Consider the following 53,455-nt stretch of genomic DNA (forward strand, 5'->3'; position numbering starts at 1 on the left):
CACAGACACATGACAATAGAGTACATAATACACTACAGGTGAGGTTAAACCATAAAGTACCTAGATTTCATCATTTGCTTCAACATAAGAAAAATCTTCCAGGCGTACAGACTTCCAGAAGGTAGTCCGTGCAAATTTCTGTGACAACATACAGCTTAAATACATTGAAGTAAACTGTCATCTTGTTGACTCTTTATGGATAGAATAAATGGTTTTCTGAAAATATGGATAGAAGGCAACAAAAGTATTTTTAAACCAATGATTTACTGTGACACAGTCTCTTCAAAATGTAAAAAACAAAATGTTCATATCTATCTTGAAACAATGGGTTTTCAAGTTAGCCTCACTGATTTACTCCCATGTTCAATTTTAAGCTACTGCTGTGGTGACATCATAAACTAAAGTTGATGAAAATCTCTCTCATTTCGAACTGATGGCAGAATAAAAAGGTAAACAATTGACAAGCTGTACCAACCTGGTATTCAATGCAGTCAAAGTAAGTAAACAGCAACACAAGGAATATCATACAATTTTTACCCTTTGAGTGCTATATTTTTTCCCCACCAAAATTTCAGTGCAAAATTTTACCAATTTTTATGAACTTTCCTGTAATTTTTATGATAATTTTGGACCAAATGAACACAACATTTCATTGATCACAATTTTTTATCAAAATTTTGGCAAAAATCTGAAAAAATTGACTGAGGCGCTCAAAAGGTTAAAGCAAAAATCAAGAAGGCTGTCATTTTCACTTTAACACTTGTACTGGTATACTAGTAGTATTTCATTGCCAATACAGGAAGAACTTTTCAACTGTAAAGCAGGGCCTATCAAGGAACCCCCCTCAAAGTCTGTGGACCAGTAAAAATGGACAGATAAAATGACAGTAACTAAACAAGAACCCGAGAAATCTGCCAAGTAAATGTATATGCAATGTATATGCGATGTATCTATATGACAATAATTTACAAAGTCTTTGCTGTAATTGCAGTCCAAGCGAATCTGACAAAAGTAAAAAAAGCAAATATAAAATGTGTAGGAGAAATGAGTTATTTTCGTGTGGACCAGTGGATTTTACCTTGGGACCAGTGGATTTTACCTTGGATTTTACCTTGGGACCAGTGGATTTTACCTTGGGACCAGTGAAAAAATACAGGTCACTGATCCTGGGAAAAGTGGGTAAAATGGAAATTTTCAGGCCCTGTAAAGTTGAATTTCATATCAATTAACAGCAAATATTAATCATTCAAAAATCATAGGTCAAAAGGTGTATTACACATTTATTGTAGAGTATAAACAAAATACATTAAGGCAAGACTATGAGTGAAATGCTGGTACACATAACACTGTCAAAGTTGTAAAATAAAGATAAATATTAGGTTTGGCAAGCGGGCAGTGACTACTCATAATACAAGAAAGTGATGGCAAGAACAGTGTCTACTTGTTTGGTTTGAAATAACTCTGATAAAATACACAGTGATGGACACTTGTTGATTTGAAATAATTGCTGGCATAATTGACAAACACAAAAAAGGAAACTTGTTAGCAGTGCTTTTCAAATCTTCCATCACCATCATGATTGTCCTAGTACTTAAAATTTGTGATAAAAAACTGTTATGAGATACATTCATTCCCTGTCTATTGACATATTTTGAAATTATACAAGTGATAAAAAACATGAATACTAAGGGATGGTCAAGTTTCTGAGAAGATGACAACAGGCTATAAGTAATTATAAACTAAACAATGCAATATTACAGTTTTTGCTGTTGCAAATATTCTCTATCACAGAAAGGTCATGTTGTATGAAATGGTGCATCTAATTCTGAACTAAATACTCCAACATGCCGGAATGACATTGTCACTGCTGTTGACTTTTTGTCCGCAAATATTTTATTAAGTAAATATTGTTCGAATGAATATTTGATTGATTCAATATTGAAATTTGATATATCTGTAATTTCATGAAAATCTTGTACAGAAATCACCAGTCAAAAATTATTTACATACTTTATTGCACATTAACATTCAGGAAGTGTGTGTAGTACTTGGCAAAAATTATTGAAAACTCTCATTACTGACACTTTTTATCCATGGTTGGCAAACAGACTGATGTGAAGTCCATCTTTTAATTTCAGATACTGGTGCCCTTCAGTCTAGGAATAGGACTCTCCTTTCCAGCTGTGACGGCAATCCAACATCTCATCAATTCAGTCCTGGAAAAATGAACATGAAGTATTGTATTGTTATCTGCAAAGTCAGAGATCATTATCCCTAGAATTTGATGAAATTCACAAGAACTAGCCAAATATTTTGGTCTGATGCAGCTGTGGAGACTCAAAGCATACTTCAAGACATTCCAATTCATCCTTGCATCAAGTGTGTTTGTTTGATTCTGTTACTAGGCGATGCACATAAAGATAAGTTTTCAAGACTAGACATTTGAACAGTTTGTACCTGTATCAATTGAGGCCCAGAAATTTGAGCAATGCAAACAGAATTGTGTTGTAGTGACAACAAGTCATCGTTGATGACACAGCCCCACTTGTTAATGGGTATTTTGATTACAGGTCCTCAGAGAGGATAGAGTCCTCTTCATTAGGTCTGTGATAAAAAATACTTTGAATGAATTCGCTTGATACATGTCTGAGTTATGGTTCAGGACATGAAAAAAATCGTAACAAAATGGTCGCACAGTGGCCATATTGGATCGCATCACAAAACAAATTGATGTGCATAGCTATGACATTGGTCGATGTCCTTGTACCAACTTTGAATAAAATTGGTCGAAACATGCGGATATGCCTGAGAAATGGCTCTGTACATGAAAAAATCGTAATAAAATGGCCGCCTGGCGGCCATATTGGATCGTATCACAAAACAGATTGACGTGCATATGTATGACATAGGTCAATGTCCTTGTACCAACTTTGAATAAAATCAGTTGAGATATGCCTGAGTTATGGCTCTGTACATGAAAAAATCGTAATAAAATGGCCGCACAACGGCCATTTGGATTGTATCACAAAACAAATTGCCGTGCACAGCTATGACATTTGTCAATAAGCTTGTACCAACTTTGAATAAAATCGGTTGAAACGTGCCTGAGTAATGGCTCTGTACATGAAAAAATCTTAATAAAATGGCCGCCTGGCGGCCATATTGGATCGTATCACAAAACAAATTGACGTGCATATCTATGACATTGGTCAATGTCCTTGTGCCAACTCTAAATAAAATCGGTCGAAACATGCCTGAGTAATGGCTCTGTACATGAAAAAATCGTAATAAAATGGCCGCCTGGCGGCCATATTGGATCGTATCACAAAACAAATTGATGTGCATATCTATGACATTGGTCAATGTCCTTGTACCAACTCTGAATAAAATCGGTTGAAACATGCCTGAGTTATGGCTCTGTACATGAAAAAATCGTAATAAAATGGCCGCCTGGCGGCCATATTGGATCGTATCACAAAACAAATTGACGTGCATATCTATGACATTGGTCAATGTCCTTGTACCAACTCTGAATAAAATCGGTTGAAACATGCCTGAGTTATGGCTCTGTACATGAAAAAATCGTAATAAAATGGCCGCCTGGCGGCCATATTGGATCGTATCACAAAACAAATTGACGTGCATATCTATGACATTGGTCAATGTCCTTGTACCAACTTTGAATAAAATCGGTTGGAACATGCCTGAGTTATGGCTCTGTACATGACAAAATCGTAATAAAATGGCCGCCTGGCGGCCATATTGGATCGTATCACAAAACAAATTGACGTGCATCTGTATGACATATGAAGTAATCCTTGTACCAAGTTTGAATGAAATCGCTCCAGGCATCTCAGAGATATCTGCGTGAACGGACGGACGGACGCACGCACGCACGCACGCACGCACGCACGGACACACGCACGCACGCACGGACATGACCAAACCTATAAGTCCCCCCGGACGGTGTCCGTGGGGACTAATTAACCATACAGTTTCACTGCCACTTATATGAGAGGATGATTCTATGTCACGTACTACTTGATATGTGGAGACTGGTTTCTGTCATTTTTACACCGTGTATATACCATACAGAAGACTATCCTCTGAGGATCCATATACAAAGTCACCAAAAATTTAAGCACATTGAATTTCATTTTAAGCAATATTCAAGGTCTTTTTGAGTTTCAAACACCATTTTCCAGAGATCATTTTTATAATATATAACCATGTACCATTTCACCAATATCATGTTTGATTATCTTGTCTTTGGAAACTTGAAGGCATGTTATCAATTTTCAAGGACTTTCCAGGAGAATTTGAATTTGAAGTCTTTTCAAGAGCATATAGACTAGCTGTGCATTCAGATTTGCTGTTGACAACTTAGTACATGGAAGCGACAACATGGCTACTTCAATCATTCCAACTTGCCGCTGAACTCAAAGAGATTACCATTTTGGAGTATTACCAGTTCCATACACTGTGCCTTCAGTCTGTGTTTGGTTTGGTATTAGCGGAGACCCATAAAAGACTGAATTTTTAAGTCAATGATGAGATTGATCACACTCCAAATGATTTAAGTTGTTCAGCTCTACAAGCAGACATATCAACTACCTAGAGATATATCATAATTCACACTGATTTGTGCCTTCAGATTTCTGCATAAAACAAATTCGTTGTATCTGTTTGACTCCCTATATACCCGTACAGAAGCACCTAAACTGTGAATTCTAAAACATGCTTCTTTGTAGAGTCAGTTCTCATTTCCAGTTTTGAATAATGACGACTAAGTGAGGATATAGCAATTTTTATCATTCTTAAATTTTGGACAGCCAACCACACAGAATTGCTAACAAGGAAATAGGGCAACTGGTCACATTTGGTACTGCAAAACAACAAGTACTGAATTTTACTTTGGACATTACAAACAAACAAATTTACATCTACACTGGACGATGCATGACCTCATCAGTTAGTCATAACTTGCCCAACAAAAACATGGCCTTTATAATGCATGCAGAGATTGATATTTTCAAGGTTATGTAGTTGCAATGTTGATGTTATTCATTCAATGTCTTTTGCATTTTCACTACATATCAAAAACCAATGTATTTTCTGTTTCCAAGTTGCATTAAAATTAATGTGAAATTTCAAACGCACTTTCAGAATTTTTTTGTATTGAAAACACAAAAGCACCGCCCTAAAGATTACATTATGAAAATTCCAGCATTTTTTGAACCAACCTTACTGAAGTGAATCTCAGTACTAAGTTTCAAAGCGGTTTCAGAGATGAATGTTTTTTGACTAAAAACACAAAAAATTACCCCAAAAGTGCAAATATGGAAATTTAACGACAATTTGAACAACATGATTTAAGTCACCCCAATCAACATGCATACCAAATTTCAAACCACTCAAACAGGCACTTTCAGGGAAGACTTTCTGACCAAAATTGCCCCAAAAATATAAATATACAAATCCACTATGATTTAAACAAACCTGACTGGGGTCACCCCTAGCAACGTACATACCAAATTTCAAAGCATTCTGATGTGCAATATCTGAGAAAATATTTTGTTTTACAACAAAATACATAAATTGCCCAGAAAATATAAATATGCAAAATTTGTCACAATTTGAAGATATCTAATGACTTGATTTCTCCCTTGCAACTTGCTTACCAAATATCAGAGCAATGGGATAGTCTCATGGCACATTGTCACAAAAATGAATCAACTACCAGTATAAGGACGGACAATACCATACCCGGTACATGTACCGATATCTGTCACTGATTTTCTATGTACACCCTTTTCTCAGGGTTTCTCTCATTAAGCCTCCTCTACCATTCCCATACATGGTTTCCTATCCAGCTAGGGAGCTTTAGTCTCATGACTTTGTACATTCATCTAGGAAACCCTCTCACTTTTCAACACCAGCATAAAATCAATTACTTCCTTGTGTTGTTATATTTGCTGAGATTTCCAACGTTAGATTTTTCATTTTTTAGTATACTTCCATATCTTGTTTATATTTTTGTCTTATCTCCCTGTATTTGTGGTTCCTTTAGTCTCTGTTGCCCAGACTATTCTGTAGGGCTTTCATTCGGCCACTGCAACCCAACAGTGCAACACAGAGCAACTGATCTATGATGTTATTGTTGTGTTTTGAGACAAAGTCACAGAAAATATAACTTCAACATGTGCAAGGTGATGTAGAAGTTGCTTTGAAGACCCAAGTTAGTAATAAGTGTGAACTATGACTTTAATACCCTGGATCAGTTGTATCGTACTTGGTCATACACTGACCCAAGGCATAAAAGTCATTGTTCACAGTCCTGGGGAGGAACTTGAAAGTCAGTTATACATAACATTGAAGCTACATATTGCCTTGACTTTGTCAAAAACATAATTACATCATAGATCAGTTGCTCCCTGGATGTATTACTCTTGTTTGTGATGTAACCTTCTTGTTCAGAGATTTTTGAATGGGATTTCCTTGACTCCACAAAGGTGTCAGGTTGTGAGCCCCGCCGAGCAGTCTGGGTATCCAAGACTACAGTTCCTGTGACACTTTGATTACATGTCACTCTATTCTTTTTACTGGCTTCTTTGTATGATCAATGTTAAGACTGTCCTTTTTCATTTTCACAGTTTACCATTTTTATGTCATTCATTTTGAAATTAGTTTTTACCCTCATGAAGCAAATCTATGAGTTGCAAAAATGATGGTACAATAAAGATTATTGCAGGAATTGATTTTGGATCTAAACCTTAAGTTGACTAAAACTCATTTTTGAGGACTTCTGAAGATGTAGTTTGTGTCTGAACATCTTGAAATTGAACTTTGTGAACAGATATGCAAAGTTTTCTGTCACATCTTACATACAATTTGTTTATTGTGTACTTTGAATAGTGGCCATTACAACAATTTCTCTGAACATGAATGCAAATAATGTCACCAGAATCAATCATGCTCAGAGGAGCAGAGAGAAAACAAAAAAATTGTCATCTCATCAACCTTCTAAAAAACTCCCCTTCTTCCAAAGAGTGTGGCCTTCAGATCATGATATTGACTTTGCCATCTCAAAGACCACTGCCTCTGTTTCATGATTACATGGTACTGTATTTTTACACAACATGAAGGTAACTTCAGATACAAGATACAGAAACAAGTTTGTGATATCCAACCAATGAGGAATAATAAATGAAGAAATGCTATTCATCTTCATCTAAATACTGCAAATTAGATAAAGCATGGCAGTATTATGGAGATCCAAGCCGGCAAAATTTTGCAATCTTACCTCTCACAGGTTTTCCAGACATCTCTATCATAAGAGAAACAGTCAACATCACTTGATAAGGCTGAAGCAGAGCAGGACAGCCAAAGTCTTCAAAGGAAATTCTCCACCAACAAGGAATCTAGAATACTGAGCAAAGGGAAAAAAATCTTCATATAACATTGTAAAAAACAATACAAATAAATCTGCAGTTCAAATCTGTTGTTAAATGAAAGAAGATTTAAATTCGATGTCTTCCATGCATAAAACAACAAGTTCATTGCCATTACATGTATATATGTTAGAAATGATTCTAGCCAGTGTATACGGATGTGAACTTTGGTGATTTTTCAGACACTGCAATAGGCCTTGTAGACTGTACTGGACTCAGCTCTGTGCACACATCCAATGGGGTACAACAATTTTGCTTAGGGTGACTAGAGGAGTTGCTATAAATCCATATATTGTATTTGAGCATAAGCTCTACAGAGTATTATATGAAATATAGGATTAGTATTATGAAAGTACATGAAAATTACAAAAAAATCAACTACCGGTAGTTGAAATGAACAGTTCTGTATTCATGAACTAAATTAAAATCACTTTGCTACACTTGTACACAGTTGCATAAAATTCTCAGGGAAGACCACATGACTCAAAAGTTATGTACGTTTCATTTGGTTTGAACACTTACAACAAACCGTAAACTGCCTTCAAGCATTGCCAGACAGCCGATATATTTCCATGTACACCATGCACATGCCACATCATCATTTAGAAAAGGTAAGCGTGTCTGTTAACATGCAACTTAGCATGAAAATTTTGCTGTTTCAAATAGGAAACTTTGAACACTTGATAAAAACCTGCTTACCTAAGACTAGCCACAAATTTTCCAGGGTACATATATGTATAACAAATTTCTACATGCTTTGCAGAAACTTTTTCTGTGACCATGTAGTCCAAGGAATAGAAAACGTGTACAGTACCTGACATTTGCCATGAAAGTTGTCAAGAAACTGAACTGCTTGAATCAGATCTGAACTATAGAGGGAGAATACTCATTTGAATTTTCCATCCAACACCTGTGCACAAACTGTCCACCTCAAGGTACAGTTGAAACATATGCACCTGCCCTGCTGTGAGCTGTGAAAAATTACCAATCAGGTTGGAAATTTATAAAGGTTTGCATTCAGTCTGGTGTTGTGTCACTGTAGCAACGTTTCCAGGTCAATACTGCATTTAGCTGGCAATGCCAGGAAATGCTAGCATTACTGATTTCATTACCATTCCACAAAATTGATCAGATAAGGATTATCCCCAGGGACCTTCATAACAAAACAATCAGACAGGTGGTTGTATTTCTGCTCTCTCACTAAGCTTTCAACAAGAGGGCAAGTTTTAACCAAGGCAAATAATTCATGAATCACACGCCAATTTTTCTGAAAGCTTTTCTCTAAAATGAAGGACATCAACCTCTCTTGATGGTAAAAATATCACTGAGTTCCAAGATTGCTTGTAAGCATACTAAAGAATGTACCTATACATGTAACTATGTGCTACCTTGAAGTTGATTCATTGTAACAATATTGTAAAATTCAATAATTAAATGTTTCAGATACAAAACACTTTTCAAGAGTACAGAAACTCACTCAGCTTTAGGGTGTAACTATCTGATATTATGATCTATGTAACACCATCTGTTCAACTACCTCCCAATCATAGATGTACATATCTTTTTGCTAACAACTAATTTCAACTAAGTTTGCTTCCATGTTAATGCAACAAATAAAAAATAGCGTCAATGACACTGTAGCTCCCATCCTGGACTATTTAGTGTTTGTTCTCTGGTCAGATATTTGAACATGTGTGAAAGGGATAAGTGCATGAAGTGAAAATACTTAAATGAAATGTACTGGAGACAGTAAAATATATTTAATGTAATTATTCAGAATACAAAATGGAAAAAATACAGAATTAGATATATCGAATACTGTGATACAACCATTAACTCAACAAGTCATTTACAATGACATAGTCCCCACTTGTAATAGGAGTATTAGTCTTGATGGGGCAGAAAATGTGGTCATTAAGAAGTATCACTGGAGTGTATATGTTGAGATCTATGGGCACATAGGTCTATGTCGTTGTTCCCAATTTGAAACACATGAGGCATGTCTAAGTTATGGTTCTAAATCGGGAAAAAAGATCAGACCTCTAGCAGTATTGGCCAGCCAAGAAATACATATGCGCATTATAAATGAGGTACAAGATGTGACATCTTAAGGTCTAATATCCTATCAAAATTGCAGGGTATAGAACTTGTGGTTACTGAAATATGCATATATATGTATAATCAAGGTCAAAGGTCATCGAGGTCACATGACATTTTGAAAAAAAAAATTTATTGCTAATTAATCCCTATATGCCAAAAAATCAGATCTCTAGCTCTATTCTCTTGCCCAGAATTAGATGTGTACATAATTAATGAGGTAAAGCGTGTGTTGTCATAAGGTCTCCCATCCTACTAGATACAAAGGACATAGCACTTGTGGTTACTTATTTATTGACATAAACATATATTTTAGGTAAAAGGTCATCGAAATCACATGACATTTGGTCAAAAAATTTCTCTCCTATAGTTATCCCTATATACCAAAAATCAGACATCCAGCTCTATTGGCTCGCTCAGAATGAGATATGCACATAATTATTGAGGTACAGTATGTGGCGTCATAAGGTGTCCAATCATACCAAACATGAAGGGTGTAGCACTTGTGGTTACCGAGTTATGGAAAAATATGTATATTTGAGGTCAAAGGTCACCGAGGTCACGTGACATTTTGTCAAAAAAATTGTTTTGTTAAGTTATCCCTATATACCAAAAATCAGACCTCTAGCTCTATTGGCTCGCTCAAAATTAGATATGTGCATAATTAATGAGGTACAATATGTGGCGTCATAAGCTGTCCTACCATACCATACATGAAGGGAGTAGCACTTGTGGTTACTGAGTTATGGACAAATATGTATATTTGAGGTCAAAGGTCACCGAGGTCACGTGACATTTTGTCAAAAAATTTGTATTGCTAAGTTATCCTATATACCAAAAATCAGACCTCTAGCTCTATTGGCTCGCTCAAAATTAGATATGCACATAAGTAATGAGGTACAATATGTGGCGTCATAAGGTGTCCCATCATACCATACATGAAGGCTGTAGCACTTGTGGTTACTGAGTTATGGACAAATATGTACATTTGAGGTCAAACGTCACCGAGGTCACGTGACATTTTGTCAAAAAATTGTTTTGCTAAGTTATCCCTATATACCAAAAATCAGACCTCTAGCTCTATTGGCTCGCTCAAAATTAGATATGTGCATAATTAATGAGGTACAATATGTGGCGTCATAAGCTGTCCTATCATACCATACATGAAGGGTGTAGCACTTGTGGTTACTGAGTTATGGACAAATATGTATATTTGAGGTCAAACGTCACCGAGGTCACGTGACATTTTGTCAAAAAAATTGTTTTGCTAAGTTATCCCTATATACCAAAAATCAGACCTCTAGCTCTATTGGCTCGCTCAAAATTAGATATGCGCATAATTAATGAGGTACAATTTGTGGCGCGTCATAAGCTGTCCCATCATACCATACATGAAGGGTGTAGCACTTGTGGTTACTGAGTTATGGACAAATATGTATATTTGAGGTCAAAGGTCACCGAGGTCACATGACATTTTGTCAAAAAAATTGTTTTGCTAAGTTATCCCTATATACCAAAAATCAGACCTCTAGCTCTATTGGCTCGCTCAAAATTAGATATGTGCATAATTAATGAGGTACAATTTGTGGCGTCATAAGCTGTCCCATCATACCATATATGAAGGGTGGTAGCACTTGTGGTTACTGAGTTATGGACAAATATGTATATTTGAGATCAAAGGTCATCAAGGTCACATGACATTTTGTCAAATATCCGAGATATCTGCGTGAACGGATGGACTCACGGATGGACGAACAGACGGACATGACCCAATCTATAAGCTCACTGGACTTCATCCGTGGGGACTAAAAATTGTGTCACTGCATCCTTTTTGCAATATGAATACGATGAGAAACTAAATTTTTATTTTGTGGCCTTATACATGGGAGTCTATGGAGATCTGCCTTATACATGGGAGTCTATGGACGTGTAAACTAAAAATATGCAAATTTACCCGATCCCACGATTTGCCCAAATTTGGGAAAGGTCACTCCTATGCACTTCCATACCAAGTTTCAAATCAATCGGACTTGTGGTTTCAGAGCAGGAGATTTTTGACCAAAATGGGAGAAAATTACAAAAAAATTCATGAAAAATAGCAAGTCCAAGATACTGACCCAAGATGCGCACAATCATTTCATGTCAGCCCAAAGTACTTACATGCTAATTTTTCATGTAATCTGCTCAGTGGTTATTGAGTTTTTTCAATTTTGACTGTTTTTACATTTTTTCACTTAATTTGCATATTTTTGGCAATGACAACTTCATTTGAACAAAACCTCATCTACAGCCCATCATCCATGTACACACCAAATATCAAGATGAAATGTACAGCGGTTTTGGAGTTTTTGATGTTGACGGACAGACATACAGACATACAGACATACAGACGTACAGACATACAGACATACAGACATACAGACATTTTCCTAGCCTATAAGTAGGGAGTACAGTGAAAAATAGGACTATATGATATCAATATTTCAAAATTAGAAAGACATTAAACTATTCAAAAGAAACAAAACAAAAAAAAAATTATCGAAATCGGTCAAGCCGTTCTCCAGATAGCATCATTTAAAAAGTCCGAAATTTACTCATTTTTGGTCAAAATCCTGCAAAAATTGTGAAAATTGACATTTTTCCACAGTTTGGGACAGTAATTTCTGAAAACTAAACATACCTGCTCAATTATTTCAAATATTATGAAAGAACTTTGTGTAGTCATACCAAAATAAAAGGAGTTATGAGAAAATGTGAAATTATATTTTCATAGCTGGCTCCCAAATATGCAAAATATTTTGTCTGACTTAGAAATTTTGGGCGTGGCACCGTGGTAAAATATGAAATTTCGCAAAGTTTAACAAGTCCTCATTTCACTACATTTTCTTTCATTTTCATGAAAATTTCAGAAAATATTAACATTTGTCCATAGAATGAAAAAGTATGACATTTTCAGTGATTTAGTAAAAATATAATTTTTTGCACAAGATCAAAAATCATAAAAACTTCATTTTTTCAAAATCCAATATGGCCGCCGGAGGCGGCCATATTGGATTTTCAAGAGGTTTTAACATGTATGTATTTTCAATTGTTACGTTAGTTTAATTACTCTGTTATCTCCAGCGTCGTTAAATTTAAGTCTTTAAGTACAAGGAAACAATTTCAGGCAATTTGCAGTGATAATTAAGTATTTAAGTTATTATTTATTATTAGAAATTAACTTTCATGAGATTGGAAACTGTAGGCTATCTTTGCCTTTTCCTGGCGGTCTTTGACTACTTTTGAAAGGTGACAGCAGCATAAGAAGAACAGCAAACACTCAGAGTGGGTAGAGATGTCATCCATCTCTGCATCAGTTCTGTCTAATCAGATATCATATTGTCACCTTATTGTTCTGTAACATTATATGCATTCTAAGCACAACAATCACACAAGCTAGCTATCCACCAGTTCAAGAAATATGTATCATAGTTGTCTCATAAATGACATTTTTTTTATTTCCAATCAACGATGAACGTTTAGACAAAATATCTCTGTCTGAAACAGTTATACAAATAATCTATATCTTCTACATTCACAACTTTCCATGCTCTTAACAATGAATCTTTTGGAATGATTGTTATTTTTTTCAAAATAAATTTAACATCAACACATTCTCTATCCTGGCGTAAAGGCCACTGAAACGTGTTATTTCGTCTTTGGAGAAATTTTACATCAACAGCATTATGCTCATTATCAACTCCAAGAATTTCACCAGCAAACCACTGTTCCTCGTATGCCACAGCAACATACATACCAAGTTTAACATGACATTCCCCAAAACATAAATTATCATCCTTCCTTCCCCTCTTTCTTCTCTGTACATTCTGACTGGTAGCTTTTCTTTTCCTTAGATTTTCATTTATTTCTTTGACATTTTGCGGCATTTCTCCATTTTGTGCCCTTACTATTAATTTAAGATTATCAGTTAGCTGTTGAACAGACAGCTTTACTTTGTTCTTTGCCATTTTGTCAAGTTTTTGTGTGGTAAATTTGACTGCAGGAAAATGGTTCTGTATTTAATTTGATCTTTGATTGCACACATTTTTTGAGGTTGAGACAAATATTGCAATTTACTGTCAATCTCGCTTTCTGTTTCCCACACACCCCATTTAGTTTTAATCCTGTGTTCAAGTTGTTCTTTTCTGTGCAACTTTCTTTGTGATTGTTCATGTTTTTTTGTCATTCTTTCCCTCTGTAATTCAGTCTTTCTGTTTAAGTGTCTGACTATGAACATGTTCTCTCCGTTTTCTTTCAGGTGCAGATTCCGTGCAATTTTCATGTACTTTTGTTTAATATCTTTACCAAGTTTATTTAGATAGGATGAAGTATTATTTCGACTGTAACAGATACAACCTGCTTTTGATAATCTGCTTTTTTGAGGTGCCTTATTAATCTGTCTAACCAAATCAGAAAAATCTGTTTCAGATCTCATGTTTGTCAAAGGTGCATTAGCCACCTCTTGTTGTACATTTACAGTTGGTTGGATTTCAGAACCACCTGGCAGTTGATTACCCAGCTGTCTCTCAACAACAGGCAACATAGATTTACACATACACTGTAGTGCAGCTTGTGTCAGTGCATCAAATTCAGGGGACAACTTTCAAAGAGTTTCACATAAATTTCATCTTTTGTTACAGTACTACCTGATATGTATGTTCTTTGATTCAACAATGGTGTGGCATCCAAGGCATTATCAGCAAGACAAGTTTTAAGTTCCAGCCAATGACATTCATGTCATAGTAATTGATGTTGCTTTCAAGTAAACGCATCACTGGACCAGTAATGAGTTAGAAATTATACCAAGGGCCCTGCATTCAGCAGTAATAACTGGTTCATCAATGACTGCTTGAACACGACTGATTAACTTGTTTGTAGAGTCACACCTCCCTGAGTGAAGAAAATCCGATATGTGGTTTTTATGATAATATACTGCACCCCCCTGATAAAATGCTACATTAAATCTATGATGTTCAAATTTGATCAAATGATTCCTTTCATTTACAACATCTTCTAGGTATGGCCAAAAGTCTGTATAAACTGCAGATTTCTGACAGCCTTGCTCAGTGAAACCCTTGCCTGCCTGATACAAAAGATCAAAACAGTATGATTGATTGAGTTATAATGACCTTCAGTTGAAATGTTGATGTTATTTTTTTTCTCATTTTCAAATTCTTTGCAAGACAAGCTTACTGCACTTGCCATATTAACTAAAACATGCATACCACACAACAAATGGTTAACTGATGTCATTTTTTGTTTTTCACTTTCATCAAAACTATCCCAGTTTGATTCAATAACAGGCAATAGAGTTTCCCTGACTTCCTCAAGTTTAGATTTATACTTTTTGTTTACAATGTGTCTGTCACTCATAAGATTTTTGCTCTTCAGTAACAGCTGTGCATAGATTTTTTGTTTTTCTTCATTATCTTGTGTTATGGACTCACTAAGTTCACGAAAAGTTTCAAGAGTGGCTGTCAGATAATCATCTGCACTACCCCTGAGAAGTTCTTGAAACCCCAATGATAAAGATGACTTGTCTGGCAATGACACCTGCATACCCGCATAATCAACAAACTTTTTGCGTGTTCCATCACTATGTAAAGTGTTAGGTTTGTCATGTTCTAAAATAGTAGTTGCTGCCTGTGCCTGTGCCAGAACAAGTGCTTCAACCTGGAGCATTGAAGTCAATGACTTGCTTGGCAATCTCTCTACATCAATGTTTAGCATATTCTTAAGAACAGACTTGACTATATGGGTACAATTTTCAATGGAATACACCTGTCTAACGCTGTCTGTATATTTGCCATCCTGAAAAGTGACAAGGTTGTTATCATTCAATAGATCAGATATTGTTTCTTCTAACTCTAAGTTTTCATTTTCCAACTGGTGTATGATATGTTTGTTTGTTGTATCTGATTTAGTACTACTGTCTCTATATTCACATGCTTTCCTCTTCCAATAACTCTTACTTTTTTGTAGATTTACTTTCTCATGTACAATCCTGTCTAATTCACACTTAAGTTTTTGTCTCTCTGTGTTCAAATCATCCACTTGTTTGACATAGTTTTCAATTGTATCTGTCTGTTCCTGAATTTTCCTGTGCATGGCATCAATTTTCTTATCTCTTCTCTTAATTTTCTTATTCACATTTCTGGGTGTAAGAGTTGACAGTTTTATTTTAAGTGTATTTATTTCATCTTGTTTCTGTCTGTATTCTCTGTGTAAGTTCTCCATTCTCTTAATCCTGTCTAACATTTCAAACTTCTCTTCAGACAGTTCGTCCATGGCTCGTGTCAAATCACTAATTTCTGCATATTCATTGGTTAGATTTGATGTTAACACGGCAAGAACCTGATTATGCATCCTAACACTCTCTGTCATTTCATCTCTATACTCTGCTGCTGTTTCTACATCCACTGACTTATCCACTGTCTTAGGCAACTTATACTTCTGTTCTCTGAATGTTTCCAACTCTCCTCTACGCTTACATACTTGAAGTTTATAAAACTTATCATAAAGCCTATTCCACTGACTTGCCAGAATCTCTGCACAAGGTACACTATCAGGGTTCATCAGTGATTTTATCCAAGTTACAGCAAATTGCCATGGCAGCTGGTTTCTTAGTAAGAAAGAGCGCAGTTCTAGAACATGTTGAATTTCAAGACAGATAGGATTTTCACCACAATCTGGAAACTGACAAGTCATCAAAACTTCTTCGGTTATCTGATGAGAACTGAACACTTTTGAGAGTTCTTTTTGGTTTTTCCTTTAACTATCTCACTCATGAATTCCTCTTCTCTACCTTCCTGTCTAGCTCTTGTCATCTGTCTCCTAACTTTCTTAGTAAAATTACTTATTCTCTCTGGCAACTCAATATCTTGATCAAACAAGTCATCGTGATGACACAGTCCCCACTTGTTAATGGGTATTTTGATTACAGGTCCTCAGAGAGGATAGAGTCCTCTTCATTAGGTCTGTGATAAAAATACTTTTGAATGAATTCGCTTGATACATGTCTGAGTTATGGTTCAGGACATGAAAAAATCGTAACAAATGGTCGCACAGTGGCCATATTGGATCACATCACAAAACAAATTGATGTGCATAGCTATGACATAGGTCAATGTCCTTGTACCAACTTTGAATAAAATCGGTAGAGATATGCCTGAGTTATGGCTCTGTACATGAAAAAATCGTAATAAAATGGCCGCCTGGCGGCCATATTGGATCGTATCACAAACAGATTGACGTGCATATGTATGACATAGCTCGATGTCCTTGTACCAACTTTGAATAAAATCGGTTGAGATATGCCTGAGTTATTGCTCTGTATATGAAAAAATCGTAAAAAATGGCCGCACAGCGGCCATTTTGGATCGTATCACAAAACAAATTGCCGTGCACAGCTATGACATTTGTCAATAAGCTTGTACCAACTTTGAATAAAATCGGTTGAAAGATGCCTGAGTAATGGCTCTTTACATAAAAAAAATCGTAATAAAATGGCCGCCTGGCGGCCATATTGGATCGTATCACAAAACAAATTGACATGCATATCTATGACATTGATCAATGTCCTTGAACCAACTCTGAATAAAATCGGTTGAAACATGCCTGAGTAATGGCTCTGTATATGAAAAAATAGCGTCAATGACACTGTAGCTCCCATCCTGGACTATTTAGTGTTTGTTCTCTGGTCAGATATTTGAACATGTGTGAGAGGGATAAAGTGCATGAAGTGAAAATACTTAAATGAAATGTACTGGAGACAGTGAAATATGTTTAATGTAATTATTCAGAATAAAAATGGAAAAAATACAGAATTAGATATATCGAATACTGTGATACAACCATTAACTCAACAAGTCATTTACAATGACATAGTCCCCACTTGTAATAGGAGTATTAGTCTTGATGGGCAGGAAAATGTGGTCATTAAGAAGTATCACTGGAGTGTATATGTTGAGATCTATGGGCACATAGGTCTATGTTGTTGTTCCCAATTTGAAACACATGAGGCATGTCTAAGTTATGGTTCTAAATCGGGAAAAAGATCAGACCTCTAGCAGTATTGGCCAGCCAAGAAATACATATGCGCATTATAAATGAGGTACAAGATGTGACATCTTAAGGTCTAATATCCTATCAAAATTGCAGGGTATAGAACTTGTGGTTACTGAAATATTAGATTAGATATGTGCATAATTAATGAGGTACAATATGTGGCGTCATAAGCTGTCCTACCATACCATACATGAAGGGAGTAGCACTTGTGGTTACTGAGTTATGGACAAATATGTATATTTGAGGTCAAAGGTCACCGAGGTCACGTGACATTTTGTCAAAAAATTGTATTGCTAAGTTATCCCTATATACCAAAAATCAGACCTCTAGCTCTATTGGCTCGCTCAAATTAGATATGCACATAAGTAATGAGGTACAATATGTGGCGTCATAAGGTGTCCCATCATACCATACATGAAGGCTGTAGCACTTGTGGTTACTGAGTTATGGACAAATGTATATTTGAGGTCAAAGGTCATCGAGGTCACATGACATTTTGAAAAAAAAATTATATTGCTAATTAATCCCTATATGCCAAAAAATCAGATCTCTAGCTCTATTCGCTTGCCCAGAATTAGATGTGTACATAATTAATGAGGTAAAGCGTGTGTTGTCATAAGGTCTCCCATCCTACTAAATACAAAGGACATAGCACTTGTGGTTACTTATTTATTGACATAAACATATATTTTAGGTAAAAGGTCATCGAGGTCACATGACATTTGGTCAAAAATTTCTCTCCTATAGTTATCCCTATATACCAAAAATCAGACATCCAGCTCTATTGGCTCGCTCAGAATGAGATATGCACATAATTATTGAGGTACAGTATGTGGCGTCATAAGGTGTCCAATCATACCAAACATGAAGGTGTAGCACTTGTGGTTACCGAGTTATGGAAAATATTGTATATTTGAGGTCAAAGGTCACCGAGGTCATGTGACATTTTGTCAAAAAAATTGTTTTGCTAAGTTATCCCTATATACCAAAAATCAGACCTCCAGCTCTATTGGCTCGCTCAAAATTAGATATGTGCATAATTAATGAGGTACAATATGTGGCGTCATAAGGTGTCCCATCATACCATACATGAAGGCTGTAGCACTTGTGGTTAGTGAGTTATGGACAAATATGTATATTTGAGGTCAAAGGTCACCGAGGTCACGTGACATTTTGTCAAAAAAATTGTATTGCTAAGTTATCCCTATATACCAAAAATCAGACCTCTAGCTCTATTGGCTCGCTCAAAATTAGATATGCACATAATTAATGAGGTACAATATGTGGCGTCATAAGGTGTCCCATCATACCATACATGAAGGCTGTAGCACTTGTGGTTACTGAGTTATGGACAAATATGTATATTCGAGGTCAAAGGTCACCAAGGTCACATGACATTTTGTCAAAAAAATTGTATTGCTAAGTTATCCCTATATACCAAAAATCAGACCTCTAGCTCTATTGGAGCGCTCAAAATTAGATATGCACATAATTAATGAGGTACAATATGTGGCGTCATAAGGTGTCCCATCATACCATACATGAAGGCTGTAGCACTTGTGGTTACTGAGTTATGGACAAATATGTATATTTGAGGTCAAAGGTCACCGAGGTCACGTGACATTTTGTCAAAAAATTTGTATTGCTAAGTTATCCCTATATACCAAAAATCAGACCTCTAGCTCTATTGGCTCGCTCAAAATTAGATATGCGCATAATTAATGAGGTACAATATGTGGCGTCATAAGGTGTCCCATCATACCATACATGAAGGCTGTAGCACTTGTGGTTACTGAGTTATGGACAAATATGTATATTCGAGGTCAAAGGTCACCGAGGTCACGTGACATTTTGTCAAAAAAATTGTTTTGCTAAGTTATCCCTATATACCAAAAATCAGACCTCCAGCTCTATTGGCTCGCTCAAAATTAGATATGTGCATAATTAATGAGGTACAATATGTGGCGTCATAAGCTGTCCCATCATACCATATATGAAGGGTGGTAGCACTTGTGGTTACTGAGTTATGGACAAATATGTATATTTGAGATCAAAGGTCATCAAGGTCACATGACATTTGTCAAAATATCCGAGATATCTGCGTGAACGGATGGACTCACGGATGGACGAACAGACGGACATGACCCAATCTATAAGCTCACTGGACTTCATCCGTGGGGACTAAAAATTGTGTCACTGCATCCTTTTTGCAATATGAATACGATGAGAAACTAAATTTTTATTTTTCGTGGCCTTATACATGGGAGTCTATGGAGATCTGCCTTATACATGGGAGTCTATGGCCGTGTAAACTAAAAATATGCAAATTTCACCACGATTTGCCCAAATTTGGGAAAGGTCACTCCTATGCACTTCCATACCAAGTTTCAAATCAATCGGACTTGTGGTTTCAGAGCAGGAGATTTTTTGACCAAAAATGGGAGAAAATTACAAAAAAATTCATGAAAAATAGCAAGTCCAAGATACTGACCCAAGATGTGCACAATCATTTCATGTCAGCCCAAAGTACTTACATGCTAATTTTTCATGTAATCTGCTCAGTGGTTATTGAGTTTTTTCAATTTTGACTGTTTTTACATTTTTTCACTTAATTTGCATATTTTTGGCAATGACAACTTCATTTGAACAAAATCTCATCTACAGCCCATCATCCATGTACACACCAAATATCAAGATGAAATGTACAGCGGTTTTGGAGTTTTTGATGTTGACGGACAGACATACAGACATACAGACATACAGACACACAGACATACAGACATACAGACATACAGACATACATACATACAGACATTTCCCTAGCCTATAAGAATAGCTTCCATTGCCATATATACATATGGCTATGGGAGCTAAAAATCCTAATAAAATGGCCGCCTGGCGGCCATATTGGATCGTATCACAAAACAAATTGACATGCATATCTATGACATTGGTCAATGTCCTTGAACCAACTTTGAATAAAATCGGTTGGAACATGCCTGAGTTATGGCTCTGTACATGAAAAAATCGTAATAAAATGGCCGCCTGGCGGCCATATTGGATCGTATCACAAAACAAATTGACGTGCATCTGTATGACATATGAAGTAATCCTTGTACCAAGTTTGAATGAAATCGCTCCTGGCATCTCAGAGATATCTGCGTGAACGGACGGACGCACGGACGGACGCACGCACGCACGCACGGACATGACCAAACCTATAAGTCCCCCCGGACGGTGTCCGTTGGGACTAATAAACGAATTAGGCTTGGTAAAGTCTCCTGCACATTATTTCCTGACTCTTGAAGACAACTATGCAACTGCATGTAAAGTTCATTTGTTAAGGAATTTCATGGGCAGATACATCAAGTAAACTCTTCTTCCCAGTCAGAAGGTCTGGGATGTTATTGACTATTTTTAATGCTACCTCCATGATGATTTCTGTTTAAGTAAAAAGCAAATGATACTTCCATTAATTTTCTTTCATTGTTACAAATAATAATTTGATAAAATAAAACACAAATCATTGTGAATTATATAGGATTAAAAACTGTTATTTTATCTGCATATTATTTGTATAACTCCTAGTTTGGCTTGTATTTTATTGTAAATCTAAAAGTTAGTTTCCAACAGTCACTATTAAATCAGTTGGAAGACAACACCAAAAAGAAAGAAAGAAACAAATACGTACTGATCACCATAGACAGTTTTTAGTCCATTGTTTTTATTTCAAATTATGAATGGGAAATAACTTCCAGAAACTTCTGAACATTTATTTTAATTAAAAACTTGTAAAAACTGCATATTATTTGTATAACTCCTAGTTTGGCTTGCATTTTATTTGTAAATCTAAAAGTTAGTTTCCAACAGTCACTATTAAATCAGTTTGAAGACAACAGCAAAAAAGAAAGAAAGAAAAAAAATACTAACTGAACACCCTTTGTTTTTATTTCAAACTATGAACTGGAAATAACTTCCGGAAACTTGATTAAACAGAAATAAAAAGCATGCAGCACAAATCATTGATTGATCCACCTGATCCGACCTCTCAATACAACCAAACCATTTGACTTCAGGACAATTTTAGACTTTCGATGTAAAAAAAATCATAGGCAAGATAAACGCAGAGGAAGTTTCAAACAGCAAAATATATCGCGAAAATGCGGAAGTAGTTTGATACTCGGTCCGTTTGAACGGCTGTGAGATCACTCAGTCGCCGGAGTTCCACAGCGTGAACTCGGCTAAAAACTTGTAAATTTGTTTAAATTTTGCCAAAATTTTAGTGTTTTCAAACATAACTGTTGTCAAGAAAAGATATTTTTGCCAGAAAATCGGAATTTAGTTGTTTGTCAAACGGTAAAAGAAGCCTACACGCATACGGTAAATGAGGTCGCAATACTGCAAATGTAAACAAACCGGCCGTGTCCGGCACACCGAGCGACTTTCCTTTTCCAAACTGCCGAAAAAAACGTACTAAAATCACAGATATGCATAGATTGGAAGTATAGAGAATATATTTCAGTATTCCGACACATTTTACGTAAAATCAAACAAACTTCGGGTCGGAAAACGGCGACTAACGTGACTCGCCAGACTCGAGCCGCGGTGACCGATCTGCAAGTTGGCGCGCCGAGGCGCCATTTCACCAAACGACGTTGAATGCTACGGACAGATTTTTGGTCGTAAATGCCAGGATGGATCTCGTGGATAAAAACACAATAAACATGCTTAAATACTAATAAAAACACCATTTTCACTGAAAATCACAGATAGAAAAGCATACCTACAGCGTTTGCACTGAAAAATGCCGGAGGAAGATTTCAAGCTGAATTTTTACATTGACCTCCTCTGACGACCCCTATCTATCGCACATGATCTTAAAGCTCTTTTAATTGGCTTTCATTTGAGACTATTTTGAAACGTCTATGCCTATTGGATCCATCCTGGCTTTTTAGTTTTTTAGAGCTACCCCCGCCGAGATTACTGTGCCATGCATTTCCCGCACACGCACAGATATGGTCCGATGCATTTTTTCCGGGGGGAGAAACGGCGCAGCACAAGACACCACTATGAAATAACCGCCTAGAGTGAAAAAAATACTGCCTATCGCGCGATATTTTACATCATTTTATTTAAAAAGTTGAAAAAATTAAAATGTGACGAATTTTAGAATTCTATCAGATCGTACAGTGGAGGCCATTTCGTATGGCGGCCATATTGGATTCTGAACTCCCTACTATAAGAATAGCTTCCATTGCCATATATACATAATGGCTATGGGAGCTAAAAACAGGTCAAATGGCATCATTACAAACAGAGAGTATTATTGATACCGGTACATCTCTAAAACACACTGACTGCCCCATACACAATCCAGTTACCACTCACAGTAAGGTGCCTGCCAAATTACTTACAGTTAATCCTCCCATCACAATTACAGCACTTTCCATTCCCTGACTTTAAACACTTGCATTGACGTATCATTGCATTCACATCAATGCTACTCTACACAACTGACCATATCACTTCCAATACATCAAAGTCCTCATATGCTGCTTATCAAAATGACCATGTAATCCTAATACACAATATTTGCATATTCTGCTCATTTAACAAGTGAATTTGCATTACATTTCACATCAGAAACACAATTTACAGTATCATTAACATTTTCTTAAAACAACATACTATCAAACACATGCTTTCCAGCTGGGTGGCGTGCAGCGTTTAATTCACTACATAAAATCATGCCCAGTCATAACAGATGACTTCAATTGATCCATAGCCGTCAAACTTTGAGGAAAGAAAGCTACAACACCTACTTTTGACCTAGATGGCAATGTCTTAGCTGAAGGATTAGATGTCAATTGACATCTGGCAATGACAATATCACACCCCCATTAAGGTATAACGCGCCTCGGGGAGAGATATTCGGACTCTCAAACTTTTTCAATTCTTTTCTGATCTAGCACTTGTGGGGGTTCGTTTTAAAGCTCTTGGTGTAAGAAAACTTTTTACCGGCTTAGATTTTCGAAAATCGAAAATTTATTTTTTCTCCATAGAGTTAACACAGGGATGGCGGCCATTTTGAATATCAAATATCGGTAAATCTTGGGTAATTTGTTTCTCTAGTACCAAAATTTGCACGGTGACCCCCGATTTTTATTCTTGATTTTGAAAGAGAATGGTATTCTTTGAGGAATGTTTGAGCAAAAGTTTAAGTCTTTCACTTTCGAGGTGCATACTACCTTAACTTCACATTAAAATCAACTATCCATGCAAGTACAGTAATATCTCTTGCTGTCACAAAAACTGTTCAACTGTTGTTGTCAAATTCTCAAACACTCTTGATGAGTCATTGACAGTGACATAGTCCCCACTTGTAATTTGGAGTTTGTCTGTGGAACTATTGAATTGAGATCAGTATTGAAAAACGAAATTACAGTGTTTAAAGACCTGTCTGTGACTGATGCCAATCTTGGAGTATATTTTAAGCAAGTTATAGACATTTGTATGAATGGCATAGGATTATGTCTTTTTACTATGTGGGACAGAATTACAACATGTAGGTATGTACTGGCTCTTGAAATGTCAAAATTCAACTAATCTGCAAGAAACTGGTCCAGACATGTCTGAGTAATGACTTTGGCATGAACAAATCAGAACGTAAGATAAGAACCAAGAATATCCTCATTTTCATCATAGAGGACTTACTATAATTAGCTGTTGTTATAACTACTGTATGATCAACGTGTACAGCAAGTTTCATCAGATTTAGTGCAGCTATTCAGGAAATAGATTGGTAATTGCAAACATTTTTTCCCTGTCTGGAGATCCAGAACTGGTCCAAACCATGGTGTTGAAAACGCAAAGGAAATCTAGCCTGAAACCCTATTACAAAAGTCATTTAAATATGTTAAATAGTAATTAATTGTCACATTAACCATTGCATGCATCTAATTATACTTTTCCTCAATGATCCCTGAGCAGTGCGAGAAGCATCAGTCAAACTGATATTTTTACCACTGCAGTGCATCTCCTGCCTTCACTAAGCCAGGCAAAGTCACTTTCACAACTTAAAGCAATGTGATTTTTTTGAAAACACTGACAGAAGTTGTCCTTGCAGGTTTTATCAAATGTCATGCTCTTTGAATCATGTAATAGGTGGCATTGCATTTGCATATTTAATGTGTCCATCACCTTGCATTGAATTACATTATATTGAATATAGGCTTTATTTATTTCCTTTCATCTGCATACCCTTTGTCTACAATTCTTGATAGCACATTGACAGAACTACTCTGAAATATACCTGCCACATATATGTACTAATGCTACATCTCTATTATTACTCTTGTACAAATACAGATCATACGATCCACATACTTCAAGATCAAATTCCAATGAACAGATGCTGACAATCATGCACAAAAATGACAAGTAAGTCGCAAGTCCAAAGATAGCACAGCAGGCCAATATAAAATGGATCCACAAAACTACAAGCTGCCTTTAACCATCCACACTACTTGAAAACACATGCTGCACATGGATGGATGTGGAAGGACATACTGACAGCATACTCTGTTCTGAATATTCAAATAAACACTATTCATCGTTCATGTCTGCACTTTCAATGTTACCACTGCCACATTTAAACCAAATCAGAACAATCAATGCAATCTCTGCCAATTTTTTACACCAATTCTGAAATGACCATTTTACAAACACATCTCACTGACAACCACCAACATGAATTTTACAAGTGGATCATTGTTATCAAGGATGACTAATTGTTACTGTTATGTGTTTGTGTTGATCAAATAAGCAGAATGCTCCATACAACGGGGACAGGGATTTAGACTTTCCATTATTCACAATACTTTGCTGGCCTGATGTGGGCGTACACCAACATTAAAGCCCCACTAGCAGTATCCACACTAAAACAACTCTGTGGGAATGTACTTATTGAGGGGTGTTTATACAAGAATAATAAACTGCCCACTGAGACTACATGTGCAATCTTGAATAAGATAAATAATAAACATGTGCCCAAACTTAAATTGGTGCCCCATGCAAATAAAGCAAAAATACTGTATGTCATGCATATACCATAGGCATCGGAATCTTCACAGAAACAACAGAGTAGTCAAATAAAATGCATAGTGCTGAATGTTTTCCACTGGGACATCATATGCTTTTTCTTTGTAATATTACTAGTTTTTAAAAATGATGGGAAATCAAAATAACGTTTAAAATTTAAATTTACTTATCAACAAATTTCAAGACTTACAGAGCTTGTGGAACTTTAAAGGCTGCAAAGCAAGTTGAGCTTTAATACACTGAACATAATATAGGACATGTAATTGTACTATCAAGTTAACACAGGATACATTGGCCATTTGGAATTTCAAATGCATGTGTGGAAGAACTTTGCTTCCCTAATTCTTAGATGCAAGATTTTCATTTTTGAGTACAAAATTGAAAGGTTTAAAGTTTCTTTTGTCAAACTGCTAGCCAAAGCTGAAAACTTTCTGTCTAAAGGCGGGTTACGGGTTACCTTCAGTGACAACGAAACTGCATCTGCCAAATATGGGTCCGTCAATTAAATCAATGACTGAATGAATTTCAACAAACAATATTGTATGGGCTCTCTGAGACCACAATACATTTGAGTAGACAGTAAACTGCAATTACCTATTAACATTTTGACAAATTTGAGACAACTAATCAAGTATTTTGCCATTCAAGAGATTTAAGTCCAAATAACTTCATTAAATCACCATATAAAATATACACTATGAAATTGACATGTTGCTAAAAGCATAGTATTGATTAAAACTGACAAAATTTACACTTTGAGAGAACAGCGCCCTCATTTGTCTCAGTTTAACTGTCACTCTACTTACTATGCTTGAAGACTTCAACCATAAGGGATCTATCTGACTCTAGCAAGTCTTGTTGCTAACATTGATGTTTACACAGACATACAAATGAATACCATTACATGAGTTATTTAGATACACGTTGTTCAAACTATACCACATCTTCATCAATAAAATTTTGTGGTTGATTTGTTGCACAATTTTTTCTACCACACTGAAAGAAATCAAATTGTCAAAAACCTATTGGGACAGACAAAATACCATCTGAATTGATCTTCACAACTTAAATTTGAAACAAATTCACATTAACTAAAAATTCACATTACTAAAAGATTCCATGTGGTCTGTGGGATACTCAGTGACCCTATTGGAAATATGAGGTTACTAAACTATTTACTTTCTGCACTGCATATCTGTAAATGAGACTACAGATTTCATTTGTTAGCCAAATAGTTGGTTTGAAGAAAAGCAAACACATGGTTTATTGAGATACATGTAACAGTACACTCTAACATCCACCATGCAAATTGGTGTTTATGATCATCAAGAAATCTGAATTTTCACCTGAGCTGTCATTCAGAAATAAAATTCAGTGATGTGTTCTTTGAGAACTTATTGAGCAACTTATGGCGCTGACTGTAGGCAGACAACAATATATAAGTTTACCTTACAATGGAAAAATGAAATAAAATCAAATCTGTGTATGGCGGTCACTCAAGGGTTCGAGAAAAAGAGACCAGGGGGTTGCCTCTCTATATACGGTAGGTTGGGTGTGGCATTACTTTGAGTGTAAGTGGTGTGCTGAGCAGTGAATTTAGGAAAACATAACAGCAATAACAAATTCCATAACATAAATCTGTTGAAAATCATAATACATCCATTTAGTTTTCTAAAAGATTGTAATGAAGATCTAAAATTGGTCAAAATAGACTCCTTTCTTTGCTCTTCAGTCTAAGCATTTTTTGATAGAGGTCATTTAAAGTCATATATACTGATCATTATACACAGGTTTTGGTCAAATTGGAGCAATTACATAAGGCCAATGACCATAGAAGGGAGATGGCTGTTCTGTAGAGGGCTTTTAACACATAAAATGTCATGGGACTGCTGCAAAGTGACCACTATAGAGAGCTGACTGCTCTGTAAGGGTAACAACTAAGACAGGTTTGACTGTAACAGCGGATTTCACTGGTTCATGAAATCATTATTCTAATACACTGAAGCCATAATACTTCTCTAACATTTGCAATCTGACATCTTTGTGACAATGATAAAGTAGTTCACATGGGCATAATGATTTGTCACTTTGCTTGAACTGAGAATGATGAAAGTAACTTGTTGCTATGGTTACATTCCAAGTAAACTCACAATTGTCCTGGAGATCATCTCTCCATGTTTCTTCTTGGATTTCCTGTCTTGATCACATCTTCTCCACAGACTCATCCTGTGAGAACATTTACAACAACCATTTATTTTGTACACTGTATCCTGGAGAATTCTGCATTCCACATAACTAAAACTCACTTTCCATTTGTGAAGGAGTCTATCAACATTGTCAGATACAATTTTAATGTTTTGACACCAAGGCAGTACCACCTTGAGCACAAACTCTTTTTGTAATTTATCTTATCCTGCCAAGCCTGTCATATCCTCATCTATCAAATTGTACCTACTTGGCATAATACAGTGGTTTGCTTTGAAGCATTGGCATATTGCGAAAATAGACATATTGTCTAAATTGAGGAGTCAATAAAACTCATACATGCAGTATCTCTTTTTCTTGGCCTTCAAATGATCGTGTCCTTGTCAAAAATGCAGTAACCTGATAGTGACATATGAACTTGGCAAGAGAAGGATTAAAGTCTCAATAGCTGCAAATTTTATAATTATTTTCATGATTTTACCCTTACCGAAAATTATTTCTACTGCAAATTTGCCGTAAGTTTGCTGCAAATATGCAGCAAGCATATAGCTTGCAGGAAGGAGTTGCAGAAGTTTGCAGGTAGATGTGACCCTCCTGCAAACCCTTAAGTCAGTTTGCAGCAAATTTGCGGTAAACGACTAAGTTGCTGCAAATTTGCGGCAAACCAGATTATTGCTGCAAATATGCAGCAACACATGATTGACATATTTCCCACTATTTCATTACCAGGGAGTACACACTACACACTGAGTACTGTTGCACTTCGTTACCAGTCATGAGTAAGCAACATAAAATTGATCTTTCATTTATATTTTATGTTCATTTATTTCATAACAGACAATCCACTTTTTAAATTATAATAACTGGTAATGCTAGATAATGAACAGCTTCAGTTATGCTGGTGAAAGCATTGCATGGATATAGAGTGCATCTATAGTATATACTGTAGTGACATGATGTAATAAAAGTGCCCTTTGACAATCTGGTTGGGTAAATTATGGTTGGATCGAAAACTGAATTTTAGGGAAACAAATTTTTAAAACAGGGACTTGTCTGTCTTGCAAGTTACACCCTGTATTTTCTGCGAATGATACCAAAATGCAAACTGTTTGGAACGAAATGTGCGTTGATGATGGTCTGTAAGGACACGTCGTAGACTTTTGTTACTGCAAATCTGTACAGTAATGTTTCCGCTACTACCTCCAAGCAGAGTAGTGGCTGTGCTCCAAGCTATTCATCCCATCAATATAGTACACATATATAGTCATATACGGTACGTACGTACAATGCACTGCAGCTAAGTTACAGTCTGTCCCATCGATGCCGCTGACAAAATCTCGCCTTCTGATAACATGGGTCGAGGTAAAAGGCTTTTGTCCATGTTTTCAGCGTTAGAGTTATATTGCCGAGCACAAATTTGAGGTTTAGGATTACACTCCATCCAGAGTCGCTGTACGAAAATTCAAAGCGCCGCTTCACCAACGTCCAACACGTCCTGTGTATCAGCTGCGAGCAGCCGACATGTTTACACTCTCCGGTCACGGTTCATCAAGGTCAGTTCGCGCATTGATATTGATTCTTCGTGCTGAAAGAATTTTTACTCTCTTTTTAGTCTTTCTATGATAAAATAACCATTTTCATTAAACTAATAAATTAAATGCTATATTAAGTATGAAATATAACGGATTGGTGCAGATGTAGAGTCAATTCCAGCATTTAAAAACGGGACTACATTATCAATCGCGTAATGATTTATAGATCGCACTTCCGTTATCGTCATGAGGCTTGATCGGCGCGAAGTTAGATTTTAGTACCATCGGCCAGTGTCGGCTGCGTGCTTGTGAGCAGGGAGTTTTCTAGTGGACAATTTCGTGATCTTTCTATGGAATCGCCAGCCAAATGATATCACATAGTTGCAAAAACGTGTACACAGTACCAGGGACAGGCGGAGTTCTAAATTTGTGAACGCGAGCGGCAGTAAAGATGCCGACTATATTTTCCGAGTACGGTATTTACACACAGCACGGTGAGACCTGCAACCGGACCGGGAATCGTCCAGCGTCTGCGAGCCGTTCAGAAATGTAAGTCAATGTACCGTTCGTCTGTACATCGATCTCTATAATTATGTTCTGTAATCGTTGTATTGCAGTCTTTACCTAAATATAAATTTTCGTTGAGTACAGTACTGATTCATACTGAATTCACTTTCGTTTCACAACAGTTACTTACAGTAAGTGCTGAGATTTTTGCAGATTGTCGCCGTCGTGTATGTAAACAACATACGGCGAGTTGTCCGCTGTCGGACATTTTAATCATTATTAATTTAATTTCGATCATGAATATTTATGCATTTTCTGCTTCAATTTTTCAACTTGATTTTGTCTCATTTTCAAATAATTATCAATTTCTTTCATGAAATTTACAATGTTTGGTCAAACGGTAAAGACTTACACTCTTCCTGAACGATTTATATTTTCAGAATCCATTGCTGGTACACTAAAGGGGACAAGAAATTCAGAGAACAGAAAGCCAAATCGCAGCCTCTGACAGTAATGTAAATGTTACATGAAACTTCTCAAGTCAAAAGAAAATCTTGACATGATCATGACACTTATGTGGCATGAAATGAACATGGCATATAAAATAATTGTACCACAATTGAATTTAACCTTTTTTTCTCTGTCATCTTTTTGTTTATATAATAACTTTATTTGCGCTGACCATTGTTTCTCGTGAAACTGGTATTTCAGAGTTTAGTTGGATAAATAATATTTATATATTGGCGGACTGTGGACAGCACAAGATGTGTTTTATCCAACTAAACTCTGAAATACCAGTTTCACGAGAAACAATGGTCAGCGCAAATAAAATAATTTGCTGTATGGAGTTTGCGGCAAATTTTCAGTAACATTCAAATTAATTTGCCGCAAGTTTGCTGCAAGGATTGTGCTGCAAATTTGCTGCAAAGAGTTTGCAGCAACGTTGCGGCAGGGAGTTTGCTGCATATTTGCAGCAAGTTCACAAGAAACCTAATTTGCATCTGAAAAATGAACCACCCGCATATTTGCGGCAAATAGTTTGCTGCAAATTTACTGCAAAGCTTGCGGCAAATTTGCAGTAACAGTTTGCGGGAGGCCTAAAATTTCGGTAAGGGTAATTACTTCAAACTACAGTTAGTCTGTGTAAATGTGCTAACTGAAGGTGTATTGAAGTATCACTGCACACTGATTTGGACCATACCTACCGGTACATGTTTTAACAGGCTCAATAATAAACTGGTGCCTGGCACACTCATAAAATGGCAGAAAAGTACAAAAATGCAGTACTTCCTGCACATACACACCATGATTATATGAGAAACAAGCACGATGCATTTACTTGAATGCACAAAACATGATAGCCAACATTTTGTTGATTAAATCTGTCACATGATTATTTTTTGAAAAAAGCAGGAAATCTAAAATGATATCAAAACGTTTGAATTTACATGTCTCTTTCGACACATGACAGTATTACACACTTTTTCAGTCTTTAGTGGGTCTTATTCAAAGAAATATATTGGAAAACTGAGGATATGTTGAGATCAGTTTACACATTCGCAGCTATTGGGGAAAGGGCATGAAATATGATAGTGGTGAGACAGTCAGCCGGGCTATTATACAATATGCAAATACTGGACGTGTTCAGGACAAAGCGAACACAAGTGTAATGTTTCGTTTTATCATAGCCCTCGCTGCACGATGCTGTGTGTTCCCGCCATTATACGGCCTCCCAACACTGGCAGCATAATGATGGGAACACACGGCATCATACACAAAGCTGGTTTTGTTGATGATCTTTGTCAACTGCGATGGCTGTGTCCCAAGCGATTTTATAACCCCAAAAATGACAAGTTTAGTGTAGACGATTCTGAAGTTTTCTAGGTGCAATGATAAACAGCCATAACACAAATAAATTTGGTACATTGAGTGTGCTACACTGGTGTCTGGCTTATTTTCCACTCTTCTGCATTGTAGCACAAAATTCCAACCAATGGTGTTACGTGCAGAGAAAACGAACAAAAGGGTGAACTCAGCAAATAACGTTTAAACAGAATTTATTACAAAAATAAAACTAATTGCTAAGTCAGGGATAGAGTACAAGCTTTAAAAGTGTACAGACTACTTATCTCAGCTGGGACGGCAAAGCTCCAGTCTCAGAGTTGTAACAGTCAGTTGGATGAATGAACAGTCCTTTGGCTTGCAGGCTTGAAGCTGCACAAAGTCCACAGTATAAATCCAGCGTTGACAGTGAAGGTCTTGAAAAGTCTTGAGAATGACTACTGCTGGAGTTTAGTAACACACAAGAGACACGATCCCAAAAGTCTGACTGGAAGCTGTGCACGTCCCTTTATAAAGGCATGTAAGAACAATCTAGAACTTTTATTGACATGCTAATTACTGTTCTAAAATTATCTCCCTTACACAACTAATCAACTTTCCAGAACATTCCAAACATGACTAATTGAATTCAAGGTTGTGAGGTCATCAAGGGCAGTGACCTTGGGAATGTTCTAGACTAATTGAACTCAGGTCATGATGAGTGTGGGGGGAATGACCTACATAACACACCCCCTCTTCAAAAAAAGAAAATTTTTCAAAGAAAAATCTTTCTTTTACAAATGTAATCTTGAAAAGGATTTAAGTACTCAAATTTTGTTTTACTCTAAAGTAAAATTCTTGAAAGTGAACAACAATAAAATTTCTTGAAAGTGAACAACAATAATTTCTAAATACGAGAGAGACAGTCTGCAATTAAATTGTCTCTGCTTTGATATGTCTAATGTCAAGATTAAACTCCTGTAACATTAAACTCCATCTCAGCAATCTCTGATTTTTGCCTTTAAATTTCTGCAGAAAAACAAGAGGGTTGTAATCAATATAAACCACTATTGGCTGATTTGAAGAAGTAACATAAACTTCAAAATGCTGTAAAGCTAATATCAAAGATAAACACTCTTTTTCAATTGTAGAGTAGTTTCTCTGGGATTTGTTAAATTTGTGTGAAAAGTAGCAAACAGGATGTCCCATGACTATCTTCTTGCAATTTGTTGTTGGAAAACTTGAAATGGCACTGAATTTGGCATAAAGTATGCACGGCAAAGTCTGGTTATTTTTACTGAGTTCGATAAAGTCATTGTTCGGCAAATACTTGGCTTCCTCCTGGAGATATTCCGCTTTCGCAGGATTCAGTCTGTCTGGATGTTGTTCCACTGGATTACTGTCGCAGACATCTTCGTGGTGGTAGATGATGTTTGTCCTCGTTGGAATATCTTGAAATAGGTGTTTATATTCGTGGAGCAGTTCTTTCACCTGTTGTTGTTGTTCTGGCTGGAGGTGTGCCAACTTTGTAGACTCCAGCTTCTCCAGGATTTCTGAGTTCTGAAGCTTGACCGAGCCCAGCTTTGAGTTTAGAGTATTTTCACTCAAGTCAGTTTCAGTATCACTATCTTCATAATGGCTTGAACTGACTGCACTGACAGGCTGAGTTATAGTAGGATTATCCCTATCCAAATATGGCTTAAGCATATTTATGTGACATAGCTGTTTTTGTTTTCGCCTGTCAGGTGTTATTATGATGTAATTTAAATCACTCAATTTCTTATCAATTAGATATGGCCCAAAGTAACGAGCATGGAGTGGTTTGCCAGGAACCGGAAGTAGAACAAGAACCTTTTGACCTGGTTCAAACTTCCGTTTTGAGGTGCTTTTATCATATCTGGTTTTCATTGACTGCTGAGATGACTTAAGATTTTCTCTGGCTAATTCACATGCTTTAGAGAGTTTCGTACGAAAATCTGACACATATTGCAAAATATTCAGACAATCATCGTCGTCAGACAGGAATTTCTCTTTAACGAGCTTAAGTGGGCCACGGACTGTATGTCCAAATACAAGCTCAAATGGGCTAAAACCAAGAGACTCTTGAATTGACTCTCTAACAGCAAGAGCAAAAAATGAATTCCTTCATCCCACTGCTTCTCTGTGTCAAAACAGTAGGTCCTAATCATGTTTTTCAAAGTTTGATGAAATCGCTCAAGAGCACCCTGACTTTCTGGATGATAGGCGGATGACCTATACTGTTTAATGCCTAGCTGATCCATTATTTGTTGGAAAATTCCAGACATAAAGTTGGAGCCTTGATCGGACTGGACACATTTAGGGAGGCCGAATAAAGTGAAGAATTTGACCAAAGCTCTCACTCTAGTCTTTGTCTTTACATTTCTCAGTGGTATGGCTTCTGGGAACCGAGTTGATGTACACATAATTGTCAACATGTACTCATTTCCTGATCTTGTTTTTGTAGGGGCCCAAAACAGTCTATAAGTATCCTACTAAATGGAATTGGCTGTAAAGGGGCCTTTGGAATAGTCTGATTTGGTTTTCCTATCATTTGACATGTGTGGCAAGTTTTACAGAAATGTGCTACATCCTGCCTGAGATTAGGCCAATAAAAGTGACTGAGAATTTTATGATAAGTTTTCCTGACTCCTAAGTGACCAGCCCAGGGGGTTTCATGGGCCAGGCGCAATATTTCAGCACGGTAGGGCTTTGGAACCACAATTTGATGTTTTATAGCCCAATCGTCATCAACCAAAACATCTGGAGGTCTCCATTTACGCATGAGAATACCAGATTTTGTATAATAGGAAACAGAGCTATCTGAAGTTTTACCTTCATCATCTACCCTGTCAAACAAAGACAAAATATCTGGGTCTTTGTGTTGTTCTGCAATGAGATTTGATCTAGAAAATGTCTGACTTTGAACAGCAGAAGTTTTACTGGAAGTTTCAAATCCACGAGGGATAACGGAATGATCCGTGTCAAACACCTGACTGAGAAAGGTGTCATTTAAGTCAACATCTGTGACATTATTTTGAGAGTATTTTGATTCTCGGAAGTTTTCTTTGACATGGCTCGAGTAATAGCACATGAAGGAATAAATCGGGTATCTCTTGTTCAATTGGCTCTGGATCCTGATCTAAAGTAGGATTATCAGTCACAAGTGGATTGTAATGACCTTGTCCCCAGCAAGGTCGTTTCCAAGAAGAAGGTGAATCCCTTCAAAAGGCAAAAAAGGCCTAATACCTAAAGCACAGCAGGTCCAGAAACAAAGTCCGAAGACAAATAGACATTATGGAGAGGAACAGGAATGTAGTCATTACAATCTACCCCTTAATAAGAACTTAGAACCTGAAAATGACTTTTCAGAAAACGGCAGGGTATCTGCCAACAAAAGAGACTGGGAAGCCCCGGTATCTCTTAAAATTTTGACAGGGGTAGCGGAAGAGAAATCACTAGAAAGTGATATAAAACCATTATGAATAAATGGCTCGAAAATACCCATAATGCTATCCTGAGAAGAATTGACCTTGACCTCATTAATTGGGGATAAGAGGGATTTAACCTCAGAAAATGTGTTGCACACATTATTAGACTCTAATTGAGTTGATGAAGAAATAAAGCCGGTTGGCTTAGATCCACTTTGACCACTTTGACCTTCACGTTTTCTTTTCAATTTGAAACAATCTGACATTAAATGGCCGTCTTTCTTACAATAATTACAAGAAAGTGTACCGAACTGTTTGTCAGAAGGAGATTGAGACTTGGGATCTGATGATGTGTGAGTGTTACTTAAATTTTGTGAACTGTTGTCATTTGATTTCCTACTTTCTTTGAGAAATTCTTGGATGAAAAGGAGGAGTTAAATTACCTGCATTGTTTCTGTAGGAAAAGGACTGGGATGGTTTGCTGAGAAATGAAGATTTGTGGGTCAATGAATAATCATCGGCCAAACGTGCAGCAACCTCCAATGTATCTGCCTTTTGTTCATTGATAAACGTTTTGATGTCACTCCGGATGCACCTTTTAAATTCCTCAATCAAAACAAGTTGTCGTAATTTGTCATAATTCTGACTGACCTTTTCCGAAGAGCACCAACGGTCAAACAGTTGTTCTTTTGTTCGAGCAAATTCAACGTAAGTTTGATCTTTCACCTTCTCACAATCCCTAAATTTCTGACGGTAAGCTTCAGGCACCAACTCATAGCCCTTGAGAATTAATTCCTTCACAGAATCATAATCTGAAGCCTGCTCTACTGACAACTGAATGTAAATTTCTCTGGCTTTACCCACCAAAGCACTCTGCAAAAGCATAGACCAGGACTCCTTAGGCCAATCAGGCTCTGAGCAATTTTCTCAAAATGGAGGAAATATTTATCAACATCCTTTTCTTGGAAAGGGGGAACTAACCTGAAATGCTTAGTGATGTCAAACTTGTCTGAAGGGAAGAATTTTCCTGACTGTCCAAGCTCTAAACGTCTCATTTCTAACTGTAGTCGATGTTCTTCCAATTCTCTCTCCTTTTCTCTCTGTCTTTCTTCCATTTGTAATTCTTTCTCTCTCATTTGTAATTCTAGTTTCTTGATCTCCAAATTTGTCTGCATTTCTAATTCTAATTTTCTGAGTTCAGAGGTAGACTCGGGCTCATAATCTTTCAGGGTGGATTCCTCAAATTGGCCTAAATCAACTAGATGTTTGGCAATACGGTACTGTATTTCCCTCTTGCGCATAGATCTTTTGACTTCTACTTTAAGGAAATGGCCAGTGTTATGAGGTTGTCTTTTCTGAGGGAATTAAATGTGTCCTGATCAAGGTCATCCATAAATTCGTCTGGTTTAAATTCCGCCATGATTAAATTTCGCTGAGTTCACAGTATACAGTAGTTTTGAAAAGGCTGTCAAAATGTTGTCAAACGGCTCAAAATATTCGTATCCCGGACAAGCCCCCAATTTGTTACGTGCAGAGAAAACGAACAAAAGGGTGAACTCAGCAATAACGTTTAAACAGAATTTATTACAAAAATAAAACTAATTGCTAAGTCAGGGATAGAGTACAAGCTTTAAAAGTGTACAGACTACTTATCTCAGCTGGGACGGCAAAGCTCCAGTCTCAGAGTTGTAACAGTCAGTTGGATGAATGAACAGTCCTTTGGCTTGCAGGCTTGAAGCTGCACAAAGTCCACAGTATAAATCCAGCGTTGACAGTGAAGGTCTTGAAAAGTCTTGAGAATGACTACTGCTGGAGTTTAGTAACACACAAGAGACACGATCCCAAAAGTCTGACTGGAAGCTGTGCACGTCCCTTTTATAAAGGCATGTAAGAACAATCTAGAACTTTTATTGACATGCTAATTACTGTTCTAAAATTATCTCCCTTACACAACTAATCAACTTTCCAGAACATTCCAAACATGACTAATTGAATTCAAGGTTGTGAGGTCATCAAGGGCAGTGACCTTGGGAATGTTCTAGACTAATTGAACTCAGGTCATGATGAGTGTGGGGGGAAATGACCTACATAACAATGGAGTCAGCAAGCGACAAAACAAGCAAGGAGACGAAAGTGGCTTTACAAATTACCGTGTAACTTAAAGTTGCAGCATATATACAGTGTACACATTTTAAGAAAATGACATCGTGCAATTCTGCGCACGGCACCTGAGTTGAAGCATTTAGTAGTTTGCGTTTTCTCTTTTTACTGGACATTTTTGGTTTCATGCAAGAGTAAATGGTCCGTGGTAGCCAAAATTTCCTGACACATAATTTAATGCTTCCAAGTTGCAGGTAAAAACAACGTTATGTCCGCATACATCGTAGTATCGTTGTTTTAGGACGAGTTGGCAGTATTATGGTACTATACTTTGAGTGAAGCGGTTTTAGTACGAGGTGGTACTTGGGGCCAGGTGTCATTGGAAGAAGTACTACTTGGGACGAGGTGGTTTTGATAGGAAATGGTTTTGGGGCGAAGTTGTGTCGGGCGAACTGGTTTGATGCAAGTCTCTACTACCTCCATGATGCAAGTGTCTGGACCCCGTACATCAGGGATCCGGAAGCGTTCGATACACGCCACAAGTACCGTCGCGATATCACAGCTATGATAACGACCAAACAATCGTTAAACTTGATTACGCTGTATCAACCATAAATGTATACATACCTGTGAGAATCGACTCACCTCCAGGACAGCATACAGATAACGGAATTTTTTTTTGCCAGAAACAATGGCATCAGAATCAGATTCCAGATTTGAGTCATGTATGGAAGAGTGAGAGCGCCGCCACTGTTAGGCTTGCATCAAATCGGGCATGAAATCCCAACATAATCAGTGGTAAAACACATCACAGTAATGACTTTGTCCGAGACATCCTATTTAATGAAAATATAGATACAGTGTGCATGTATACATAAGTAGGGCATCGATTGAATTAAGTGTTTGAACCACAGTCGCTTGCTCCAATGCCGTTCTGCGCCTACGTACGTACGTACGTGCCCCGTGGACGTGGAATCTTAAGCTTACATAGGTCTACAAGAAAAATATTATTATAACTTTTCAAATTTACATTGAAATAAGCAAAATTGCAACTTTCATAAGATTTTCTTATTTTTGGTTATATTATTACACCTGTTTGGAGTTTGAGTACATAATAACATGAGATATTATGATCATTTGATAAACTTTACGGCTTATCCGATGTGAAAGCATTAATTTAAAAAAATGCTTTTTACAGGTTTGTTTCCAATCAAAAGTGCTCCATTTTCTCCAGTTTCAATGTTTAGTAGTAGAGTTCACATGGTTCACATATTATAAATTTCCTGTCCCATACTTTTTCGTATAGGCAATGTAAGTTATGGCTCTCACCATCCATCTGGTGTATAGGCAAAATGTATACATTGGTTCAGTGTTGTGCATTTGAACAGTCGGTGATAACCACTTTGTGAAAAATCAACTAATTTGCTATGTGATATAGCAGTCACATATTTGCGAACGCAGAAACTATGAGGCATGATGTCCATCAGAAAACACAAAAAATTTATCAACTAATGAAGTAATTTAAGATGAAATAATTTAAGATCCTGCTAATTCAAACTTTTCCCTTTATTTACGTAGGCTAGAATGTCTTTTAAGCTAAATTAAAAACCTACTAATTACTAAAAAATTCGAATATGCATTAATAGCATGCAGCTTATTCAAAGTGATTTACAGTTTTTTATTATCAGTCATTGATGTTCATTATCGAGTGTTCTGCTGAGTGGAATCTTGGGCCTATATATGTGTCCACCAGAATTAGGAAATATGTTTTCGTCATAGTTACATCGACAAAAGTGATTTTGCACCAGTTTTTACACCAGCCTGCTAATAATTTGCATAAATTACGTTTAGTTATATAGCAAGCGTGACTTAAGTTCTTCAGAATTTGCAAATAAAATCGCAAACGGTCACGTGACTTTGGCTGCCATATTGGATTTTCAAAAAATACTAATTTAATCTTTAAAAATCTTCTTCTCAAGGACGAAAACACCGATTAAGGTGAAATTTTACTCATGTTACCCTTCGCGTGATCTTTTTTAAGTTTGCAACCTGCATTTGGATTGGTCATGTGATTTGGCCGCCATATTGGATTTGGAAAAAATCCCTATTCAATCTTTTGAAAATCTTTTCTTTACAACTGAAACACTGATGCGCTGAAATCTTACTCATGTCACCCTAACAGTGATCTCTTTAAAGTTTGTAGAGGGGTATTGGAATTGGTTACGTGATTTGGCCGCCATATTGGATTTTCCGAAAATCCAGATTTATTTTGTTATAAATCTTTTTCTCCAGAGCCAAATCACCGACTGAGCTGAAATTTTACTTGAATTATCCTTAGTGTAAGCACTTTCAAGTTAAAGAGAAAAATTTGCAACATCCACGTGGTTTGGTGGCCATATTGCATTTTGCGAAAATCCGGTTTTAATTTATAAAAATCTTCTTCTCCAGAACCAACACAATGATTGATCTCAAATTCGTATTATTCTAAGTATGAACACTTTCAATTTTGCGAAAGGCATTAGGATCGGTCACGTGATTTGGCTGCCACATTTGATTTTGCAAAAATCCTAATTTAATCTTAAAAAATCTTCTCCTCCAGAACTAACACACTAATGACCTGAAATTTTACACGTCATCCTTAGAGTAATATCTTTCAAGTTTGCAAACAGCATTTGGATCGGTCATGTGATTTGGCCGCCATATTGAATTTTGCAAAAATCCTAATTTAATCTTTAAAAATAATCTTTTCCAGAACTAACGCACCAATTGAGCTGAAATTTTACACGTCATCCTTAGACTTTCAAGTTTGCAAACAGCATTTGGATTGGTCACGTGATTTTGCCTCCATATTGTATTTGGCAAAAATCCTAATTCAATCTTTAAAAATCTTCTCCAGAACTATCACACCGATTTAGCTAAAATTTTAGTGATGTCATCCTTAGAGTGATCTCTTTCATGTTTGCAAGCGTCGTTTTGATTGGATTTGGCAAAAATCCCAATTCAATCTTTAAAAATCTTTACTATACAGCAAAAACACGGCTTGCGCTGAAATTTTACTCATGTCATTCTATCAGTAATCTCTTTAAATTTTGCAAAAGGCAATGGAATCGGTCAAGTGATTTGGCTGCAATATAGGATTTTGCGAAAATCCAGAAATATTTTTTAAAAGTCTTTTTCTCCAGAACCAAAGCACCGATTGAGCTGAAATTTGACTTGAATTATCCTTGTATCCTTGTATTATCCTCAGTATGAACACTTTCAAATTTGCTAAAGGCATTAGGATTGGTCACGTGAATTAAGCCGCCATATTGGAATTTGCAAAAATCCTAATTGAGTAACTGAGCTGAAATTTTACTCATGTCATCCTTAGAGTGATCTCTTTTAAGTTTGCAAACGGCATTTGGATCGGTCACATGATTTAGCCCACCATATTGGATTTTGCGAAAAATCTAAAAACACACCGATTGATCGCTGACATTTTACTCGTGTCATCCTTAAAGTGACCACTTTTAATTTTGTTAAAAGCAGTTTGATCTGTCACGTGGTTTGGTGGCAATATTGAGAAGCCAATCAAACAAGCAAATGGTAATCTTTTCGTAAAGCTCATCTTTGCACGCAGCAATGGCACAACAAAAAACTGACGAACTAACCCTTGAAACAGTTGCATGAACAAAGCAACAGAAAAATATGCTTGAGGAAATGCTACTACTGTGATGCTATTATGCAAATTTGCATAATAGCCTTAATAATTATCAAACTTACCATGACATACATGACCACATCTATGGCATCGGGAAAATTAAAGATGTGTAAGGAAACCTATCGGCTGCGTATTACGCAAATTTCAATTACGGCATGCGGGAATGATCAAATTTTCCATAGCTACCAAAGTCCATGTCAACAGGGAACACTTAGCACGTTTTTGGCAAAATTGAACAAATGATTACACAAAATAAAATTCATTAAACATTGCAATTGCTACCCTAGCAACAATGGCTACATCCCTTCACAATGCACAATAGTATGTAGATACATTATTCAACGACATCCTAATGATTTGTCAAACTACTCCTGGCGACCGTTACTATTACCTATAGGCATGGTTACTCTGCTAACCTTGCCCATAGTGTGACCAGAGATTTCGAGAATAAAGAGCATTCAAGTATCGTAAACTTACCTTATTTTAAGTTGAAGATACTATAACCCACTTTTACTTTACAGATCACTGCATCTGACTGGGCCTGGTGTCAAGGTCCACTGGAACTCTCTTCACAAAACAGGGAACGTGATGGGGGGGGGGGGGTGGTTTGGTCTTTTGGTCTCCGGCTGGAAACTCATTTAAGAGTTTATATCCAGTCAGATTAACGTCGTTCAGCACGTGAAGCTAGACCAAATTGAACGACACCTCAAATACCTCAGCCTATAAGGGAAAATCCCTCGCGCCCACCCAAGCTAAAGCCCTGACTGTCGTCGCAGTTTTGACAAAGGGAGTCTTGCTTCGTCCCTACTCTAAATTAAGAGGTAGACTGGATAAAGGCCAAAAACCCAGTCCATTTAAATGTATTATCCCGGCACTCAACCCCATGCGCGGCCAGTACCCAATTGATTAATTAATGAACACATATTAAGAGGTAGACTGGGTAAATGCCAAAAACCCAGTCCATTTAATTTTATTACCCCGGGCACCGACCCCCATGTGCGCGGCCATTACCCAATTGATTAATTAGTGAACCCGTGTCCACACGTCCGAGACCAACCCAAAAGCGCGGCCATTACCCAATTGATTAATTAGTGAACCCGTGTCCACACGTCCGGACGTAATCCATCACCGGAGTTCTTGTGGCGTGGTCCAGGTGGTTCCAAGCATCCAGGGCATCTTGAATCATTGATATTTTGAATCCATGTGAGTTACAGCCATCTTTTGATTGGTAGACCATTTGTTGATATTTCATCCGCGGAGTTCTTGTGATGTGACAGCATCAAAGTCACATACCATCTGTGGTCTTCCATTCTTGTTAAATCCACAGGTGTTTTTGCCTTGCTTCGGGCAGAATTTTTCCCATGTACCAGCCACAACATCGCATCAATCCTTGGGACCAGTTCCAGCCATGAGAATAGTCTTCAAAACCATCTTCACAATCCATCCGAATGCATCGACTGTGTCAGCATCAACACATCCACGGCATCTTCCTTCTCCATATAATTAATTATAACCAAAACTTACCAACTTACTTACTTCTCCGGTCGCCAGGTGACATCTATCTTCGCTCGTCCCACGTTGGGGGCCAGGGTCTTCTTTCCAAGGTAGCTGTAAAACAATTACATTCATCCATACAAGTCGTAGTTAATTATCAAGAAAATGATAAAACATTAAACATATATCTCACCTTTTTCATGAGCGGGTACAATCTGTAATCTTCATTTTACGTCCAACGATGAGGCCTAGGGTCCGAGATATCAAAAAAAAAAAATCTTCTCGCGCAGCTGAAACAAAATCATGCATTTGGGTCAAAATTGTAATTAATTATTAAGCAAATGAATAAAAAATAAACATGTCACCTTTCATAATCACCAATCTTTGTTCGTCCCACGTTGGGGCCAGGGTCTTCTTTCCAAGGGAGCTGTAAAAAATTACATTCATCCATACAAGTCGTAGTTAATTATTAAGAAAATGATAAAACATTAAACATATATCTCACCTTTTTCATGAGCGGGTACAATCTGTAATCTTCATTTTACGTCCAACGATGAGGCCTAGGGTCCGAGATATCAAAAAAAAAAATCTTCTCGCGCAGCTGAAACAAAATCATGCATTTGGGTCAAAATTGTAATTAATTATTAAGCAAATGAATAAAAAATAAACATGTCACCTTTCATAATCACCAATCTTTGTTCGTCCCACGTTGGGGCCAGGGTCTTCTTTCCAAGGGAGCTGTAAAAAATTACATTCATCCATACAAGTCGTAGTTAATTATCAAGAAAATGATAAAACATTAAACATATATCTCACCTTTTTCATGAGCGGGTACAATCTGTAATCTTCATTTTACGTCCAACGATGAGGCCGGGTCCGAGATATCAAAAAAAAAATCTTCTCGCGCAGCTGAAACAAAATCATGCATTTGGGACAACAATTAACAAGCAAATGAAAACGGAAAGAAAATGGGTATCACACCTTCCATCTTCGGGTCCATTCAGCCTTCTGCTTGTGTCACAGGATCACCTTTTTTATTGAACCTTTCCAGGATGAAATAGAAACGGGAAATAAAAATCAATCAAAATACAGCCGCAAAGCAGCAATGACCGGGTTTCGAGACACCTCAATGCACAGGGGCAATAGAGGATTAGATATGCAAAAAGACGAAAAGCTATGGTAGTATTTGTGAAAATGAGGTCTGAATAATAGAGCTAGAGGTCTGATTTTTGGTACACAAGTAAAAATGTAAAAGATGTCCTGGATGGGGAAGGAAAATTATCAAAGTCAAGAAGCAGTGAACAGTGATAATAAACTGTAAATAAGGATGTTCATAACTTACAGAGATAGAATTTTGTGTATTCATACTAACACTGATAGTTTACTAAACAAATTTGATGAATTCGTACAGAGATATATCATGGATGACAATGAAGAGAAACCAGATATTATTGCTATAACTGAAGCATTTCCGAAGAATCGTCGCTATGATGTAACCGCTGCAGAACTTATGATTGAAGAATACGACATGTTCCGAAATGATTCCCTGGAAATACTCAACGAGGAATTTTGGTCTATATCAGAAAGGGTTTTCGAGAATGTCTATGTGATTGTTACGTCAATCAGATGATAACGGACCCAACTACAACACGAGTTAATCAAGAACCATCTACTTTAGACTTGGTGATTACCAATGACGACAATTATATACCCAGTATTGAACATCACAGTCCACTCGGTTCCAGCGACCACTGTGGGTTGAGGATCGAATTTAATTTCTACACAGAGGTAAACTCTATTACGCAGAAACGATACAATTATCGCAAGGCAAACTACGATGAACTACTTAAGGAAATGGCAATTAATTGGAAGCACCTCCTTCAGAACACTGATACACAGAGCGCCTATAGTATGTTCACAACTAAACTGAGAAATCCGATACAAAAGTGTATCCCAATAAAGAATAACAGACTCCATGAAGGAAAGACACCATTAAACAGTAACAATATGCATCATATTAAGAGCAAACACAGGCTTTTGAGGTGATATGTATGGATTCCGCAGACCCTGCTACATATCGTGAATACTGCAAAGCTAGAAATAAACTAAAAAAACATTGTGAAGAAAGACAGAAAAGCCAGAGAGAAAGATATCGCAGCTTACACAAAGTCTAACTGCAAAACGTTTTGACAATATGTGAACTCTAAAAGGAAAGCTATTGCCGATGACCAAAAAAATTATTAAGAAATAAAGAAGACTATAGATATGAAGTTAATTCAACGTGACCTGACAGTCTGGTAGACTGGAGCAATGACTGCCTGCTGTGGTTTCTTCCGGATAAATGCAAAGTTTTACTAATACACAATAAAAGTATCCTGCCTAAGTCATATACCATGCGCCGACAGGACGGGTCTAATGCTGAATTAGAAGAAGTTGAAAATGAGAAAGACATTGGTATACTAATTGATAACAATCTAAGTTTTCAGAGTCACATACAGAACCAAGTAAATAAAGCAAACAAAAATAGTGGGTATAATAAGAAGATCCTTCACTATTATCGACGTAGAGACATTCAGTTACTATTTGAATCCTTGATGCGTCCTATTCCTGAGTACTGCAGTAGTAATTTGAGATTAATTTGAGTAATTTGAATCCATACCAGAAAAAAGACGTTGACTGTATCGAAAATGTCCAACACACAGCAACAAAAATGTTATCAGGTTTGACACATTTATCATATGAAGATCGTCTTAAAAAGTTGCAGTTACCCACACTTAGATTTCGCAGAATACGTGGTGACTTAAAAGAGTTATATAAAATTATGACTGGTTTTTACGACACCAAAGTAACAGATGGAATCTTCACCACTAGCAGCTGTAACCGAACCAGAGGTCATTCACTTAAATTAGTCAAACATCATTGCCGGCTAAAGATCAGATGAAACTTCTTCACCCAACGCACCATCGACATATGGAATACACTGCTCATTCTACATTCAAAGCTGACTCGGTGAACTCATTTAAAAACCAACTAGACAGATATAATTGTAAAGCGCCTTGATCACATGTACTTGTGGATATGTGCGCTATTATTATATCCGCAGAACCAACCAATAAAGTACAATTACAACCAACTAGAAATTAACCAATTAAAAACCAACTAGACAGATATAATTGTAAAGCGCCTTGATCACATGTACTTGTGGATATGTGCGCTATATAAGAACCCAATATTATTATTATTATATCTGCAGAACCAACCAATAAAGTACAATTACAACGAACCTTTCACCAGATAAATCAGAACTGGCAAATCTACTACAACTTTATAGAGTCTAGAGCTGAGCATAGAGGCAACTTATTGCCTGCGTTAAAAATCTACACAAGAAGACAGAAGAAGAGACCTACCGTTTGAATATCCGATTTTAACAAAATTATGACGGTGAAAACTTAACTTTCTCAAATAACGACGAAATTAAAACTTTCTCACAGAACAACAAAATTAGCCTCAGCATCCGGTGGATGACAAAAATGTTGAAAAAATAAGTACAAAAAATTCGATAGTCCATGGCGCATGCTAGTATATGCAAGCTACTGCCTTCCAAAACAAAAATCGCCTGTATTTCTCCAAGACCATGCCGTCACATCGAACTCAAAGAACAACGAAATTAGTCTCAACAACCAGTAGCTCACAGAAACATTGAGAGAGTTCGAGACTTGACCGTCTTATAGGGCGTCCACAAGCCAGGCTGCACTTGTATGGGTGCGCACAAATATTGAAAAAAAAATCGGTATTTAAAAATTGATAGTCGATGGCGCATTTTACCATATGCAAGGTATTGCCCATAAATGACCGCCTATAAATGAATCTAATTTTCCCCCACTGAAACCCTTACTTTCTCAAAGGACAACAAAATTAGTCTCAACAAAAATATTGAGAGAGATCGAGACTCACCCGTCTTGTAGGACACCCACACGCCAAGCCGTACTTATGTGGGTGTAATGGACATCGGACTCCAGCGTAGTACATCGTCCGTCGGTAGGAAACTTGCGTGTGCTGAGATCATAGCAAAAGTTCATGCACATGAGGAACAGGCGGTGGACTCCAGCGTAGTACATCGTAGGTCGGTCGAAAACTTGAAGAAATTCCGGCAACAGTTCGTGTGAGGAACAGGCAGCTGACTCCAGCGTAGAATATCTGTAGGTCGGTCGAAATTTTGAAAAGATCCCAATTGCAGGCAGTGGACTCCGGCGTTGTACATCTTCCGTCGGTCGGAAACTTACAGAACGTAGATCCAAAAGTTCATGCGTTGCGATCATTTGGAAAACTGACGATAAAAGTCGTGGTGGTTATGCACAGAAATCCCTCGGTCGCATCGACCAATAAGATGTCGCACAGGTACAATGATATGAATAATAACTTGATTTAAACAAATGTTTTGCCGCAGAGCCAATGAGAGAATGGACTTTTGGCGCCAATCTAGTCACATGACGTAGGAATACTTGAATAGTATGTCTCTTTGTTAAAGTCCTGTCACAGCAAGTGAGATCGTGAAATTATTGTCTTGTCGAGATATCATGTGCCAATGCAGGGCCAATCATGTGATTGGAATGATGTTGTTCAGTACAGGTGTTGTACTGTTATAGTGTTGTATTTATTGATTTGTGAGTCAGAGATGTTTGAATTCCCGCAGTGGTTTTTGCCATGTGTGTTCAGTTTACATAAACTACATTTATGATTTGTTATCTTTCTACTTTTTGCGAAATATACACTGGTCATTTTCAATGGGAGCTGGCTTACCGGTTATATAGGTAGATGGAACAAATTCAAACATTCAAGGTGGAGAACGCCAAATTCAGTGAAATTACAAAACCCATGTCGTTTACATGAAAATTTGCACAAGATCTTTATCACAAGACAAACTAAAAAATGACATAAAACATGGGGTCGCCGTGCATGTCATCATGAAAACATGCTTTAAAAGACTCCCGGGGAAAGCAAAAATCTGTGTAATGTTAAAAAATATGATTTCGTAATGCGTTTTGCACTTTGAAAATGACTCGAGAGCTGTGAATGCTAAATTCGCATAGACTATGGAAAACCCATAAAATAACATTTTCAATGCAAATTGGTGGACTTGAATTTGAAAAGCAGTTGAAAAGATTTTTATAATTTGATTGATATTAACTGTGTGCGCACTCCCTCAAAGTCTATGTCATTGTGATAACATTAGGTCAAGTAATAGTTACCAAATGATTTTAAGCAGTTTTAATATTTTGGTGGTCATCCTGCATGATCTTTAAACAGATAATTTTGTATGTACAGGTATCGCCGCCTCTGTATGAAATAGTAGAGAATTTGAAAGGCTCCTGTTTGAGAATTTACCCCTTACCAGAGGTGATGTGGATCACTAAATTTAACGTAAAATTGAAATCTTGAAACCTGCCTGGTTTTCATACATGCAATTTTCTTTCTATTTTACGGTGATAAAGTCCTAACCGCCACCTTTACGAACTCCTACCCTAATGATAAATTCCTCGCGAAACGGAATTGGGCGCGCTTCGTGGCACCCTATGGCGTTCTTGTCAACTTAATAAGTTCGCATCCAAGAAAAACAAGCAAGATGTCGCTATATACTTAAATAGTTAAAGAAAGAACAAAACACTGAAAATGAACAACAGTAGTATTTGGGATGGATAAAACAATTTTACAACATATGAACTTAATATGCTTCCATGTGGTAAACGAATATTACAACAAATTAGGATTTAGCAGGCAACTTGTAGATAGAGGTGAATGCTTTTCAATAAACGTACATTTCTGTTTGGCTAGCATCTGAAGGGGAGATTTGACAATGTAATTTAACAATCAGAAACAACCTTGCGAGAATTTTTCACTCATAAATATATTGCCCTCAAACATTTTGATTTATTGTTTGCTACCTATATTATAGTGTGGACAGCTGTTGAAATGTAATAGTATAGCGCCCTCTGATGTCCATATTTTTGCGCCATCGTCATATTGTCATGAATACGAGTAATGACTGTTAATATGTTAGCTGTATCCACCAAAACCTACCTAGTTATTGCCATTTCGATACAGAATCTAAAAGCCAAATTTGATTTCAATCCGATCAGCTGTTCATGAGATACGTTCACAGACAGACCCGGAGGAGGGGAGACCTATAATAATTTATGATTTAATAATACTAATAATAATTTATTTCACCATAAGAAATGTTTTACATTTCATGAATATGACTGTATGTACGATTGGTTGGGACCATGAAATATAGTTCAGCAGAACTAATCTTCCTTCATGGCCCCAACAAAATATATGAAATAAATAATTTTTATATAATGAAGGTATTTAGAGTTGCAAAAATATAATTTTTATACATGTAGAACAAAATAGGTGCATTCTCTGATACTAAATACGTAAAGAAATAAGTTCAAAAAATAATCGGAATTGGTGGGGAAAACAGAGCGACAAAGAATATCATAATTTAGGAAAAGGGATGAAATCAAGAAATAAAAAAGAAACAATACAACAACACTTATAACTGTAAATACTTATTGAAAAGAAATGAAGTCCGACAAATTACGAAGGAAGGAAAACTAAATCAATCAACCATATAATGGAGGAGGTTTTGTTTCAACTCCTTTTTAAATTTTTGTCTTGATGTTATCTGTTTAATTGAGGAGGGAAGTGAGTTCCAATGTTTTGCAGCAGCGAACGTAATTTGATTTTGTGTGAGTGTGAGATTATGTTTTGGGATACAAACATTTCCAGCAAGGACTTGACGAGTAGAATAATCATGCACAAGTGGTCGGAAAAATTTAGTGATGTCATTTGGGTGTGTGGTCGGCAGTACAAACCCCATACCCCATTTTAGGCCATTTTCATCCTAAAAATCAAATGACAATATAAAAGTTGAACCTAGGAGGGACTTTTTTATAAAAGAAACTAATTATATATTCCAAAATGCGCAAATAAGGATTTCCTTGGGCTTGGCAGCTGCACAGACAAATGAGAATGAGATCAAATTCTGAAACCAGGCTTTGGCGTAGAACAAAACTGACAGTAAGAAAAAACTATAAAAACATTAGATTGCTCAAAAAGTGTCTATGTTTGTTTGCCTAATTTTACATAAAATTTCCTCAAATGGTAGCATGGTGAATGCATTGGCAAATGTAGAAAGTACCCTGACAGGTAGACGGTATTGCTGCAACAAAGTCCGGGGATGTACCGTATAACTATAGTGCCAGCACTACATAAATAATGAAACTTATCTGGAAAAAGGTTTGGAAATTATAATACAAATATTTTCTGTTCAGTCATGGCATAAGCTGCTCAGTGAGGCCCGGAAAGGAGTAACTTGAAAATAGAAAGTTACCTTGAAAATTAATTTGGAAGGTTAAAATGGTATGATCATTGAAAGGCTTTTGAATCGATTTCATTCACTTTCACTCACTGGATTATAAACAGCGGTGAACTAAAATACCGGAAGTGACGTAGTTAACTTGGTCATCGAAGCTTTCCACGACACAAACTTTAGACGCGTTACCAGTGGTACAAGAAGTCATGGCGGAGTGTCTGGCTCCCGCATGTAAAAATAAGATTAGTAAAAGCGTCTGGGAAAAGTTTTTTTTCCAAATCCCGATCCGACGAAGAATAGAAGTAATTTTCCACTGGCTGAAAAATGGCTACAGAATATCGGAGTCAAGAATTCGGCCTCGACGTTCAAGTTTAGCAGGAATACAGTTCTGCGAAGACAACTTTGAGAAGGACTGCTTTGAGCGAAAATTGCAAGCCGAACTACTTAATCACAAGCCAATAACAAAACTGTTGAAGGCCGGCCCAGTACCAGCCACATTTTGACGGCTGTCCTTTACACGACGATAGGATGAGTTTGACTTGGGAAACATGCCGACATTTAGGAGTAAGCAACATTCGAATAACAATACCTTTTATTCGCGATTATGTTTGACGGGGTGGAACATCGATTCGGCAATACAAATACACGAACATTTTTCCTGATTTGTGACATGAATTTACCCACTAAAATTGTTGGCAGGTGCTGTCGATTTCCTCAACGCCGTTCTGAATCCGTGTCAAATTGTGCGGGCCCAAGGTGGAAAAACCGCACCGGCGATAATTACGATGTCTGAAAACTGGATGAACGTTGTATAGTACATGTTCTTTATATGTGTTTCGTTATTTCGAGTCGTATTATTCTGTATTATTTAATTTAATTTATCGATAAACAATTACATTCATACTTAAAAACTTCGGCGGCCCTACAACAATTGAGCGGACGGGATCACCAATCATACGATTTAAAGGGACAAAGTCGCCCAATCATACGATTTAAAGGGACAAAGTCGCCCATTTTTTGTATGAATTTTGTTTGATACAAGACACTAATTATATTGTTCAATTCAGCTCAGTTCAGTTTATTTCGGTACAGGGCCCCGGTCCATCGTACATCTTTGTTACGAAATATACACAAAAAGAGATGGTTAGTGACACAAAATACATAACGAAAGCAATACTGTACAACAAGCAAAATAGTCAAAAAAGAGTATTTCAGTGAATTATGTTTATGTTAATGGAGCAACAATTGATTCTCGTCTGATGAAAGCTTTCCTTAAATAAATTGAAAACTGACAAATTCTATGGACACTCTGTGTTGAAAGCATTTCTACAAGTCTGTCTTCTGATGGATGTTCAATTACTTTTCTGGTATAAGTATTTGATTCTGATATCATCATACAAAGAGCAAATAAATACAAAGTGAAATTCATTTTCAATAACAGAAATACACTTAACATTTTTACAATACATGCAAACTCTCTGTGGCAATGGAAGTTTTAAATGACGCCCACTTCAATATTTAATTTGTGATTTGAGCAGCGAAATTTAGCCAAAACGCTTTTATCGTAAGTATTAAGACAACTTAAATATTTCTCAGGCTCAAGTAGTGACTTAAACTTACTGTATATAGAGATTTAATTTTGGCGACATTATTATTTCATTATGCCATTCTTGCTGACAACAATCTTATACTCGTTGTGAAAATAAATACAATAAATGCTGTGTATTTCCAACTTGTTGGTCCAACCAAACAACTCCAAAACCATATCTAAAGAGGAGATTTTTGACATGTGTAGCCCAAGTAGTTCTACCTGCATCATCTAAACGTTTAAGCATATTGTAACAAGCTTTAGGGTATCTAGTCTCGTTCATTTCAAGCAATTTTAACCAAAAATGATACGTTTAAAATAAAAACAGCATAACGGTAACCTTTAATTGAACACGCTCAATACATTCTGAAAATTCAAAACCCTACACTTCGCTTCCGTAACAAACAGCCGGTACAATTATTGCATCAAATAGTTTGAAAGCGCTAGCAATAGACATTCCCCCGAGTTTACGAATCACCGATTGAATTGAGTAGAGACTCTTTACACCTTTTGCAGCAAGATTTCTTTTTGCAGGGGACCAGGATAACCTGGAGGAAAAAATCAATCCCAAGTAATTGTAATGTTTCACAGTTTCAACTTTTTCGCTATGAAAACTCCACTTCTCATAGGCTCTCAAGTACCCGCCATTACGAAAAACAACAATTTTTGATTTAGACAAGTTTACTTGCATGGCCCAGTGTTCACAAAATTTCTCCAGTTGGTTTAATTTGCGCTGTTGTCGAATCGGCGACTCAGCTGCATCAGAAACATCATCTGCGTACATGAGAATACCTAGTGATGGGAAATCCTGATTTATATAAATGCCACCTGTATATTCATATTTCATATAGTTTGCCAACTCATTTCTAAAAAGTGAAAATAAAAGAGGACTGAGCATACAACCTTGTCTTGTACCAACCTCACGGTTAAAATATTCAGTAAGGCCTTGCTGACATCTTATACAAGATTTGCTCTGCGAGTACATGGAACGTAATACAGTCAACACTTTTCGGTGAATCCCATACGAAATCAGCCCGTGCCACATGTCGTGATTGAATCTGTCAAACGCTTTTGTGTAGTCAACAAAAACTACATAAAGACGGCCTCCTCTGATAGAAATATACTTTTTTACAAAAGCTTGCAAACAGAAAATTTGGTCGATTGTGGAGTAACCTTACCTGATCCCTGCTTGTGCTTCAGTAATAATATTGTTTTCAGATGCCCATTTAACAAGTCGAGTGTTTAAAATTTTTGTGAAAATTTGCTGCATACAGATAACAAGGAGATGCCTCTGTAGTTTTTTACATCTGTTGTAGACCCTTTCTTATGCAAAGGACAAATAATCCCCATACACCATTCTTCGGGGTAAACACCAGAGTCAAGTATAATATTGAAAAATTGACAAAGCAATGGAACTAAAATGTTTACAGAGTGTTTAAATATTTCTGCGACAAAACCATCTGGACCGGGTGCTTTGTTATTTTGAAAATTTGTGATGGCTTCTAATACTACGACCTCTGAAATTATTCTATTTACAGCAGGTGGAGAATTGTCAACACATAATGAACATTCCTGATGGCGGTTATGTAAATCACTCTGAATGTATTCATTGAACTCGTGATCAATTTGAATATTTCCTTCAACATGCAACAATTGTTTAGAATAATCAAACCATTTAAAGGGTGGTATATCTGACTGAGTCCCACAAAAGTAGCCACGCAACTTCTTTACAGTACACCGGAAACCCTGGGAATTTTTGCACTGCTCAACAAGTAAATCATTTGTTTATTCTGGTACAACTTGAGTTTGGTTTTGCACAGGCTTTTAAACTGATTCCTAGCCAATTTGTAATCGGCAAGATCTTCATCCTTGTTTGAAATACGAAATTTCTGCAAAAAGGAAAATTTACGCTCCCTAAGGACTTTAC

The 53,455-nt window shown here is 36.8% G+C and overlaps 1 protein-coding gene and 2 long non-coding RNA genes across 3 annotated transcripts; 1 reads left to right on the forward strand and 2 right to left on the reverse strand.

Annotated features, from left to right (window-relative positions):
• Positions 1–1,971: 1,971 nt before the first annotated feature.
• Positions 1,972–8,320, reverse strand: LOC139132884 (uncharacterized). The gene is made up of 3 exons (XR_011552475.1): positions 8,266–8,320; positions 7,304–7,429; positions 1,972–2,216 (listed from the first exon to the last, which is right to left on the reverse strand). It is a non-coding gene; the product is annotated as an uncharacterized lncRNA (long non-coding RNA).
• Positions 8,321–14,600: 6,280 nt separating this feature from the next.
• LOC139132675 (uncharacterized) lies at positions 14,601–16,163 on the reverse strand. The gene is made up of 2 exons (XM_070698943.1): positions 14,932–16,163; positions 14,601–14,670 (listed from the first exon to the last, which is right to left on the reverse strand). Exons 1-2 carry the CDS (start codon positions 16,161–16,163, stop codon positions 14,601–14,603), a joined length of 1,302 nt encoding a protein of 433 aa, XP_070555044.1.
• Positions 16,164–29,242: 13,079 nt separating this feature from the next.
• On the forward strand, positions 29,243–30,513 carry LOC139132885 (uncharacterized). The gene is made up of 2 exons (XR_011552476.1): positions 29,243–30,040; positions 30,439–30,513. It is a non-coding gene; the product is annotated as an uncharacterized lncRNA (long non-coding RNA).
• Positions 30,514–53,455: the final 22,942 nt, after the last annotated feature.

Source organism: Ptychodera flava, chromosome 5, assembly GCF_041260155.1.
Source record: "Ptychodera flava strain L36383 chromosome 5, AS_Pfla_20210202, whole genome shotgun sequence".
Classification (NCBI taxonomy): domain Eukaryota; kingdom Metazoa; phylum Hemichordata; class Enteropneusta; family Ptychoderidae; genus Ptychodera; species Ptychodera flava.

Coding starts and splice junctions, on each gene's coding strand:
- LOC139132675 (XM_070698943.1), bottom strand. CDS start 16,163: ATGAACCCTGATAGTGTACCTTGTGCAGAGATTCTGGCAAGTCAGTGG. Junction 14,671..14,931: donor AGACACATTGTAAACAAAAA/GTATAAATCTAA, acceptor CTTTTGTATCAG/GCAGGCAAGGGTTTCACTGA.